Source organism: Sapajus apella, unplaced genomic scaffold, assembly GCF_009761245.1.
Source record: "Sapajus apella isolate SASKATOON/1434 unplaced genomic scaffold, GSC_monkey_1.0 scaffold28, whole genome shotgun sequence".
NCBI classification, from domain to species: Eukaryota; Metazoa; Chordata; class Mammalia; order Primates; family Cebidae; genus Sapajus; species Sapajus apella.
In genome coordinates this window covers 4,261,360-4,333,448 of record NW_022436968.1, presented here as the reverse complement: position 1 = coordinate 4,333,448, position 72,089 = coordinate 4,261,360, and the positions used below count along the sequence as shown (strand labels likewise).

The window sequence follows — 72,089 nt, the reverse complement described above, 5'->3', positions numbered from 1 at the left end:
AAACCAGACGTTTGGTAGGAAACAGCTCCAACTGGTGCTTGATGACTGACTAGGTGTTCTGCTTCTAACATGATTAGGACAAACACAGAAAACCCTGCAGGCGAAGATGGACTGATGTTTCCCTTCCAGGAAGAAAAAGAGCAGTATCCGATGACTTTGGATCACTGTGATTCTGGATACCTTGAAAAGCCAGGGCTTTGAGGGAGTTCTCATTTCTGTGTCACACTGGGAGCCCTTCTCTTTCTCAGGAATCCTCTCCAGAGGGAGAGGCTTTGTGTAGAACTTTCCTGAATGCAATGAATGTCAGCACATTCCCCGCTAGAATGTGCATTCTATTCTTATCAAGTGAAACTGACCTCCCTGCCCCAGCATGCTCTCCTTGTTCATCATGATGATTAATTTCAAGTGCTCAATGATGCAGGTTTCTAGATGAATTGCACAGTCCACTCAAGATGGCAAATATGTACCTCTGGAATCTCCTCACCCTTAAGAAAGAAGTCATGTGCTAGCTTGCAAGAATGAGGATATTTAAAATAGTTGGCTTACAATCAAATCTGTGTCCTACAAAAGGCTCTGTCCAGACTAGCCTCTTTCCTTTTAGTTGGCAGCGATCCTCTCCTTCCTACTCATTTTCCATCTGATACTATGTGACTCAAGTAGGAGTCACAATCAAAATGAAAATTTTTACTGCAAAACTCAAGATTTTACAGTATTCTTTCAGCCAATGAAAGCAACCAGGATTCATAAGAGTCCTCAAGTTGATGTTCAATAAGCCTCTGAATCATGCTCGTCCACTAGAGATTTCCAAGTTAATTGCCTTGATACAGGCTACTGAGCTTATTCTAGTGAACAAAAACCTTATTTCATTTGTCATCACTGTCAAAAGGAGTAAAATATGCAAAATAAAAGCTGGTCAGAAATTGCTCTTTGTGTGTGCATTTCTGCATCAGAGTGATTGTTTCAACGTTGATTAAATACAGATTTTCCCCCAAAGCTTTGTTGGAAGCTGTAAGTGGGTCAGGTCATGGAAAATGAGTTAATTCACATTCTCCCTTTCCAAGGTTAAGTTTTTTTATTGAGGCATTTTCTTAGGATTCAAAATAAAAGGAAAGATATTGCTCTTATGTGCATCAAGGAAGTCCAAATACCCACAGGGACAAATGGCTGCCCTACTTCATCCACCCTTCTTTGCACCCCAGAATTGTCACCTCCAGGAGCCTCTGCTGAGGTTCCATGGAGCTGTAGGGGAAATTTTGTTAGGAGCTTTCTGAGGATCTGTGGGGATGAACGTGGTTGAAGACAAAAACCTGAAATCTAGGAGCTGACTCTGCAGAAGACGGTGGGGGCAGAATCGTAAGGGCTGGCCCACTCACCCAGCAGTGTCCTGGCTCCCTCATTACCTGAAATTCCACAAGTTTTGTTCATGTCAACACACATTTGCTGTGCCCTGGGAATTCAGAGATAGCTAGAAAAAACTCACAGTGTAATGGGAAAGGTAGGAACTTTGTCATAACTCTGCCTGAAAGAGGTGAAAAGGCATTACTTAGGTATTTTTGAGCCAGGTTTTGAAGGCAGCATGGAAGACTGCCAAACACAGATGAGAAAGCCAAGGGAATCTCATTTACAAAGGCCAGGGCCTGATTTGCTGTGGCAAGAGAATGGGCTCTAGAGGAGCCTAGCACTCGCAGGAGAGGAGGTGAGGCAGGTCCCATCAGGCCCGAAGACTTGGCCACCAAGTAAGATGGTGTGATCTGCAACAGTGTTGGAGACAGGCAGGGGAAGGCAGATTTGAGAGAGAGACCGGTTGTGAGGTCTTTGCCATCGTCCCAGCAAGTGCTTATGAAGATTTGGATGGCAGTGACAGCAGGACTGAAAAATCACATCTAGAAAACAACTCTTTTTTTTTTTTTTTTTTTTAGTGTTTTTTGTTTGTTTGTTTCATTTTGTTTTTGAGATGGAGTCTCACTCTGTCGCACAGGCTTCAGTGCAGTGGCTCAATCTCACCGAAACCTCCACCTCCCACCGGGTTCAAGTTGTTCTCCTGCTGCAGCCTCCTGAGTAGCTGGAATTACAGACTCCTGCCACAGGCCCAGATAATTTATTGTATTTTTAGTAGAGATGGGGTTTCCCCATGTTGGCCAGGCTGGTCTCAAACTCCTGACCTCAGGTGATCTGTCCTCCCCGGCTTCCCAAAGTGCTGAGATTACAGGGGTGAGCCACCGTGACTGGCCCTCGAAGACATCTTTGGAGGGTGGAATTGACAACATTGCATGTGGGTGATAAGGGAGATGTCCGCAGAGGCTTCTAGTTTGGGTAGATTAAGCTGACGGTGGCAGTTCTGAGTGAGGTTTCTATCTACCGCTATCTCTTCATCTGTCTGCCTCTCTCTTCTTCTGCCTCTATTCTTTCCATTTCTGTTTTTCTCTGAGACACTCTATATCTGTTTTTTGCCTCTCACTTTTTTATGGCATCAGCTTCTTTCTACATAACAGTTCCATTTTCCTCTCTATAATGACCAACTTCTTCACCATCCACACTCATTCTGCCCTCTGGTAACTCAAGATGACACATGCCTTTGACTCTCCAAAGCCTTCATTCTCTTGAAATTCTCTTACTTCCCATTCCACTCTTCATTATAAAATTCATTCCATATTTTTCGGTTCAAATTTCCAGTAAACAGAATTTAACGAGAGGCAGCCTCTGGCTCCCACTGTCATGGTCATTGCAGTACATTGAGCTCCATAGAAAATTTTTTGGCAAGTGAGAGTCTACAGACACTGGGTCACTGTGTTATTGGCTAAGGAAAAATTACTAAACATGGGCAAGGGAGATCCTGAGGCCATCGGGCAAAATGTCATCACATGCATTATCTGCACAGACTTGCTAGGAGGAAGCACCAGAAGCAGCATCCAGCTGCTTTGGTCAGCTACTCAGAGTTGTCTCAGAAGTGCTCAGAGAGGTGGAAGACCATGTCTGCTAAAGAGAAAGGAAAATTTGAAGACATGGCAAGAGCAGACAAGGCCTGTTATGAAAGACAAATGAAAGCCTAAGCCCTCCTAAAAGGGAAACAAAAGAGGAGTTTAAGGAAACCAGTGCACCCAAGAGGCCTCTTCTGGGCTTTTTCTTGTTCTGTTCTGAGTATCACCAAGATCAAAGAAGAACATCCTGGCCTACCCCTTGGTGACGCAGCCAAGAAACTGGGAGAGACATTAATAACACTGCTGCAGATGGCAAGCAGTCTTATGAAAAGAGGGCTGCAAAGCTGAAAGAAATATGCGAAAAGGATATTGCTGCATACCGAGCTAAAGAAAAGCCTGATACAGCAAAAAAGGGAATCATCAAGGCTGAAAAAAGCGAGAAAATGAAGGAAGAACAGGAATATGAGGGAAATGAAGAAATGGTGAAGAAAAAGAAGAAGATAATGTTGAATAGGTTGGTTCTAGCACCGTTTCTTTTCCTTGTCTATAAAGCATTTAACCCTCCCATACAACTCACTCCTTTTAAAGAAAAATAAAAAGGAAATGTCAGACTGTGTAGGATTTGTTTTTAAATTGTGCAGTGTCTTTTGTATAGTTATACTATCTATTGCGTATTTAGATAGTGCTCTCCTAGTGGTATTTTCAATAGCTGCTAACCTTGCCTGGCACAGTATGGGGGGTGTAAATGGCATGGAAATTTAAAGCAGGTTCTTGTTGGTCAGTAGCACAAATTAGTTATATATGGGGTGGTAGTTTTTCCATCTTCAGTTGTCTCTGACGCAGCCTATATGAAATAATTGTTGCTCTGTTAACTGAACACCACTCTGTAATTGCAAAGAAATAAAGGTTGCGGCTGTTTTGCTGACATTCTGAATGCTTCTAAGTAAATGTACTTTTTTTAAAATTAAAAAACCTTTTTTAAAAAAGAGAATCTAATGAAATAAGCTCTTCTTTCCATGCTACTTCAGTGAGTCATTTTTACTGGCTGTTTATCAGAACCACCTGAGGGACTTAAAAAAAAAAAATACCAATGTGTGGATCCATCTTAACCTTAGTGAATCAGAATGTTTGAGGATGGAAAGCTCAGCATCTGTATTTTTTTAAGTTCCAGTGGCAATACTCATGCACAAATAGGACTGAAGCCACTGCCATCAGTGACAGGTCATAGGTTGTGGTTCCCAGAGAAGACCTTGGGTCAGCTACTCATAACTATTTGAGTCAGTTTCAACCAGAGATGGGAGATAAGGGGGAGGTAGGACCACACGGTATGCAACATGGCCATCCAGGACCTGGGAGTATTCTGGCCATAAAGGCACCATGAAATGTTTGCTACAATAGTCTCGTGAGGGGTAAAATATGTAAGCATGGGTTTACAATGCTCTATGATGTGCTTTGCGGGCAAACACAGAGGAGGGGCCTCTAATCCAGATGCGGGGAGTGAGGGAAGATTTTTCCGGGTAAGGGACATCTGAGCTGAACCTTGGGGGAAAGCTAAAGACTACTCAGGTGAAGAAAAAGAGAAGTGAGACCACCAGTGAATGAAACAGCATATTCCAGGCAGAGAGGAGATGTTTGGGCAGCACGTAGTTACAGGTTCACACTTCAAGAATCCTCTGCAAACCTGTAACAAGGCTTCAGAAAATGTCTCAATTGTTTATTCTGGAAGTGATTTAAGTCTTTGCCAGACATTTAAGGGCTACCCAAACCAAATAAAGTGAACTGTGAGAGGATGTTGAGAGATTAGACCAGAGAGGTATGCAGAAGCATGATAGTGAAGTTTGGTGTTCAATTTTCTAGAACAGTAGCTACTATTTATTAATTATCCATACACCAGGTACATTATGTCCATTATTTCATTTAATCCTCACCAAACTCAGAAGATCAATATTATTGCATTCATATTATACCTAAGGAAACAGAAGCTCAAATAACTTCACTTTACTTGCCACAATCATAAAGCTAGAAAATGCAGAGCTGGAATTTGAACTTAACTGTTAAAATTCTCAGGCTTTAAATTTAAAAGAAGGGGCAGAAGGAGTGTTCTATATTGGAAAATGAAAGAAAAAAGAAAAAGATACCAGTATGTACGTGGTTGACGATTTGCATAGTGGGGTCATTTCAGTATTCATATGGTTTAAAGAATTTATAAATATATTTATGAAGGTAAATATTCTGTATCCTTTATTTCCATTTATTTAAAACATTATAGCAATAAAAAGAACACAATCTTTACACAAAATCTGGTGCGGATGTAAGATAAAGGAAAGGGAAGCTGGTTAGGTCAATAGGCAGTGGTAGGTTCATAAGCCATCAACATCATCCCATCTTTCCTCTCCATCTTTTCAAAATTCAAGGACTCTATGGCTTTCATATATGGCCCCAAATAATTTTTAGATTCATAAACTGTTTTTACATACCACAAGCAAATGGCTCCAGGAAGCAAACAAGTGTTATATGAGGGTGACAGAGGCGTTCTTTGCCCTGGCGGAATATTGTGGCTGTGCAGGAGGGCTCTGGCCACCTAGTGGACCCACTCCTGTGTTGTCATGGGTGCTCCTATGACCTAGAGGAGGGCAGAACCAATCGTGGGCATGGTTTAGCATCAGCCGCAAGCCACCTTCATAGAGAGGCTCTGATCCTTGTCCTCAGAGTCCACAGAAACAAAAACATTAAACCTTATTTTGCATGGGAGAGTGCCAAGATTGTTTTTGGCTAAGTCTGACCACGGGAGATGATTAAAGTCACCCAGGGATAATGACCCATTGCTGGTCCTATGCTTATTTTAGGGTCCTTTCCAAGGGGCGACAGAAGGCATCATAAAGTGATTCACACCTGTTCAAATACAGATCATTTTATGGCCAGCACTGGTCACTCCTAAATCCCTGCTCATTTAGGGAAGTAGGAAGGATTTTAGCACAGCCCATGATGGCAGTATTTACCCTTTTCCCAGGACTGAAAGGTCTTTTAGGGCATTGAATTTTCAGTACTAAATCCAAGAATATTTCAGGAAAACCAGGAGAAATTGGTCATCTCACTACAACCCAATATATCACAAAACTTTAGGATGTTGACTAATCTATAAAACTTACCGCCAGATGCAGCCATAGGAGTTCACAGAGTGCAAATAATTTTTGTATATTTTAGATGTACTCTTTGACAACCAAGTCATAGCATTTATATTCTTCCTCTTACAAACTCAGTAAATATTGTCTCAATGCAAAAAAACCCAAGTGTATAATCCAGTTAAATATACATGAATGCTTATAGCTTGTGATGGTTAATTTTATGTGTAAACTTGACTATGGTACCCAGATATTTGGTCAAACATTATTCTAGATGTTTCTGTGAATATATCTTTAAGATGAGATTAACATTTAAATCAGGAGACTTCGAGTAAAACAGATTACATTTCATAATGTGGGTGGGCCTCATCCAATAAGCTGAAGGCCTTAATAGAAGAAAAAACTGACCTCCCTTGATGAAGAGAAAATTCTGCCAGCAGACAGCCTTCCAACTCGAACTGTAAGTCTTCCTGGGTCTCCAACCCGCAGATTTTGGACCTGCACTATTACAATCATGTGAGACAATTCCTTAAAATCTCTCTCTCTCTCTCTCTCTCTCTCATTTATCTATCACCTCTCTATCTATCAGCTATGCATCTATCTATCCAACTATCATCAATCATGTATCTATTCATGTACCTATTACCGATTTAAAAAAATCTTACTAGAAACCAATAACTTGATAAAGTTGTTTGCTTGGACCTTTAAAAACTTAGAGGGAATTTCCAGCATTACCCCATAATTTTGCCATAACCATTTTCATGCAATAAATATTCGTTGGGTCCTCCTGTGGCTGATCACACACTTGTATATTTAGAATACGAAACTAATATACTGTTTGAATAGAAGATGTGGGGTACGTGCTGTGCAGGGACACCCTTTACAGGCACCCAGCTTAGCTCACTGAATCTTGACTTGTCACGTAGGCTGGGTTATTTCTTGTCTCCTTAGGTTCATCGTTTCTACTTTTTTATTCCCTGGTACAGCCCCTTTCATGCCTCCTGAATCTCAATCTAGTGGCTTGTCAGCTTAGATGAACAATGATTAACAGAGTTCTAGTTCTTTCCTTCTCTTCTTCAGTTCGTAATCAAACTGATGTCCATTTATTCTCTTCCTGGAATCTCCCCAGTGTGTTTTTCTGGATTATTCTGAGAGAAAATTAAAGTTTTCCCCCGTTTTTCCCCTGTACCATTATTGTATATGTATACAGACACATAGACACACACTATTTGAGTTTTTATTTAAGATGAACAAATGTGCAAAAGCTTTCTCCTCGTTTTCTTCATTCCACATCCTGGTTCCAAGGCAGCTGATCTAGCTGGCAGGGGCTGTTCCTTCCTCAATTATTCCGCCTATCTTGGAGGAAACCGGATGGGCAGCCTCAGAAGAGTCTGCCTTGCTGTACATCAAGAACATGAGAATCTTAGCCAACATGCATCCCTGAGGCAATACATGCAGGCTGTTCCGAGAACCAATGTTGGAATCAAGATGTGGCTCTTGAATCACCGCCATGCCCTAGTGCTTCCCCTAGTTACACTTCATCATGACGTCCTCTTTGAACTGGTTTCACAGAAATGTCTTGGTTCTCTCCTTGATGGTGGAGAGACATCATGATAGAGCCCCAGGGCCAGTGTGATTCTTGCACCATGAGAACTGTTGCCTCACAGGGAGCCTGAAGAAGAGGGGAGGAGAGGCCTGTCAACATTTCTTTCTTGTGCCACTCAGACCTGATATTTAGATCTCATATCGTAATAGGACATTCCTACTTAAAGAGAAGGTACAAGTCCAGTCCTTCGAGGTAACTGTCAGTTGCAATCTCTGTAAAGGCTTAAGGAAGGTTAGCAGGTCTAGAGACAGTCTACTGCTGCATCTGGTCCCAGGGCACCATTGATAGGCATTTCCTTACTACCCATTCTAGACTTTCCTCATCCGTGACCAATATTTTCATCTGATTTGCATTATTTCCCTGTGTGGTGACAGAGACCTTCATCCCTGAGGAGTTTCAGCCCTTAGTTGTCTTATTCCTGTCAAGTCACTTCTGATACAATTTACCTTTTATTTATTTATTTATTTATTTATTTATGACAGAGTCTCGCCCTATCACCCAGGCTGGAGTGCAGTGGTGTGATCTCGGCTCACTGCAACCTCTGCCTTCTGGGTTCAAGCGATTCTTCTGCTTCAGCCTCCTGAGTAGCTGGGATTACAGGGGCCCACTACCACACCCAGCTAATTTTTTTTTTTGTCCTTTTTGTTTAGTATAGATAGGGTTTCACTATGTTGGCCAGGCTAGTCTTAAACTCCTGGCTTCAAGTGATCTGCCTGCTTCAGCCTCCCAATGTGCTGGGATTACAGGCATGAGCCACTGTGCTCAGCCACAATTGCCTTTGATAGATATGACTGGACAGAGAAGAACTAAGACAAGCCTCAGTGAATCCTGTGAGTTCCAGACATACTCCTCTCTGTAGCAGCAACCCTCATTCCTTAAGGGCATCATCATCAATTATGCCTGACAGTGCAGTAACTCCTATTTCTGTCCAATGGTTCACTGGCATATACAGTCCAAGTGGCTTCAGTGGATCTCTTGGCAGAAGAGTTTCCATCCTAGGAACTAGGATCACTAACCTAGCAGAGACTAAGTTTATGAGAATGAGGAGCCCAAATTCTGAAAGTGGATCATTTGTAGTTACAGTGGAACAAGGTTGATCTTATATCCTGTATCTATCATCCATCTAGCATCCATTTGTCTATCTATCTATCTATCTATCTATCTATCTATCTATCATCTATCTATCTATCTATCTGGTATGTATTATATATTACATATGCAATCTATCTACCTAGTATATATTATCTATCTAATATACTATTTATCTCTATGTATTATCTCTCATCTATCCAATCAATCCCACCATGAAGGATAGCACCCCAACTCCACAATGAGTGATCTCTTTGCAGGCACTTCTGCTGAGCCTTCCATGGGCCTTTCATTAGTCTCCCAAGCTAGTTGCTTCTGAGGGATCGAATACACTTTTAAACTCATGACTCCATAGCCATGATGAGCCTGTTGCTGCACTTCCTCTAGTTCTTTACTCTGAGGAAATTTCATGTGTACAATGTTAGCAGATCAGGCATTTTTGCAGGTCCTTAGATGGTGGTGTTGGCAGAGATAACACCTGCCGCTTCCCTGTGGCAGGGAAGACAGGATCCTTCTCCAGAGTGTCAATTCAGGTAAGTATGAATCACTGCCCTTCTAAGGTGATAGGGGTCTGATGTATGTGACCTGCCACCAGCTGGCTGGCAGGTCTTTCCAAGATTGGAGCCATATCAAAGGCTCAGCATCAGTCTCTGATCTTGGCAGGGAGGGAATTCAGCAGCAGCAGTAGCTAGAGCAGCCTTAGTGAGAGGGAGTCTATGCCGTTTGATCCACGCTCAGTTTCCATTCTTGCCACCATACATTCATGGCCTCATTGCACAAACACTGGGAGGACTCAGTGAGAAGCTAGCTGACATTCACAGGGCAGGTCATGCTGCCAACTTGGTTGTTGAGAGCTTTGTATGAAATTGCTGTTCTCTCTTGGGTAGTCATATGAGATAAAAGGTCTGCACATATTGTTTCCACTCCCATAAGTCTCTGTACATAAATATCTGCTAGACGTCCTTGTCCCATGTCTTTGAGTCTTGACTATTTGATCAAATCATTTTCCATTGCTCAGGAGTCAGTATAAAATCTTTCCTCAGGCCACTTCTCTTTGAACATGAAATGATAATCAATTGTATTGCCCAACTGGAGAATTTCTCTTAATTACTTTTCTTTAGGGTCAGTCTTTAGTAAGACTTCAGTACAGCAGCAGTTCATTTCTGGCTAGCACTAACATATTTCACCAAGCTTTGCGTAAACCAAGCCCTTTGTCAGCTGGTCACAGGAAATCCTCAGTGATGACATAGGAGTCGATTGACGGTAAGATGCTGCGACAACAGAGATAAGTGAAATAGGCCTAAGCTACCTGTTGATGCAATTTATAGAGATATTCTGCACTGACATCGGTCCGGTCCAATACCCAACAAACAATATCCATCATGTAATAAATTGCTGCCATAGCTCCCTGGCCATATGATTTGGTAGATCTGATCAGCTCAGCTCATGATAAGCAGCTCTGGTTTCACAGACTTGGTGTTCCATGATGGGACCTAAATTTTTATTCGTGACTAGTGTCATGCTGTTTTTCAAAGGAAGAGCTATTCTCCGTTATATATATTTCAAAGCCATATAGATATGGCTTCACTCCAGAATCTCAGGGATCTGTGCTATGATTTTTCTAATGAGATTTTTTCAGAGATTCTACACAGCATTCTTACCCATTGATACCTTGAAATGCTTCAAACTAGATGAGACATGGCTCAAGAGGCAGGGCAGCTTGCATTGCAACGTGGACTTTCTGCAACTCCCTGTCTTCCTCTGGACCACATTTGAAGCTGGCTCTGGTCTGTGTATGTGTGTGCATGTGTGTGTGTGTATGTGTATGTGTGTATGTGTGCCTGTGTGTGTGTGTGTCTGTGTGTGTGTGGAGAGAGAAAGAGTGAGAATGCAACATTCTAGTTGACTGTCTCTCCATCTCACTCCTAGAAATGTCATAATTCATTTCCCATCACTGCAATCTCTGTGGATCAAAGCATCACCCTGGTCAGATTATTATGAGATGTTACCATGATCATTAGCTTGGAGGCAACGAGATATGGTAGTAGGCAGCTCGTGAAGAGAGCAAGTACTGTCTTATAGTACTTCAGGTGATATAACTGCATAGTCTCCAAGTGAGGAAACTGCATAATCTCCAAAGAGGCAGGTAAATTTGGACATTCAAGGTTAGATTTGTCCACTCAAATGTCCCCTTTGCAGGTTTCGGGTTCCTACTCTTTCCCTATCAAAGCCTTCACATTGACATAGGAGACATTCTAAGGCTGTGAATTGTTTCTCCTTTACAGGTTTGCAACCCTATACCATGAAACCCTGAACACTATTTTCTTCCTCCTTCATTTGCCCTGCAGCTGCAGTAAAAAAGAGGATTTAGAAGGCTGCCATGGGGACCCTCTGGCTTTCACAGCATGCTTTAAGTGGGCAATTCACTTTCCTGAGCCTGTTATGCCTTTTTGCAAATCTTCCAAAGCCATCAAAGGCAGCCACCACATAACACAATCCTTATAATTATCATTCTCTCTGTACTGATCAAGTACACAGCCACTTGATATGGCAATACCTTGCCTTCTGCCTTTACCACATACCAATTTAGTACAAGTGAACATTTTAGCATTCATACTATCACTGCATGCTAGGAATCAGGGCCACCCAGTTTACCACCATTGGTGGGGACCCAAAGTTCTCTCCTGGAGGTCTGATTCCTAAGAACACCCCTTGAACCATGTCTTAGCCTGGGTTCCCTAGAAAACAGAACTTGAGGCAAAAAATTGTGTGCTATTATTTTGGTGTAGATTAGAATCCCAGGAGAAAAGAGACATGAGACAGAAAATGAGGAAGAATAAATACAAGGAAGTGTATTACCCAGCTAGCCAGACACATTGGTAGCAGACACATTGGCTACTCAGTCTCGAGAAGACATCTCTGGAAAGGCCACAGATGAATGATTGCATCTTGGAACAGTCTATCAGGCCAGGAAGTCTAAAGGACAAGCAATTTATGTGCAGACATTCCCTCATGCCTTGTCTTTCACTGGTAGGAGTTCACGAATTTTGTCCACTTCTCTCACATCTGAGTTGCATCAACTCAGCACCACCACAGGCAGCCCCTGGAGCTTCTGGAGCTCCATTCCAGGCAGTGTGTGGCTGCAATGGTCTCTTCCTTAGTTGGTGATGTCTGTTGAAGCTTCTCCTCTGTGGGGATAACCCCAGCAGAAACAGACTTTGGACTGCAGCAGTGGCATGAGCTATTGCTAGGATATTCCTGGTTAGGGGAGAAGGAACAAAGCAAAGCCAGGCTCTGGGGCAGCAAGTGAGAAAGAGTGGATCTGAATGGCTCATGAACTGGACCTGGTATATTCATTTTCTCTTTAAGGAAATAAAGCTGGATGTCAAAGTTAAGTCCACTTCCTAAAGGTATAGAAAGTTTGTGCTCTACCTCTCTTAATAAGAGCCTTTCCTCATTTTCGAATTTCATAGACTCGTGGGACTGGAAATGTCTGTGCAAATTATTTAAATTCAGCCTCTATATTTTTCAGATGAGAAGCACAAGCTTTAGAAAGTTGAAGTGACACTCTCAAGTCAAACAGTAAATGGGGAAGCAAGAAGGCCTGCCTTCATTCCAATCCTCATTCCATAATATCACACTGATAAAGGAGATGAAGGGGGTGTTATTTGCACTCCACTTTTGCCTTTATTAAGAGCTTTTTGAAGGTGTTGGTTTAGTGAGGTAATGTCTCAGAGCAGTTTTAAGAACACTGAATAAAGGATGTTAGGTACTTTTGAAGTGCCATTGTTGGTTTTGGAACAAAAATGTTTTAAACAATGCCAGCCTACTTTGTTGATGAATCAGAGTGAGTGTTATAAGCGTTTACATTTCCAGAGGCAGAGCCTCATCTTTGGAAGTAAAATAGAGCGTAATGCGAAGAAGGAAGGCCAACAAACAAAGGTGACCATGTCAGGTTGCAACTACCTCCCTTTAATTCTGAATCTATTAGGTTGGTGCAAAAGTAATGGCGGTTTTTGCTATCATGTTAAGCAATTCAGGTGGATCGGCTCAGAGACATTCCTGTAATCTTTGCACTCACACCTAAGTGGAAACCTAGTACTCTATGCCTTCTTTAGCACAGCTATCAAGGTGACATTTGTAGCTGTGGTAAGGATAAATAATCAGCTAGAGCAGAAGCTGCCTGTTCCTTGAAAACAGCATCATTTCTAGCACATCTGGTTGCTTTGCTCTTGGTGAACACATTAACGACAGTGACATCTGGAAATTCTTGCCCTCCTGACTCATGTGCTAAAGAGTATAAAGATCTGAACTCCACCTTCTGACAGCCTTGATTTCTGTGGCTATTGAAGCTGCGATAGAATAAACCAATCTTCTTTCATGTTCCAAATATTATCCTAGAAAATTTCTTGTTTTTGTTTTCTAAGAAAATTGAAAAGCAAAAATCTAGCTTGCTAAAATCCATTTCCTATTATGTCTTAAATTAGCTGGGCACCAATTTCTTTGAATATCTGCCCCAGCTCCGCAGGAGAAAACTGATGAGCAGGCTTCGAATTTCCACAAGTGGGTGCCAACTATGAGGTGCCCTGGCGCCGGCTTGGGATGCTTTCTGCCAAAGACAGGGTTTCACTTCTGATTTCATGGCAAATCAAACCCTGAATGAGAAGTCAGCTATAGACAGGAGGGAAAACAGTCTCTTCAGGCTGTCAGCTCTTCTCCTAATATCCCTCTCCACCACAGAAGGATCCATTGATATGTAACAGGAAAAATGCAGACTACATGCAATTTGGTGAAGTGTGAGAAAAAGCTTAGGTAGTTTTCAGGCAAGACTCTCATATCAGCAATGTAGGTAAAGCATTTGAATTAGTGATTCTACTGTAGAAAGGATACTGGCTTCCAAAGCCTCCCAGGTGCTTCTCTTGATGCTGAAAACAACCTCTCCTGGATTGGAGGTAACAGTGCATTTACTTTTGTATATGTAGATTAACCTATTTTGCCCCTTTTAGATGGAGAAAGGCTATCACCCTCCTGTGGCACCACAAGGCTGAAGATTGACAAATATATAATCATACATTTTTTTTGTTGTTTCCTGAATTATTGAGAAATTTGTTTTTTTTTTTTTTTTTTTTTCCAGTGAGTTCTACTGTGGAGGCTTTCTGAAGTGTCAGAGTCTATTACCTGCTGCCCAGGAAAATCTATTACCGGCACGCACAATTGGAGCTGAAAAATAGGTCTTTACCCACTAACAGAGACTGAGCAAGGACTGTAAAATTGTACCCTCTAGCAGTGTGTTTTCATGGCTTTTTCTCTTCTTCTGTATGTACGCTTAACAAGGAAACTTGTTGAATGCACCACATGCTTCTCAAAACCGGGCTTCCCTGGAGGTGCAGTAATGCCTACAGAAATCCAGAAGGGGCAATCTCCAAGTCTTTAATAAGTACTGGAGGACTTTCTGCTTCTCCTTTAAGACACATCCTTAGTAGAGCAATATGAGTAACAGCACTAGTGATATTCCTGGCATGTCTGAGATTATAATAGATATTTTCTCTGAGTGCACACTGAGGCTCCCAACCTCCCACACAAACATGGATGCAAAGTTATTACCAAAATGGCGACCAGGAATATTTTTGAGCACTACGCATTGTAGTAGAGAAACCACGTCATACATGTGTCTATATAAATGCAGAACTGTAGTAGAACATCATAATGAGAATACTGACATTGGGACAAGCTACTGATCTTACTTATATGCATAGAAATCATGTCATTAATAAAGTATATGTTTTAATAATAGATTCTAAACCTCAGCTATTCATGAAAGCATATGCATGGGTGCATTAACGATAATACAAAAATGGCTAAAAATAAATTATGGCACATCTCTTAAAGCATACTATTCAAATTATTATTGACTGATGGAATTAGAAATGATCTTTGTTTCTTTTTTCTTATTTTTATTTCTACATTTCAGATCTATCATTTAATATCTCTTTTATGATAAAAACAAAAATCTTTTTTAAAAGAAAATAAAAGGTTTCTTTTGGTATGCCAAGGACACACCATCTAAGAATAAACATTCAAATAGCTAGACTGGGCCAGCGCAGTGGCTCACGCCTGTAATCCCAACACTTTGGGAGACCTGTGGTGGGCCTGAGATCAGGAGTTCGAGGCCAGCCTGGCTAATATGGTGAAACCCTGTTTCTACTAAAAATACAAAAAATTAGCTGGGCGTGGTGGTGCACACCTGTAATCCCAGCTACTCAGGAGGCTGAGGCAAGAGAATCACCTGAACCCAGAAGGCAGAGGTTGCAGTGAGCCGAGATCACACACCTCTGCACTCCACCCTGGGCGACAAGCAAGACTCTGTCTCAAAACAAAACAAAAAACAACACAAAACCCAAATCACTAGAATGGTCAGAATTACCTTTAAGAGGGGCTGGTTTAGTTGACTGACATGTGTTGTTGATTTGATTGTTACTCCATCAAACTGTAACTCCATCAAGCTATACATATATAAATAAATTTTATACATATATTTTATATACAATGTTTTTATTTATATAGATAAATTACATATTTTGTATATAATCATGCAATATACAAAATGTAATATAATTATATATAATTATAAATAAAATAATTATAAATTTGGAGTTATATGAAGTTGTATGCAACAAGGCAGAGAGAGCCTCAGTACACTTTACCCAGTTTCCTCCCATTTTGCTAAACTGTAGTATCTATATAATATTGACATTGATAGAATTTACTCATCTGATTCAGATTTTCCCAGTTTTCCTGTATTCATTTGTGTGTGAGCATTTGTGTATTAAGTTGCATACAATTTTATCACCTGTGTAGCTCGGTGATCACTACAGCAAAGACACTGAACACTTCCAACAGCAAAAGGATCCCTTACGTTATTCTTTTATAACCACTTCCACTTCCCTTGCGATATTCCCCCAGTGTCTAATCCCTGGCAACTACTAATCTGTTCTTTACTTCTGAAGTTTTGTCATGTTAAAAATGTTATGTAGATGGAATGATGCCCTATGCGGCCTTTGGAGACTGGCTTTTTCCACTCAACATACATCCCTGGAGATTCATTCAAGTTGTTGTAGATATCTCAAGGGTCTGTTCCTTTTTGTTGTTTCATAGTGCTAATATGTTATGCTTGTACCACAGTTCAACCATTGACCTGTTGAAGGACACTTGGGGTGATTCCCACTTATATAAGTAGCAGCTAATTACAAGTCAAGCTGATTTACTTGTAAATAATATTGGTATACGGGTTTTTGTGTAACCATACATTTTCATTTTTCTAGGATAAATGACCCGAGGAGTGCAGTTGTTGCTGGATTATATGGTAGTTGCATGTTTAGTTTCATAGGACGTTGCCAACCTATATTCCAAAGTAGCCATATCATTTTACATTCCCAGCAATGCGTAAGTGAGCCAATGTCACCATTCTCCCCAGCACTGAGTATTGTCACTCTTTTTCCTTTTAGTCATTCCGATAGGTATGTAGTGATAAATTACTGTAGTTTCAACTTGTACTTTCCTAGGAAGCAGCGAGGCTGAATGTTATTTTATATACTTATTTGCTATCTCTATGTCCTCTTTGGTGAAATGTCTAATTTGCTAATTGGATTGTTTGTTTTTTTAAGTCCTATATTTTGAGAATTCTTATTACACGTACCAGTCCTTTGCAAGATATGTGATATGCAAATATTTTCTTCCCAGTTTCTAGCTTGTTTGTCAGCTTATATGAGCTTTTGCAGAAAGTTTTATATTTTATCAGGTTCAATTTGTCGATTTTTCCTTTCATGAATTGTGCTTTTGCTGTCATGTCTAAATCTGTTTACTTCGTTCTAGGACCCAAAGACCTTCTGTAGTTTTATGTTTTACATTTAAGTCTATGATCTATTCTGAATTTTTGTTTGTTTTATTTTGCTTAGAGAGAGGGTCTCACTCTGTTGCCCATACTGGAGTGCAGAGGCATGATCTTGGCTCACTGAAGTGCATGATTCTGAGTTAATTTTTGTGTGGAATGCGAGTCTTTGGTCAAGTATCTTCTTGTGTGTGCGCCAATAGATGTTCAATTGCTCCAGCAGCATTTGTTCAGAAGATATCTCCGTTAAATTACTTTTGCGCTTTTATCAAAAATCAGTTAAATATATCTGTGTGGGTCTATTTCTGGATGTCAACAGCCTTTTTCCACAGCATCTACTTCCCATGGAGAGGTGGAGAATGAGGAGTTGCAGTCATGAAAGAAGAGAAGAAGTGCAGTTATTCGCGTAACGGATCCAAATGGAGAAGCAGTGAGTGAGCACAGACCCTGGCCCTGACAGCAAACATCTGTCTGGCAATTGTTGAAACATCAGGCCTGAGCTTTAAAAAATCACTCTTGCTTAAAGCGTGCAGCAGGAGATTGTGGTGAAGTCTCTGCCTCCCAATAGTCTCTTGCTGTTTTATCACTTAAAGGAAACAGGGCTCTTTAGGTTCCCTACTATATTCTGCAATAGATAACCAAAGACCAATTTCTAGTCTTTGAGCCTTAGTGTTTGCCAGATATCTTAGTCTGTTCCAGCTGCTGTAACAAAATACCATAAACTGGGTGGCTCATAAACAACAGAAATTTATTTCTCACAGCTCTGGGGGCGAAGAAGACTAAGATCAAGGCACCGCAGATTTGGTGTCCGGTGAGGGCCCTCTTCCTGGCTCAGAGATAGCTGTTTTTTGCCACAACCTCCCAGGGCAGAAGGGGGAAACAAGCTATGTCAGGTCTCTTGGATAACAGCACTAATCCCATTCAGGAGGGCTATATTCTTGTAAACTAGTCGCCTCCCACCACAGACTTCACCTCTTAATACTATCACATTAGGAGGTAGGATGTCAACATATGAATTTTGGAGGGACATGAACATTCAGACCATTGCACCCAAGGCTCCGATGATCACCTTTGAAGTAATATTTCCCCCATCCCAACTACTGGGTGCTTATGTGTTTGCATGTGTTCAGAATGGTGGCTGAGTCAGATGCCTCTTAGGCTTTTTCATGCTGAGAGGTCATTATGAACCAGAGGAATCCTATAAATCATGTTTGTGGAGAATAGCCCTGACCCACCTTACATCAGGCAGGTACTTCACTGTCTTTTCTCTGAATCAGTATGATCAGCATGGCTTCTCATATTCTTTGATCATCAGGAGCAGTGTTTGAAGGATGAACTGACTCTAACCTGTAATTCTCCCCAGCGACAGTTATTTTCACCTTTGTTCTTTCTACCTTCACCTTTCTTTCAGAGACCAAACTCCTTTTAATCAGAATAATCTATAGCATAGATGGGTATACACAATAAACACTTAAAATTTTCTTAATTAATCTTTAGAAAATGAATCACCTCTTTATCCTCCTGCTTTGTAAGATATTTATCCCATTCTGTCCTCTGACGTCTCGCACGACAGACTCTTGCTCCCATGGGGAAAAAAAATCTTCTTCTCATTCTGTCTCTCTCTCTCTTTCTCTCTCCCGCTTCATGTCCTCCTCTTCCTCATTACATTTTAATCATATTTCTTCTTGTCCTTCTTTCGGTAGTAGTAACCTATTCTAATTTTTGTAGTTTGAAATATTTGTGAAGATCAAAGCACCTGTTTCCATCACAGACCCTTGAAATATTAGCTTCCTAGACTACATGAAAATAGTTTCCTCATGCAATAGCAAATCTATTCTTAAAAAAATTTTTTTTAACTGAAACTAAAAAAAATTTTTAGAGACAAAGTCTTGCTATGTTGTCCAGGCTGGCCTCAAACTCCTGGGCTCAAGTGTTCCTCCTACCCTGGTTTCCCAAGTCACTGGCACTACAGGCGTGAGCCACCACACCTGGCATGTTCTCAGATTTTTAGCAGTGGTAAATAGCGTTTGCTTATTCTGTCAGTCGATTAATAAATATATGCCATCTACCTACTATGTTCAAGATACAGTGCTGGCACTGGAAGCTGTCAACAGAGCTTCTGTGCATTTTTGACTTATCACAATCCAGGCGAGGTTTATTGCCCTAAGCAACTCACATAGAGGCCAGTGAGGACACACAAGGACCCACTTATTATGGGGTACTTCAGGCAAAGTATATAAAAGAGCTCCTTGCTCACACAGGAAAACAGCTCTGTGAACCTAAGGCCTTTCTGCTTAGACCACATAGTATTTATTTTGCTTTCTCAGTCATGCCCTATGGTGATACCTACAGAGTTTCTTTGCCCCCCATAAAAATGTCCACCAGTCAAATGAGCAATTATTTCTCAAGAGATAATTTTTAGTCCATAACAACTAACATGCTAAGGGCTTTGATACATAATCTCATTTCATTTAATCTTCACAACATCCCTCTGAAGCTGGCGTTATTATTATCCTTACTTTACAGATGAGAAAACTGAAGCTCAGAAAATGTGGAGATAAATAAAGATCACCCAAATGAGAACAATCAAAGGCTGTTTATCGAGGACTTGCTACAGCGAGGGAGTTGGCCATCATCACTTGCACTGGGCAGAGATTGCAGCAGGCAGAGGAGTGGGAAAGCTTTGTAGTATGAAAAAAAGGAGGCCAGCTTGGAACCAAACCAAATGCCCATCAATGACAGACTGGATAAAGAAAATGTGGTACATATACACTGTGGAATACTATGTGGCCATAAAAAAGATGAGTTCATGTCCTTCGCAGGGACATGGATGAAACTGGAAACCATCATTCTCAGCAAATTGACACAAGAACAGAAAACCAAACACTTCATATTCTCACACATAAGTGGGTGTTGAACAATGAGAACACATGGACACAGGGAGGGGAATATCACACACCAGGGCCCGGGGGGTGGGTGGCTAGGGGAGGAATAGCAGGGGGTGGGGGATTCGGGAGGGATAGCATTAGGAGAAATACCTAATGTAGATGACAGGCAATGGATGCAGCAAACCACCACCATGGCACATGTATACCTATGTAACAAACCTGCACAATCCGCATATGTACCCCAGAACTTAAAGTATAACAAATAAATAAGAAAAAGAAAAAGAAAAAAGGTAGGCCAGGCATGGTGGCTCATGCCTGTAATCCCAGTACTTTGAGAGGCTGAGGCAGGCGGATCACCTGAGGTCGGGAGTTCAAGATCAGCCTGACAAACATGGAGAAACCCCATCTACTAAAAATACAAAAGTTAGCCGGGCAGAGGGCACATGCCTATAATCCCAGCTACTTGGGAGGCTAAGGCAGGAGAATGGCTTGAACCCAGGAGGCAGAAGTTGTGGTGAGCCAAGATCGTACCATTGTACTCCAGCCTGGGCAACAAGAGTGAAACTCCATCTCAAAAGAAGAAAGAAGGAAAAAAGAAGGAAGGAAGGAAGGAAGGAAGGAAGGTAGGAAGGAAGGAAGGAAAGAAAGAGAAAGAAAGGAAGGAGGAGGGAAGGAGAGAGAGAGAGGGAGGGAGAGAGAGAAAGAAGGAAAGAGAGAAAAAGAAAAAAGGAAGGAAAGAAAGAGAAAGAAAGGAAGAAAGCGAAGGAAAGAGAGAGAAAAAGAAAAAAGGAAGGAAAGAAAGAGAAAGAAAGAAGGAAAGAGAGAAAAAGAAGGAAGAAAGGAAAAATGAAAGAAAGAAGGAAGAAAGGAAAGAAGGAAAGAGAAAAAGAAAGAAAGAAAAAGAGAGAGAGAGAGAAAGAAAGGAGGGAGGGAAGATTTCAGGTGCACCCCGACTGGAGGCTGTTAGTGTGGGGGAGCTGTAGTGAGATGACTAGAAATGGGGCATGCTACGTGATTGTTCAGGTATACATAGTTGGCTTTCTCTAGTTGGTCTTAAGTAGGAAGCGAGGGGTGGGAAAGGGGCAAAAATGTGGAAGTTGTAAGTTACCAATCAAGCCCTGGCCATTTTGGGCTAATGGAAGTTATTGTTTATTTCATGGACTGCCTGTTAAAAATAGTTTTCTGACTTCATGAACTGGTTACTGTAGATAGTAGACTGGCTTTCTGGACTGGTTTCCTCAGTTTGTGGATCAGAATTTTATCTTCTATGAATGCTCTGGCCATTGTCTATTTGTATAACTAGTCTCTCAAGACTTGAAGCAACTTGCTCATGACCAAATTTCAGAATTAAGATTGAAACTCACCATGCAATGACAGTATGAATTTTACCATCTCAATACGTTGTCTCTGTGGAAGGGTCCCCAGGGAAAGGGTAGCAGAAATAACCGAGTTGGCAGATGTGATTGTGCTTCAGCTGAACACCTGCCAGCAGTGGACACTGTGGGCTGCTTTCCCATCAAACTTCATCCTCCTTGCTAACCAAAGCCTGACTTCATCCAGTTATTAAATCCCTCTGTTACGCAGTAGGATTGACTCAGGAGAAATTGACCACTTCTCCAACTTGAGGAATCTTGTTTTTTTCTAACACAAACAATATGTGACATTGCCCTGGTTACCTTCTCCTCCACCCTCCAGGCATGAACACGTGACCTAATTTGTCCCAGAAAGAATATAAGAGAGTAGGAGCATTTCTCTTTCTGGTTGGGTATCAACAAAGCAGAACATATGTGCCCCTTGCTACTGGTTGCTATCATTGACTACAGGGCAACCAGACTTAGGTGAATTCAATGCTGTGGCAACAGAACAAAAAGGCAAAAAAGAACCTGGGTTCTTCATGACATCAATAAACCACTGAGTCAACCAATTGTGTGCTGTCCTTCCCCTGGACTTTTGTTCCATGAAATAATAAATTTTCTCATTGTTTTAAGCCAGTTTGAGTTGGGTTTTCTGATACTTAGAGCCAAAAGCATCATAGATAACACAGCAGCCTAGCCATGAGTCTTTGCTCTCATACTGTGTCCTAAGTCCTGTGAATATTCAATAAAGCAAGGTGCACTAGTGCACTAGAACCAGAATGCCTGCATTCGAACCTGCTCCAGCTCTTTTCATTGCTGACTTTTAGCCAGCTATTTAGTTTCTCTGTGCTCTACCCCTTTATCTGTAAACAGGGGAAAATGATAATACCTAACTCATAGGGTTAGGATTGTAATAAGGGCTAAAATATGTCAAGGGCTCAAAAGAGTGCTTGGAACATTATAACAGCATTAAAGTGTTGGTATTATTATTATTAAACACTTAGTAAGTATTGTCTTAGCTTTTTTCCTTCCAGAATTTAAAAAAAAACATTTTTTCATCATTCCAAACTTCATTTTCATTACTAAATCATTACATAATGATTCAAAAACCATTTTCATTACTGAAGCCAGTTAAGTCCAGTTTAACTTTTTCACCTCTGCTTCAAATGCATAGCTGGGCTTCAGGATCACCGAAGCAATCATAAAAAAAGGATCACTCTTCTTCCTTTCTCTATACCCCTCGTGTTCTGACAATTGACATTTCCACCCTGCGTGGAACAGACCCATGTTTGCTTTCACTTAGCCTCTTCTAATGTCTTTTAACCATCTTAATAACTGTCATGTTAATATCTTTTGTTTTAAAATTGTTGAAAAGCTGCTGCTATAGAAGCAGTGTCAATGCATTCTGAGGGAGCTGCCACATAGCCCATTCCTCACACCTGCGTCCCTTGTCTATGATGATATCCAACCAAGAAAAGGAAAACTTACTAGCCAAGTACTTGCTCTATGTTTAGTACTATTCCAGTTGTTTTCACTAGTTCTTGAATAATGTTGCTATTAATAGCATACATACAAATTAAGTGATTTTTAAAGAGTTTTGTGTCAGAATAGCCTAGGTTACGTAGGAGTAACAAAAGAGCCCATCAGTTAACTCTATATCAATTTTTGTTGATATAGAGTAAAAAGGCTTTTCTTCCTCTTCAAACTACATATCCCTTTCAAGTAAGTTGGAGTGGGAGATCAGGGTCTATATAAGGAGTCTGCAAATGTTTTCTTAAAAGGCCACTTAGTGAACACTTTAGGCTTATAGGCTGTATGGTTTCTGTTGTAGCAACTCGGTTTTGCCATTGTCATTTCAAAGTATGCATAGACAAACGGGTATACCTATGTTCCAATGAAGCTTTATTTACAAAAACAGGTGACCACAGGCTGTAGTTAGCTAATTCCCACTATAAGTTATCCTCACTACAGGACTCAGAGTGGTGAAGTTTCCACCATCTGGAATACTGCCTATCATGGTGGCAGAAGGGGAAAAGATCATGGGGAATCTGTCACTAGTTTTTAAATGTTTCACCTGGAAGTGACCCTGGAAGTAACTCACATTTTATTGACGTGGAAAATCACATGACTACATCTAACATCAGTAGAGGGGGAGGAAACAGTCCTCCGGGAGCCTAGAAGAAGAGAACAAGAAACACTGGTAAGCAGCCATAATGTCTATCGCATGTCACATCATTTTTCTGTTCATCTCTTTCTGTGGCTTTTTTGCTGAGCTTTATGTTCCTAGTTAAGGAAATGAGTTGCAAAGTTATGGTTTGCTCAATGTTCTTACAGGTGTATTGCTCAGTTTCTGGACAAGCTGGGCCTCTTTACTCCTTTTTCTGCTTTTCTTGTCCAGGCTGTATGCTTGTTACTACTCTTCAGCCAGAGCACTAAAGAGCTAGAGGGAAAGTGAAGCATAAAATGCAAATGTATTCACCTTAAATGTGGTCTCTGGGTCTTCTCTCTCTCTCTCTCTCTCTCTCTCCATATATATATATGTATACATATATGGAGAGAGAGAGAGTGTGTGTGTGTGTGTCTGTGTGTAGGGATGAAGATCAGAGAACCTAATTTGGTTAACGTTCTCCACGGCTTCATTTCCATCTCATTACAGTTTTCTGCCATTTCCTCTGTACATTTTCTCTCCCTTCTTCCCAATGAACCCCAATGTTTTCAGTGAATAAAAGTTAGATTGAAGAGAGTAAGACTTAAGGATAACTTTTTGGTTAAATTTTCTTTGCCTATTATGTGCCCAACCATACCTCCCTCCAAATTTCTTTCTTCCTTTTTTCCTCTCTCCCTCCCTCCTTCCCTCCTTCCCTCCCTCCCTCCCTCTCTCCCACCCTCCCTTCCTTCCTTCCTTCCTTCCTTCCCATTGATCCATCCACCTGATATCCAAATGAGTGTCCACTGTTTGCCAGGCCCTGTACTAGGCAGTCATGGGGATATATAACTGTGACTGACAGAGACACCGTCCTTTGCTTTATGGAGCTAATAACTTTAGTGGGCAAAAAATTATGATAATTGGTAAGAGACCTGAGGAATACTGGAAATTGGAGGATTGCAGGGAAGTAGATGGTGATGGCATCTACCTTATGGAAGGTCTTAAAGCATTAGAGGGAAGGATTCCTGTTGTTTTGCATGAATGAAGATAGTATGAGGGAATTTTATTCCAATGCTTTTGTTCTTTAATCTTTGGCTTCCATTGTTTATGCTCCTGCAATCTTTAGCCTTGTTTGGAAAATGGCAAACAGCCAGCAAGTTCTCAGGAGAATTCCCACTTGTCATAGGTTTCTCATGTATCTGGGTTTGGTTTAAAGATTAAATTGCCTTTAGGCCAACTTCTGATCCTTGCCAGAAAGAGCTGGCCTTTCTCCACTCATCTCTGCAAAGCTTTACTCAGGTGAGACGTTCACACAATTTGAATAAAAGAACTAAAACTCTCCAGTAACTAAAAAGAGTAAGAAAGGCATCACTTTTTTACCTTGTTGTCTCCAAGACTCAAGCCTATTATTTGAGATTTTTATGTTCTCTTATCATTTTGGTTTTATTTCATTTTTTTTTCTGTGGAAAAAAATGTATGTCTAATTGGAATGCAGACCAAAATAAAATTATTAAGGTGGAAAAATATTTTAAGAAAATAATGTTTACATAAAATCAGCACAATGTCCAAACAAACAAAACCATATACATACAGTGAAAATACACCTATTTTGAAAGCTGAAAAAAGTACTATCTCATATTACAGAATTTCCAGAAAGTGTGCTCTTTTTGTTTGCTCATTCTGAAAAACATTTTTTAAAAACTATTTTGATTTCAACTATTTCTATGAAATCTCTTAAGCCAAACATAATTTGCTCTCTTCTTGATGGCTCTGAGCCATGATTATTAATTCAGGTGATTCTGGTTTTCTGTTAAATATTGATGCCTTCAGTGCCTACCAGAGAGTCGTAGGACAATTTACGTTAATAGTAATAACAGAATGCCATGCTTTAAAAGTGTTTCCATGAAAATTGATTTATAGGTTTCTCTGTTTAGGGGTTTTAGTTGTTTAATGTCACCTTCACTATTAAGGATGTCAGACATCCTTCCTCCCACATATTATCTGTTTCTAGTAACCACAGAGCTAACAATTTACTATTTTTTATTATGTTGAGGATATTTATTAGGATAAACTTGGATGCACAGATAAACATTTAGAATAAAACTAACAGTGGCTAAAACAAGAAAGAAACTTATTTACGTCCCACGCATGAGAATTCCAGAGATATGCAGCACAAGACTAGTACGGCACATCTTGAATTTCATAGGCATTTAGGCTCCTTTAGCTCTCTGCTGCAATAACCATAGGGTGTAACTCCTGTGTCCAAGTCGGTTTCTAGAGACAACAGACCAGAGTTCCCAGCAGCAGACTGGAAGGCTGGAAGACAGAAACGCAGAAGGCTGACTCCCATCTTGGTGGGGTACAACTTAGACTTCCTTTACAACAACATTTCTGCTTATATCCCATTGCTCAAAAGTTTTTCGCACTTACAGTTTTAAGAATATTGCTGGGCTCGGTGGCTGACACCTGTAATCCCAGCACTTTGGGAGGCTGAAGTTGGTGGATCACCAGGTCAAGAGATCGAGACCATCCTGATCAACATGGTGAAACCCCATCTCTATTAAAAATACAAAAATTAGCTGGGTGTGGTGATGCACACCTGTAGTCCCAGCTACTTGGGAGGCTGAGGTAGGAGAGTTGCTTGAACTCAGGAGGGAGAGGTTGCGGTGAGCAGAGATCGCAGAGAGCCGAAATCGCGCCATTGCACTCCAGCCTGGGCAACAAGAGCGAAACTCCATCTCAAAAAAAAAAAAAAAAAAAAAAAAAAAAAGAACACTGGGAAATGTAGTTTCTATTTGAGTACATGAGTTCCTTGAAAAAAATTGAGTTTCTGTTACCAAATAAAAATAGAAGAAGGGATGTTGGAGTCAACCACCAGCAGCCTCTGCCATATTCCAATATCAAATATCCAAACCTATTAGAAAATTGTGTAGGGATTTTGAGTAATGTGGATTTCTTCTAGGAAGTAGAGTGAATGATATTTAGTGCATACAAGGCCTTCAATCTTTTTCCAGATTCTGTGGGTTCTGAATACATTTGCTACATAAATGACATTTGAATAACTGAGGTACTACTGTGGCTGAAGTGAATACTTCTATATAGAATCCCTATAGCAGAATTCAAGCAATTCTACTTTGCCATATCATGTCATTCCAAAGTTTCCTCTCAAAATATGTGCAAGAATTATATGTGGCCTGAACAATTTGGATTGGATCCTTATATTCAGTTACACCCACTTCTTTTATCACTGTTTCTCAGCTTACACAATTTATGCCCCAACTTACTAGAAATAATTTTTGCACATTACATTACCTAACTCCTAGAGTATAAACAAAACCTTCTATTTGGAGTATTCCTTATCTCTCTCTAAATTGATTCCTTGCACTGTTTGAAGGCTTGGAGTGAAGAAGGCATTCATGAAAATAAATTGTCAATTTGTGTGTTTGATATATTTGTGTTTGGCAGGGATTGCTATGGGCATTATTTCTTTGGTTCCCCAATATTTGATTTAAAATCAAAACCAACATTTGCATTAGCTAAACGTGTGTCCGGTTTAGAGCTGGGTCTTGTGCCCCCACCTTCCTGAGTGAATTAGTTCTCTGGGTAACTCTTATGGTGGTACTCATTCATAGTCCTCTGATGAATTGCACAGGTTGGATTTGAACTGCCCTGATCAAGCTGTGCCCACAAATGTGGCTTTTGTGTCTGAAGCAAATGGGAAAATTGGAAATAACAGTGAGCTCACTGCAGAGCTGATGAGCAGCTGTTATGCACTAATACAGCTGTATAGGTTTGTGCAACTACCTTACCAGGTGTCAGATATTTTGAATATCTTCCTGTTAAGGATTGGGTAGATCATTCTAGTTAAATGTCAGGGACTCCTGATGTAGGATTTCCAGGCTTCTGAGAAGAAAGTAGCTCCCTGGACCTCCCCAACCCACAACCGTCTCCTGTATCTCAACTGGTCCACCGTAGTAAGTCTGCCAATCACAGACAAGCAGAAGGAAAACAGGTGCCTGAGCTGGGGCAGATGATGCAAAGTTCTTTGTCTTCCATATTTGACATAATAACCTGTGTTCACTCTGTTTTGCTCTGGCATCTTAGCCATTCCTTGCCTCAATGAATTCACATGATGTTTTGGCAGTGGGAGTAGATGCTTTCTTAATGTAGCATTAAAAGTAAAAGGGAATGGACAACTTAAATATCCTGACTTGATTACTACAAATTATATACATGTAAAACAATTTTTATGTGTTCCATAAATTTGCACAAATATTTTAAACAAGTAAAAGGTGAAGTAGCAAGAATAAACAAGAATAGCACAGGGGCTCCCCTGGTGCACCCTCTCGAGCCAGGTGCCGTCACTGTGCATTCCGTGGGCTCTTACGACTGCAGGGGAAGAGGCTGCTCAGCACTGGGGCATGATGAGAGTGGCTGAGACCCAGTCCCTGCCTCAGGTGCTATAATCTAGTGGTGGAGGTAGGGAGAAGCCACAATGAGTATGATGAGGGACTTATCTTAACCTGATCCATCGCCTGCTGTGGAGGAGCTTGGGTTGATGTGGAGTGAGAAGGGAAAGGACGGGTGTATTAGTTTGCTTGGGCTGCCATAGCAAAATGCCACAGACTGGGTGGCTTGAACAACAGAAATTCATTTACTTGCAGTTCTGGAGGCCAGAAGTCCTAGATCAAGGTTTTGACTGATTCAGTTCCTGGTGAGGGCTCTATTCCTGGCATTCAGTTGGCCTCTTTCTTACCATGTCCTCTCATGGCGAAGCAAGAGATAGCGGTCTTTTTATAAGGACACAAATCCTGTTGGATTGGGGACCCATCTTTAAGACCTCATTTAACCTCAATTACTTCTTTAGAGACTCCATCTCAAAACACAGCCACGCTGATGAGATGAAACACACAGATGGATCAATCTATCTGCGAAATTTCATTCTTGTTGTCTGAAAGATTTACATAAAAACCAATGGCTTTATTTACTTCAATTATTCCCACTGACATGGCTCCCCCACCTCCTAGCTTAGAACCTTAGCCTCAGACCTACGTCTACTGAGGAGATGGAGGATGCTCATGCCAATTCTAGAAGGAGTGACTGCCTGCGGGGGAAGTTGAGATAAAGATGTCTGACTGAACTCCAGACTGCAGTCACGAATGACCCCATGTCCAGAGCTGAAACCAGACAGACCTCGGGACTCAGATAAGAATATTTAAAATAGGAAGTTCTCCAAGATATATGTCATATGTGGTTGCTGTAGAGGGGGTACAGGGGATATACAAAGAATAGAAGGCTGTGTAAAGGTAAATATGTGAGGAATAAAGGAATCTGGCTGGAGAGCAAGATCCAACTCTGATACATGCCTCTCAGAAGGACCTGAAGTTCACAGGTGTAGATTCAGGCCCTGTATGTTCAAGACCTCTGCCCTACACAAAGGCCTCCTGTCTGTGCCTTCCCCAGCCCTCAAAGCTGCTATCAGCATTCATCCAGCAGGATTTTTCATGTGTCTTTGTGCATGTGAACAGACATCATGGGAATTTATTGTTCTCCCCATTCCTCCTGATATGGTTCGGCTGTGTCCCCACCCAAGCCTTATCTTGAACTGTAGCTCCCATAATTCCCATATGTTGTGGGAGGAACCCAGTGGAAGATAATTGAATCGTGGGGGTGATTTTCACCATGCTGTTCTTGCAGTAGTGAATAAGGCTCATGAGATCTGATGATTTTATAAAGGGTTTTGCCTTTCACTTGGCTCTCATTTTCCCTTGTATGCTGCCATTTAAGCCTTCCATGATGTGAGGCCTCCTCAACCATGTGGAAGTGTCATTAAGCCTCTTTTTCTTTATGAATTACCCAGTCTTGGGTAAGTCTTTATCAGCAGCATGAACACAGACTAATACCCCTCCCCAGCAGGTCATCCCAAGCCAGCCTGGCAATGGGGGAAGCAGGTATGGTGGACTGGACCATAGTGGACTGAACCAACAGTGGACTGAACTTTGACCTCTGGACATGTGCTACAATGCTTTCTAGGTCCTGGTTCCTGGAGAAAGGTTCTTAAGATTTCTATAACTCCAGAAGAAATATAGCCCCCTCCCAGGAATGCCACATTGCACAGCTCCAGAGGGTTCAATTCCCACTGAAGTCCATGAATGATGTCCCTGGAGTTGTGCAATGTGCAGGCTGGATGACCATTCACCCTGCCTCTCCCAGTGATTCCTAGTCCCAAAGGAATCAGTCACTGTACTTACCATCTCTGGCAATAGCAGGAACGGAAACAGGGCTAACAATGACAAGGCCAAGATTTATTCAGGTGCTTACGCAGAGATACTTTATTTTGCATACCATTTTATTGCTCTAGTACACATCATGATATTGGAAGTGACCTACACTTTCATGGATCTCCACTTTTCAAACTCCTTCCAGCTTTGCCAGGGGCAATTTCCCCAAGAAGCACAATTATTTATGCCAAGTAGATGCTAATTTCATTCACTTGAATCTAAATCTAAATCTCCTCCAGGAAAAAGAGGTTAATAATTCTTCTAATAACAAGGATGACTTGATCTAGTCTACAGTGGGCTCAAAATGCGCAAAATTATTTAAATGAGGGCTGGAAGCTGAAAAATATCCCTGATGTCTTCGAAGCAACAAAAAGATTTTTCCTTAATTATTTAAAATGTAGCAGTGGTACATGCTATTACTGACTCTCTAAACCAATGGTTCTTAAAGTGTGGTTCCTAAAACTGTGTCATCAGCATCACCTGGGAATGCAGATTCTCAGGTTCTACCTAAGACCTGCTGAATCAGAAACTCTGGGAGTGGGCCCAGCAACCTGCGCTTTAACAAGACCTCCAGATGATTCTGATGCACACGCCAGGTTTGAAAAGCAGTGCTCTGGATCTAGGACAGTGATGCTAGTCTTGGCTGTATGTTAAGATCGCTTGGAAAGTTCTTAAAAATATGATGCCCAGGCCACACTCTAGAATTAGAATCTTTGGAGGTGGAGCCCAGATGTAGTTTCCTCAGGTGATTGCAATGTACATCCAAGGTTAACAACCACTGCTTTACGAGCAATAATTCCAAAAGTTAAGTGTGTGTGAAAAAGACTTGAGATACTTGTTAAGTGTATAGATGTGCCCCTGGGAATTTTGACACGTTAGATCAATGGTAAGGCTCAGGAATTTATATTTTTTGCCAATAGTCCAGGTGATGCTACTGCACAAGATCCATAGGCCATTCCACAAGTAACACAGTATACTGTGGATTAAATAAATAAATAAATAAATGTGGATTATTTAAGCCAGCTGCTTAAATAATCTTGAGGAAGGACTGTGCTTACTGACAGGAAGTAAGAAGCCATAGCTCTGAGGACTTAAGGTTGTATGCCAAAAGACTTCCACAGATGACTTCATGAACTAAGTAGGGAATGGAACTGCAGGTGCAGAAAGGCAGTGAGGCTGTTTGATTGTGGTGATGTACTTGTCAACCAGTACCTTTATTTGTCTTGGGAGCTCATAAGCTCTCTTTGTGAACAAAATAACGATACTAGGACACTAAATCAAATTACCCCTTATGTTGCATGGTTCTGTGCTGGACACCCTGGCTGGTACAATCTAACAAAGCGAATCTACAAACAAGGAGCAGAGGAGTCACATGGAAACAACACAAATGGGTCAGGCATGGCGCTCATGCCTGCAATCGCAGCACTTTGGGAGGCCACGGCAGGTGAATCACCTGAGATCAGGAGTTCGAGACCAGTCTGGCCAACATGGTGAAACCCCCATCTCTATTAAAAGATACAAAAATTAGTCAGGCATAGTGGTGGGCACCTGTAATCCCAGCTACTCGGGAGTCTGAGATCAGGAGAATCATTTGAACCTGGGAGGCAGAGGCTGCAGTGAGCCGAGATCGTGCCACTGTTTTCCAGCCTGGGTGACAGAGTGAGACTCCGTCTCAAAAAATGAAAAAAACAAAAGAAAACAACACAGACTTGAGAGTCAAAGTAATTTCAATTTGGATTTAGACTTGAATCTGGATGTCACCACTTATTGTTCATGTGGCCTTGGAAAGTGACTCCTCTCTCTGACTCTGTTCTGATCTGTCAAACGAGAATACTGATACCTACCTTACAGGGTCATTATGAAGATTAACATGAAAAGCACTCAGCACCCAGTTGGCTTACAACAAAGGGTGATTGTTATTTTGAAATGTTAAATGTCCCATTGCCATTTATCAACCAGAGTGTGTGTTCTAATTTACTGTACCAGACGCTGTCCAGTAGTTGCGACATCCTGGGAAATTTTTCCAGCTCCTCTGCATTGACTCACAGAATTCACAACAGGGACAGACATGAAAACTCGCCATAATCTTTTAAACTAAGTAAAAACAACTAAGATTGGATAATGTAGGAAATATTTTTTATCTACATAAGCACTGCACTTGATGAAGTCCTCTGAACTATTTCCCTAGCATCAGTTGAGCAAGCTATGTCCATAGCAATTTGGCTGGTAACAAGTTAACTCGGGAAAAGAATCTTAAGTACTTTCCCAGCTGTGCTCTAATTGCATGTTTAGAAAGAGTATACATACATTTTTTAGTGTGGTAACATCAAGGATAGATGCTGCTAAAGAGAATTTTAAGTGATTCATGCCATGTTTTCTTATTCAGGAAAGCTTATTCTAACTTTCTTCTGAAAGCCTGCAGAAATAAAAGAGAATATGGTAGAGGAAGGCATTAAGAATTAAAGCTGGGAAAGAATTCAAGGAGTCAACCCAGTTTATTTTTTGAGTTTCAGACAGAAGAGTCTAGCCTGACCCTCATAATGGCCTAAGGCAGATGGAGGCACCTGTCTCTCAACCTGAATTCTTAGTGAAGTCCCTTATGGCTCAGCGGCTAGCCTCACACATTTCCTATCATGGGCTTGGGGTGGAGAGCAGCTGGTATCACTCTCTTCATAATTACCCCCGTCACTTAAAAGAAGACAATTGAGTCATCCTTTATCCTCTTTTTTTCCAGGAAAACATCCAGTTCCTTAAAACTTACCTCATAGGTTCTGGTTTCCAACCCTTTAATCATTGTGTCTTTTGTGTGCCCTGGCCAAGTCCCCTGCTTCCTCTTAGACCTGAACCTGGTCCCTGAATAAGGACCTGACTGTGCTGACAGGAATAGGAAAGCCCCCCTGTTTCCACACTCACTTGTAAGCCAAGAAAGTAAGCAACGGTCACCACAGAGCACCTCCCTGGCATTATTCCAGGTGTGAGAAATTCTTCTGTCCGCAGGGTCAGACAGGAGCTACACAGTATGGCTGAGGATCGCGTCAGAAGAGAGAATGCACACAGCCTGGCCAAAGAGGCCACCGTGCTTGGCTACAGTGGTCTGCTGCCCCGAGGCACATTGTTGCCAGGTCTTCTGATTTTTCTAGAAAAGTTCAAAATCTGGACTTTAAAAGTATCTGGTTGTGTTTTTTTGTTTGTTTGTTTTTTGTCCACTGTTGTCTACGGTTTCAAAAATATTTAAACAATCTGTGGGCAAATAAAACATGTCTGGAGGCTGAATCAGGTCCCTGGGCAACTTAAGAAATTCTGTTCTAGTTAATGAAGTATAAACAAAGGCTAGTCAGGTGTGGGTGGGAGTCTGGGGACAGGTTAGGGACGCAGATAGAAAGGCAACTTATATATAGCAAGAAACAAGCCATAACAGTGAACAATTGTAAACACTCATTTAGATGAGGAAAAAAGAATTACTGAAGTACTGAAATAATTACCATTTTAATTCAGTGCCTGGAGTATAGTAAACGTTCAATAAATGTTTGCTGAATAAATACCTGGCTTTTTAATATTGTTTTGCCATTTATAATTTCTCTGGTTCCTTAGGACAATCCTGAGAGGTAAGAATATTATTCTTCCCATTTTCATTTCCTGCAGAGGTCATGCCCCTAGGAGCAGCAGAATTGGAGCTTCGGTTCACACGCTTGATTCACTATTTCTCCCTCTTGGATCTTGTCTTCCCAAAACCTTGCAGGTGGGTATCAGTGGGCACCTGGGTATGTAATGTGATCTGAGAGTCCACCCTCCCCTCTTTCCTACAAAGAACCACTTCTCACACATGGTTAAAAAACAAAAACAAAACTGAAAGCAAAGGAAGGGATAATGAAAATTAGGAATTCCCCCTCCACTCTCATCCAGCCACCCAGCTCTACAGGAACTCTCTAAAGACAACCCCCTTTTACCTTTCTTTGTTATTATTTTTTGTACAGACAGCGTCTTGCTCTGTTGCCGAGGCTAGAGTGCAGTAGCACGATCATAGCTCATTGTAACCTCAAACTCAGGGACTCAAGGATCTTCCCACCTCAGCCTGCCAAGTAGCTGGGACTACAGGTGCTCACCACCACACCCATCTAATTTTTAAAATTTCTTTGTAGAGATGAGATCTCAGTATGTTGCCCAGGCTGGTCTCAAACTGTTGGGCTAAAGTGATCCCCACAACCTTGACCTCCTGAAAGTTCTGGGATTATAGGCATGAGCCACCACATCAGTGGAGGCAACTCTTATAATCAGCCTATGTAAATGCGCAGATATTTTATGGGGTGTATGTGTTTGTGTGTGTGTGTTAGTACATAAATGGTAAAATTTTATAATTTCTTTTATTTTTGCTTCTTTTTTTTCCCCCAAGACGGAGTTTTGCTCTTATCACCGAGGCTGGAGTGCAATGGTGCAATCTTGGCTCACTGCAGCCTCCACCTCCCAGGTTCAAGCAATTCTGCTGCCTCAGCCTCCTAAGTAGCTGGGATTACAGGTGCCCACCAGCAGGCCTGGCTAATTTTTGTATTTTAATAGAGACAGGGTTTCTCCATGTTGGCCAGGCTGGTCTCAAACTCCTCACCTCACGTGATCTGCAGGCATTGGCCTCTCAAAGCGCTGGGATTACAGGCGTGAGCCACCGCACCCAGCCTGTGCTTTTTTTTTTAAGACTGTAATTGGAGTAACTTTCCACATCAATGAATACAGAACTGCCTTCTTTTTAACCAAATCCTAGATGGATTTAGGTTTCTAGTCTTTTATTAATAATGCTTGAGTGAATAACTCTCACTATGCATCATTTCACACATGTGGAAGTAAATCTATGGAATACAGTTAAAATTGCTAATTCAAGGATGTGCATGTTTTAGTTTTTAAAGATGCCAAATTGCCCTTCATAATGCCCACATTATGCCCTCACAATCAATGTATAGACTGCTATCATCCTATTTTGTAAAAAATTTACTTTTCAGTTTATTCATCCACCTCCACGTGGGCTCACACTCTCTATAGCCCCAAACGGTTCCACTTCTGAAATGCAAAATTCAAACGTGCACCTCTGTCCATTAACTTTCATCCAATTACTCCCATTACACCCCTACGTCTTCTCCTAACAGCGGTGCATTCCCTTCCTCTTCCCATCACATGTAGCTGTGTGATCTGTCACTTCATCCTGGATCAGGCCAACCATTGCCACCTCCAAGCCAACACCTTAGCTACCACGTGCTCCTAGAGAGAAATCACTCCACCCGGGCTGCTCCAAATTCAAATGCCCCAACCCCACCTGGGCCCTCCGCGCTATCAATGCTCCCTTCCCCGGAAGAGTTTTCAAAGCTTTCTATTCTCCTGGGAATTCCCTCCCCACCAACGGATGGCCACCCTTCCACCTTCCTCAGGGAAAGATAATCCTGTTTTTCTTCCCTCTCCTCCACAATTCCTCTCTGCCTTCTCCTTTCCCTTGGCATTGAGGCCTCTTCTAGCCTCTCGCATCAAAACGCCTCTCCCTTGACTCTGCTCTGCCTCGTCCTGTCACCCCCTGCTCATGGCCTCACTTCCTGTGAGAGAATCTGCGCCCTGATTATTCCACCCCCATCTCACATTTAGTCTCCAAACCTCTGAAATCTGACTTCAACCATCACAACTAAAATTGCCCTCTCGTGCACCCAGTAAGCTGACAATAATTACGATCAGCCTCCTGCCACTTGACCTCGTTGCAGCATTGGACACTTTTCCGTCCTCCTTCATGAAACGGCCTTTTGTTCCTTCAGCTTCTGGCGCCTCATCTCCTGCCACTCACCACGTCCTGCCTGTGCTGCAGCCGTACTCAGCTCTTGGCACTTCCTCAGACGGTGAATGGATTGCTGACTCCTCAACTCTCCAAACGATTAGTCCAAACCAAACATGGTGATCTCACTCCCCTAGCCAGCAATGTGACCCAAGCCTGGCCAATAAGACATGGAGAGAAGTTGTCTGCTTCGGGTCAAAGAGTTTTGCTTTTTTTTTTTTTTTTCACTTCTTAAGGGTCATGTGGGAAAGACAATACATCTTCTTATGCCGAGGATGGAGCAGAAGGCTGGGAGGAGGGAAGAGCCAGGAGAACACAAAGCAGAGATGAGCCAGGTGGACTCTGCCTGAGGCCACGCTGCAGAGACCTCTTGTTATGTAAGATCCTAAATTGGCTCCTGGCTTAGCCAGCTTGAGTGGGGTTTTATGTGCTTGAAGGCATTTGAACCCATACACCATGTTTACTTCTCCATTCGTATGTGTTGTTTCTTCTGCCTGGAACCTTTTTACCATGGTTTATCCCCTCTCTCCTACTCATCCATGAAGCCCCAACTCAGGCATACTTCTACCAGGGGGCCTTCTATGGTCCTTCAAGAGAAGGCATCTTTCCTTTGTGCTCCTATAGTACTGTGTGAGAATAGAAGTATAATTTAGTTGGGACAGTGTGGTGACTCCTGTGGGTAATCCCAGCACTTTGAGAGGCCAAGGCGGAGAACCACTTGAGACCAGGAGTTCAAGACCAGCCTGGGCTACAAAGCAAGATTCCCCCTAACCCTGCCCATCTCTGTACAAAGTGAAAAGAAAAAATATTAGCCTAGCACAATGGTGTGCACCTATAGTCCCAGTTACTTGGGAGTCTGAGGTAGGGAGCATTCCTTGAGCCTACAAGTTGGAAGCTGCAGTGAGCTGTGATTGTGCCACTGCACTCCAGCCTGGGTGACAGAGCAAGATCCTGTCTCAAGAAAAAAAAATTGCTTGAATATAACTGCCACTAGACTGTAATTCTTTGGGGAGAGAGATAATTTTTGGCACCCAACACAGTGCCTGGCACACAGCAATTGCTCAGTAAATATCTGTTAAAAGAACAAATATTACTTTCATTGATCTAACCATCACTTTTTATGATAATAGCAATATTGGCAAAGACTCATGGAAATGAGCACTTCCCACATGAATAGCTGATGGTAGAGTTTTTCTGAATTGCAACTTGACAATATGTTTTAGAGTACAAAAAACAAGTATGCCAGAATGCCACTTCTAAAAATCTATCATTACAAAAGAATCAAGATTTATTTTTATATATGTGCAGGGCTGTGTTGTTCTTAATAGTGAAGCATCAAAAACAAGCTACAACAGTAGAATAGACTGGTTAAACGAATTCTAGTATACCTATATAATGCAATACTGCACAACCAACATTTGTGTTTTTGAAAAATATTTAATCATTTGGAAAAATATTTACATTATATCATTAAGTTAAGAAGCATGTAACAAAAGCTATATCTAAATGTGATTCCTAATTTTAAAATGTATGTGAACAAAGAAGACTAGAGTAAGGAACAGTGGCTGACACCTGTAATCACAGTGTTTTGGGAGGCTGAGGTGGGATAATTGCTTGAATCTAGGAGTTCAAGACCAGACTTGGCAACATAGCAAGACCCTATCTCAACAACAACATGAACAACAGCAAAATCAGCCATGCATTGTAGTGCATGTCTGTAGTCCCACCTACTAGGGAGCCTGAGGTGGGAGGATCACTTGACCCTGGGAGGTCAAGGCTTCAGTGAGCCATGATCATGTCACTGCACTCCAGTCTGGGTGACAGAGCAAGACCCTATCTCTAAAAAAGAAAGAAACAAACAAAGAAAAAGACTAGAAACTGTGCACTAATATTTTAATAGTGGTTATCTGAGTGGTAGAATTGTGATTTTAATTTCTTCTTCATGCTTTTCTAAATTCTCAACAATAAATATATTTTTAAAGCTCGTAAAATTAATATTAAGAAAAGAGAGGAAAGGAGGGAAGAAGGAAGAAAGAATAGAGAGAGGTGAAAAGAGAGGAGAGAAAGAATAAGAAGACGGGGCTCTGACTCAGGATAGTTGAAGTTTAATACTAGTTTTACCATTAAGAGGCCATCGAGTTCAAGCTGTCATTCAGTCTTTGTCTCTCAATATCTCACTCAGCAAGTGGGAATAATATTTACCCTGCCTTATGGATTTTTTTTTCTAAATACAAAAAAGTATATGAAGGGGCTTTGATAAAATGTATGTATTTTGTAATATCAGATGACATTTTTATTCACACAGATATTGTTTAATCATAGCTACCATTTCTATAATTTGAGCCCTCGAACACATTTTTTATCTAAATGATGAAATCTGATTCATGTGGCTTTCCAGGCATTTGAGAGACACCAAGAGTTTCATTCAGTCAATAAAAGTGTCTGTTTTACTGAAACAAAAAATAAAAATTTCTTCCACTTACCAAAATGTCTGAAATCCCTAACTTCCTCATTCCTTTAAGTTGAAGTGCTGAAAGTTGCATGCCAAAATAAAAAAATTATGTAAAAAATTGAGCATTTCTTTCATGCTTTACATTCTGTAATATAAAACATGTGACCAGTGGTTTGTAAAAGAGAACAGAGAAGATGCCTTGAAGAGCTAAGTCATGGATCACTACTTTGGGGAAAGGTATTTTTCATTTCAATGAGAGAATCTGAGTAGCCAGAGGTTACCTTACAACCTCAGGTGCTCAGAATTACACAACTTAATAGCATTTAATATTCTCTGTGGGTTAGCCTCAAACTGCCATTATAAGATTATTATATAAAGCACATACTACCCTTCAGCCAAACTGGAATACATTAGACTCTTATTGCTTGAAAATACATTTCTTTTGTATTTTTGCCAATCAAATAGGCCTAAAATGGTATATTACAGCATTCTTGATTGATATTTCTTTCACCGTTAATGATACTGAACATTTCTTTATATGTTTATTGGTTGTATATGTTTCCTTTTCTGAGAAATGTCTTTTATTATACTTTCTTTTTCTTATGTTGTGTATTTTTTCTTGTCGATTGGTAGAATCTATATATTCTTGATACTAATAATGTGTGTATTGCAATTGTCTTTTCTCAATTTGACATTTTTCTTTCCATTTTCTTAAGATATCTTTTGATAAACAAAATATATTTTTAATATAATTGATCAATATTTGTACCAGACACTTTTGAAAAATCTTGCATTTCTTTCCCTAGACTAAGGGCTAAATTGTATTTACTTATATTTTCTAATATGGATTTTAAGGTTTTATTTTTCATATTTAAGTCCTTAATCCATCTTGAGTTGATTTTTGTATGTGGTAAAAGTAGGAATCTAATATCACTTATTTGGTTATTTTTCTTTTCTACTGACCTGACATACTACTTCCATCATCATCAAATTTTGATTCATGTGGAGGGACATTTCTAGGCTCTTTATTCCATTGATTAACTTTTGGTTTCCTTCAAAAATACAAACTTACCTTAATAACTGTAGCTTATAGGAAGCAGGTCCAATATGGCCAAATAGGAACAGCTCTGGAGCACAGTTGCCAGCAAGAACAATCAGAGAGTGAGTGATCACCACATTTCCAAATGGGTTATTACTGCCCACAGACCAGGAGATTCCTGGACTGAAAAGCACCACAAGTCTCGATCTCCAGCGTGGCTGTTTCAGCTGGTGCAGCAGGTCTCCACACAAAAACTCACACAAATCTGGGCGGCCATTTTAACTGGTGCCTGGAACACCTGGGAGACAGAGCTGCCCATTCAATTGAAAAAAAAGGGGCTGAAACAGGGAACCAGGTGATCTGGCTCAGCGGGTCCCACCCCCATTAAGACCAGCAATCTGAAACGCACTGAACTAAGAGTTTCATAGCAAGCACAGCTAGACCTGGGATGGTCCAGCTCTGTGGAGAGAAGGACATCTGCCATTACCAAGGCAGCTTGCCATTACTGAGGCAGACCACCATTACTGAGGCAGTTCTAACTATACATTTATAAACAAAACTGCAAGGAAGTTCACACAGCAGCTGGGCAGAGCCTACAGCAGCTCAGCAATGCCTCTGCTGGTGGACTGTGACTACGCTACCTCCTAGCCGGGCAGGGTATCTCTGAAAAAAGGCAGCAGCACATCAGGAACTTATAAATAAAGGCCCACCTTTCCAGGACAGAGCACATGGGAAAAAAGGTGGTTATGAGATCCGCTGCAGTGAACTTAAATGTACTTGCCAAGCAGCTCCGAACAAAACAACAGAGCCCATAGCCCAGCACTTGAGCTCCTATAAGGGTCAGATTGTCTCCTCAAGAAGCTCCCTGACCACCATATATCCAAAGAGACACCTCATAAAGGAGAGCTCAGGCTGACATCTGGCAGGTATCCTTCTGGGACAAAGATAATAGAAGAAGAAACTGGCAGCAATGCTTACTGTTCTGCAGCTGCCACAGGTGATCCCCAGGCAAGCAGGGTCTGGAGTGGACCTCAGCAGTCCTACAGCAGAGAAGCCTGACTGTTAGAAGGAAACCCAAAAAGCAGAAAGAAATAACTTCATCATCAACAAAAAGGACGTCCACTCAGAGACCCCATCTGAAAATCACCAATGACAAAGACCACAGGTTGACAAATCCACAAAGATGGGAAGAAGCCAGTGCAAAAAGGATGAAAACACCAAAAATCAGACTGCTTTTCCTTCTCCAAGGGATCACAACTGCTCACCAGCAAGGGAACAAAGCTGGATCGAGAATGAGTCTGATGAATTGACAGAAACAGGCTTCAGAAGGTGGGTAATAACAAACTTCTTTGAGCTAAAAGAACATATTCTAAACCCATACAAAGAAACTAATAATCTTGAAAAAAGGTTTGATGAAATACTAATGAGAATAAACAGATTAGAGAAGAATGTAAATGACCTGATGGAGCTGAAAAACAAAACGAGAACTTTGTGAAGCATACACAAGTTTCAACAGCTGAATCAATCAAGCAGAAGAAAGGATATCAGAGATTGAAGATCAACTCAATGAAATAAAATGAGAAGGCAAGATTAGAGAAAAAAGAATGAAAAGAAATGAACAAAACCTCCAAGAAATGGGATTATGTGAAAAGACCTAATATACATTTGATAGGTATACCTGAATGTGACAGAAAGAATGAATCCAAGCTGGAAAACACTCTTCAGAATATTATCCAGGAGAACTTCCCCAACCTAGCAAGGCAGGCCAACATTCAAGTCCAGGAAATACAGAGAACATCACAAAGATATTCCTCAAGAAGAGCAACCCCAAGGCACATAATCATCAGATTCATCAGGGTTGAAATAAAGGAAGAAATGCTAAGGGCAGCCAGAGAGAAAGGTTGGGTTACCCACAAGGGGAAGCCCATCAGATTCACAGAAGATCTCTTGGAAGAAACCCTACAAGCCAGAAGAGAGAGGGGGCCAATATTCAACATCCTTAAAGGAAAGAACTTTCAACCTAGAATTTCATATCCAGCCAAACTAAGCTTCATAAGCGAAGGAGAAATAAAATCCTTTGGAACAAGCAATTGCTGAGAGATTTTGTCACCACCAGCCCTGCCTTACAAGAGCTCCTGAAAGAAGCACTAAACATAGAAAGGAACAACCAGTACCAGCCACTCCAAAAATATACCAAATGGTAAAGAGCATTGACACAATGAAGAAACTGTGTCAGCTAATGTGCAAAACAACCAGCTAGCATCAAAATGACTGGATCAAATTCACACATAACAATATTAACCTTAAATGTAAATGGGCTAAATGCCCCAATCAGAAGACACAGACTGGCAAATTGGATAAAAAGTCAAAACCCATCAATGTGCTATATCCAGGAAACCCATCTCACATGCAACGACACACATAGGCTCAAAATAAACGGATGGAGGAAGATTTATCAAGCAAAATGGAGAGCCACAAAAAGAAGGAGTTGCAATCCTAGTCTCTGATAAAATGGACTTTAAACCAGCAAAAATCAAAAGAGACAAAGAAGGGCATTGCATAATGGTAAAAGGATCAATGCAACAAGAAGAGCTAATGATCCTAAATATATACGTGCCCAATACAGGAAAACCCAGATACATAAAGCAAGTTCTTAATTAAAACCTACAAAGAGACTTAGACTCCCACACAAAAATAATGGGAGACTTTAACACTCCACTGTCAATATTAGACAGATGAACAAGACAGAAAATTAACAAGGATATCCAGGACTTGAACTCAGCTCAGGACCAAGCAAACCTAATAGACATCTACAGAACTCTCCACCCTAAATCCACAGAATCAACATTCTTCTCAGCATCATATCACACATTCTCTAAAATTGGCCACACAATTGGAAGTAAATCACTCCACAGCAAATGCGGAAGAACGGAAATCATAACAGTCTCTCAGACCACAGTGCAATCAAATTAGAACTCAGGATTAAGAAACTAACTCAGAACTGCACAACTTCATGGAACTGAACAACTGGCTCTTGAATGTTGATTGGATAAATGAATCAACATTCATTGAAATGAAATCAACATTCATTCAATGAAATGAAGGCAGAAATAAAGATGTTCTTCGAAACCAACGAGAACAAAGACACAACATACCAGAATCTCTGGGACACATTTAAAGCAGTGTCAAAAGGAAAATTTATAGCAATAAATGCCCACATGAGAAGCAAGGAAAGATCTAAAATTGACACCCTATCATCAAAATTGAAAGAGCTAGAGGAGCAAAATCAAAAAAACTCAAAAGCTAGCAGAAAACAAGAAATAACTAAGATCAGAGCTGACCTGAAGGAGATAGAGATACAAAAAAACCTTTCAAAAAATCAATAAATCCAGGTGCTGGTTTTTTGAAAAGATCAACAAAATAGACAGACCACTAGCCAGATTAATAAAAAAGAAAAGAGAGAATAATCAAATAGATGCAATAAAAAATTATAAAGGGGATATCACCACTGATTCCACAGAAATACAAACTACCATCAGAAATTACTACAAACAACTCTATGCACATAAACCAGTAAACCTGGAAGAAATGGATAAATTCCTGGACATTTGCACCCTCCCAAGCCTAAACAAGGAAGAAGTCAAAACCCTGAATAGACCAATAACAAGGGCTGAAGTTGAGGCAGCAATTAATAGCCTACCAACCCAAAAAAGCCCAGGCCCAGATGGGTTCACAGCTAAATTCTACCAGACATGCAAAGAAGAGCTGGTACCACTCCTTCTGAAACTATTCCAAACAATCCAAAAAGAGGGAATCCTTCCCAAATCACTTTATGAGACCAACATCATCCTGATTCCAAAACCTGGCAGAGACTCAACAAGAAAAGAAAACTTCAGGCCAATATCCATGATGAACATAGATGCAAAAATCTTCAATAAAATACTGACGAACCGATTGCAACAGCACATCAAAAAACTTGTCCATCACGATCAAGTAGGCTTCATCCCAGGGATGCAAGGCTGGCTCAACATGTGCAAGTCTATAAATGTAATCTACCACATAAACAGAACCAAAGACAAAAATCATATGATTATCTCAATAGATGCAGAGAAGGCCTTTGACAAAATTCAGCAGCCTTTTATGCTAAAAACTCTTAATAAACTAGGTATCGATGGAATGTATCTCAAAATAATGAAATTCTTTATGACAAACCCACAGCCAATATCATACTGAATGGGCAAAAGCAGCAGCATCCCCTTTGAAATCTGGCACTAGACAAGGATGCCCTCTCTCACCACTCCTATTCAATATAGTATTGGAAGTTCTAGCCAGAACAATCAGACAAGAAAAAGAAATAAAAGGTATTCAATTAGAAAAGGAGGAAGGTAAATTGTCTCTATTTGCAGATGACATGATCGTATGCTTAGAAGACCCCATCACCTCAGCCCCAAATCTCCTGAAACTGATAAGCAACTTCAGAAAAGTCTCAGGATGCAAAATCAATGTGCAGAAATCACAAGTATTCCTATACACCAGTAACAGACATAAAGAGAGCCAAATGAAGAACGAACTGCGATTCACAATTGCTACAAAAAGAATAAAATATCTAGGAATACAACAAAGGATGTAAAGGACCTCTTCAAGGAGAACTACAAACCACTGCTCAAGGAAATTAGAGAGGACACGAACAGGTGGAGAGAAACATTCCATTCTCATGGTTATGAAGAATCGATATTGTGAAAATGGCCATACTGCCCAAAGTAATTTATAGATTCAGTGCTATCCCCATCAAGCTACCAATGACCTTCATCACAGAGCTGGAAAAAACCACCTTAAACTTCATATGGAACCAAGAGAGAGCCCACATAGCCAAGTCAATTCTAAGCAAAAAGAGCAAAGCTGGAGGCATCACACTGCCTGACTTCAAATTATACTACAAGGTCACAGTAATCAAACAGCATGGGACTGGTACCAAAACAGAGATGTAGACCAATGGAACAGAACAGAGGCCTTGGAGGCAACACCACACATCTACAACCATCTGATCTTTGACAAACCTCACAAAAACAAGCAATGGAGAAATGATTCCCTGTTTAATAAATGGTGTTGGGAAAACTAGCTAGCCATGTGCAGAAAGCAGAAACTGGACCCCTTCCTGACACCTTACACTAAAATTAACTCCAGATGGATTAATGATTTAAACTTAAGACCTAACACCATAAAAACCCTAGAAGAAAACCTAGGCAAAACCATTCAGGACATAGGCATAGGTAAGAACTTCATGACTAAAACACCAAAAGCATTGGCAACAAAAGCCAAAATAGACAAATGGGATCTAATTAAACTCCAGAGCTTCTGTACAGCAAAAGAAACAATCATTATAGTGAACCAGCAACCAACAGAATGGAAAATAATTTTTGCAATCTACCCATCTGACAAAGGGCTAATATCAAGAATCTACAAAGAACTAAAACAGATTTACAAGAAATAAACAAACAAAGCCATTCAAAAGTGGGCAAAGGATATGAACAGACACTTTTCAAAAGAAGACATTTATGAGGCCAAGAAGCATATGATAAAATGCTCATCATCACTGGTCATTAGAGAAATGCAAATCAAAACCACATTGAGACACCATCTCACACCAGTTAGAATGGCCATCATTAAAAAATCTGGAGACAACAGATGTTGGAGAGGATGTGGAGAAATAGGATCACTTTTACATTGTTGGTGGGAGTGTAAATTAGTTCAACCATTGTGGAAGACAGTGTGGCGATTCCTCAAGGATCTAGAAATAAATATTCCATTTGACCCAGCAATCCCGTTACTGAGTATATACCCAAAGGAGTATAAATCATTCTATTATAAAGACACATGCACACTATGTTCATCGCAGCACTGTTTTCAATAGCAAAGACCTGGATCCAACCCAAATACCCATTAATGATAGACTGGACAAAGAAAATGTGGTGCATATATGCCATGGAATACTATGCAGCCATAAAAAACAATGAGTTTGTGTCCTTTGTAGGGACATGGATGAATCTGGAAACCACCATTCTCAGCAAACTGACACAAGAACAGAAAATCAAACACTGCATGTTCTCACTCATAGGTGAGTGTTGAACAATGAGAACACTTGGACACAAAGAGGGAAGCATCACACACTAGGGTCCATTGGGGCGGGCTACCAGAGGGATAGAAGGAGGGAGGGTGGAAGAGGGATAACGTGGGGAGAAATGTCAGGTACCACTTTGCCATGAATGTACCTATGCAGCAATCTTGCATGATCTGCACAGGTACCCCAGAATCTAATGTACAATTTAAAAAAAAAATCTGGAGACAACAGATGCTGGAGAGAATTTGGAGAAATAGGAACACTTTTACACTGTTGGTGGGAGTGTAAATTAGTTCAACCATTGTGGAAGACAGTGTGGTGATTCCTCAAGGATCTAGAAATAGAATTCCATTTGACCCAGCAATCCCATTACTGGGATTGCTAAAGGATTATAAATTTATATAGGCAAACAAACACTTTCATATTTCTGCTAAAAGAAACATTATAAAGGGCAGTTTTTAAAGGAGCTCTTACTAAATAAAATATATTACTTTAAAAAAATAGTTTCTTGATTTCAGCAATTCTGCCTTTGAAATAGACCATATTCATTCTTCACTTTCCCTACTTAATCGCTCTCCTCGTATGTATTTGGTATAAAAGATTACAAATTGTTCTTTTATAAAGACACATGCACGCGTATGTTCATTGTGGCACTGTTTGCAATAGCAAAGACCTGGAACTAACCCAAATGCTCAACAATAATAGACTGGACAAGGGAAATATGGCACATATACACCATGGAATACTATGCAGCCATAAAAAACGATGAGTTCGTGTCCTTTGTAGGGACATGGATGAATCTGGAAACCATCATTCTCAGCAAACTGACACAAGAACAGAAAACCAAACACCGAATGTTCTCACTCATGGGCAGGTGTTGAACAATGAGACCACATGGACACAGGGAGGGGTGCATCACACACTGGGGTCTGTTGTGGGGGACTAGGGGAGGGACAGCAGGGAGTAGGGAGCTGTGGAGGGTAACATGGGAAGAAATGCCAGATATAGGTGACAATGATGGAGGCAGGAAACCACATTGTCATGTATGTATCTATGCAACAATCCTGCATGTTTTGCACATGTACCCCAGAACCTAAAGTGCAATAAAATATATTTACAATAAAATAGTGCTCAGTAAGTTATTATTAAATAAATGATAGAGTAAAATAAAAGGGCCTACAAGACAATCTTCCCTTAATCCACAGCTTTTTTCTAAACCATTGAGTCTGGTAATGCAGGCTTCACTGTTCTCTGAACGTGCACTTCAAAGTGCAATGCTCCTGATGTGGCTGAAGCTCATGCCAACTTCTCTTACTCTGCTTTGCTGTGGAGAGTGAATGTTCACTGCACTGGTGTTAGGGCTTCATATTTTTTTTCTCCCTTTCTTCTGTTATATTTCTCTGCTAGTCCCCTACCCCATTCCCAGTATCCTTCAATCACTAAGGCTCTGAAAGTTTCTATCAGCTAAGGTTTAGCTTATAGACAGGTATGAATGACAGGTTCCAGTAGTTTCTGTATGCATACCTACCCATGGAGAGTAGGAGTGTGTGTATTTCAATGATATTTTCTCAGTCCCTCTTTGGTACAGCTTCTAGCATTGAGCATGCTGGGCTCAGTGGCTTTTTGTTTTTTTAATATTTCTTCCCTTTAACGTGCTTGTTTACATGTCTTTGACCATGCTCTGATTGCAGAATTAGTCTTCAAATTATTATATTCATTGGAAGGCTAAGCGAGCTAAGGATCACAGTGCAACTCAAGCAGAGGAAGACTTATTAATGCATTTTAGACTATTAATTGAAATCAGTTCCTCAGCTGTTTATGGAGTAACGCCTTCCCAATACCATGTACTGTCCTAAGTACTGGACATGCCAAATTGAGTAAGCATTGGTCTTAAGAAATTTATTGTTTAGATGGAGAGACTGATAAGCAAACAGAAAATGAGCAAACAGTGCCAGAGTACAACACCAAGGATGGGTAACAAAGAGGATGCTCTGGAAATGTAAAGCAGGAATAACTCTGCCTGAGGGAAGTCACTATGGCTTGTCAATATCTTGGAGAAGGTTACGTCTAAGCTGGGTCTTCTAGTATGAGTAGGAATCCATTAAACAGAAGGATAGATGGTTCAGTTATAAGACATAGAACGTGCAAAGGCACAGAGGCATGAAACATTATGATTTGTTGTTATGTTTGGGAGGGTGGTAGTGAGAGGAAATTTTTGGGAAAGTGAACCAGACTTCGCAGTTTTTAGGGTCTGCTAAGAAGTACACATTTATTCCCATAAGCCAGTGGTTCCTAATTTTTGGTCACATACTTTCCACTTTCACATATCTGTATAATATCTGTACCAATGTTTACTTAATACTTTAAAAAATCAATTTTAACTCACTTCACTTAAAATAGTTTATTGTGCAATATTGGATTATTTTTAAAAGGATGGATAGGCCGGGCGCGGTGGTTCACGCCTGTAATCCCAGCACTTTGGGAGGCCGAGGCAGGTGGATTACGAAGTCAAGAGATCGAGACCATCCTGGTCAACATGGTGAAACCCCGTCTCTACTAAAACTACAAAAAATTAGCTGGGCATGGTGGCGCGTGCCTGGAATCCCAGCTACTCAGGAGGCTGAGGCAGGAGAATTGCCTGAACCCAGGAGGCGGAGGTTGCGGTGAGCCGAGATCCCGCCATTGCACTCCAGCCTGGGTAACAAGAGCGAAACTCTGTCTCAAAAAAAAAAAAAAAAAAAAAAAAAAAAAAAAAAAAAAAAAGGATGGATATCATGTATGTAAATTACAAATCAGAATAGTAGAACGAATACTTGCAAACTCATTATTCAGTATAAGTAGAACGTTATTATCCAACTTAAGAATGAAAACATTTCCAATGCCATTGCTTTATTTGTATGATTCTTCCCTGTGTCATCTCCTTGTCTCCCCTAAAAGGTTAGTCCAATGCTATGTTTTGTATTCATTGTTCCCTCGCTTTTTGAAGAATTGTCTATTTCATATGTATATATCCATTAACAGCATATTGTTAGCTTAGTTTGGTTTTGAATTTTAGACTTTGATTTGTGACAGCCTTGTAGAAAAAAGATGGATGCAGAGCCATCCTGGAGGAAGGGACACCATGTAGATGATTGTCAGAATCAGAATCTAGAAAAGACCATGTTATAAAGAACCCGGATTCAGGCAGGGAGAGCAATTAAGTAGGGAAAGTGAAGAATGAATTTGATCTATTTAAAAGACAGAATTGCTGAAATCAAGAAATGATTTTCAAGTAATATATTTTATTTAGTAAGAGCTTCTTTAAAAACTGCCCTTTATAATGTTTCTTTTAGCAGAAATATGAAAGTGTTTGTTTAGTTTATTGACATAAATAGTTTGTATTTTGACCTTTGTTGTGCTGGTGGTTCCCTGTGGTTTCCAGGGAACAGAGACAAGCAAGATCTTAGGCCTTTTTCCTAGAAAGTCTTCACGGTGACTTTTAGAGATAAGTAAATAAAAGTCATCTTGGGTACTTTTGAAGAGTATTCAAGGTGTGGTACTTTATGATCTGACTAGACAGCTGAACCAATATACAGATCTTGGTTTTTTAACTATAAAACAAGTCTTTCTCCCTAGGCCATGTCTTGAATTTGTTTTTTAAGTTCACCACACCCAGTCTTTCCCCATATTTATTTTTAAACAAAAATCTCATCGTATTTCTGTAATTAATCTGTACAATATTGCTATTGTTTTCAGAGTAACTTTGGAAAGCCCCAACACTTTGGACAACATTTGCAAAATGCAGTTAATTTAATGCTGTCTACACGAAGGGAGGTTTTAAACTTTAAAAGAAGAGATTGAATTAGCCAGTTTTATTGAGACTAGAGCAATTAACTTGTAATTTATGGTTGGCTCAAAAAGGTCACTCACTGAAAGTGGGTGTCTGGGTACTCCCCAAGTCCTCAAAATGACCTGGATTGGTCAATTTGAGCAAAGCAGAATGTCTTAGGAGAAGCATTCTCCAGCAAGGAGGCCATTCATGCTATGCCAATTAGACTTGGAAACTGATGCAACTTGCTGGGTCAAAAAACAGCTAGAGGGCAGGAGTTAAAAAAAAAAATGATCACTTGTGAAAATTCAGGTGGACGCATGTTCTCACTCATAAATGGGTGTTGAACAATGAGAACACATGGACACAGGGAGGGGAACATCACATCCCAGGGCCTGTCAGGGTTGGGGGCTAGGGGAGGGATAGCAGGGGGTGGGGGACTAGGGGAGGGATAGCATAGGAGAAATTCCTAATGTAGACGACAGTATGATGGATGCAGAAAACCACCATGGCATGTGTACACCTATGTGACAAACCCTCACGTTATATACATGTGCCCCAGAACTTAAAGTATAAATAAATAAATAAGAAAAGAAAATGCAGGTGGAATACAATAAATGTCAGGTTCATTTAAGCCATCCTCAGAGAGTCAATACTTTTCTCACTTTCTAAAATCATCATTTAATTGAGCAATTTCTTGAGTTCAAACCAGACTGGTTGTTGAACAAACTGTCTCACAGACTAGGAAACCCAGTCACTAGGAAATAAAATGTCTAGGATAATTTAGCATCATTCAGCAGCAGTGGAATTCAAACAGGCCCCCACCGGTTCTGCATGCCACCATTTAGCTGTGGGCCTCTTAGACTACTCAATTCCATTAAACTAACATTTATTTAGTGCCTACTATGTAAAAGTTCTGCTCTTGGCAACCTGATAATGCCATAATGCTTTCCTAAGGGACTGGGCAACTTGGGAAGATGTCAAACAGTTTATGAGAGGGCCCTCTCTCTATTTGTCTCCCCCAAAGCTGGGCTGTTTGGAATAAGGACAGAGGGTGTGGGTCACCATGATCGGAGAACTTGATGGTTGTGACTCTTTTGTCCCATTCTCCCCAGTGGAAATTTGGAAAAACTTGGGGCAGGGAGCCTAGTGAAAAAAGATATTTGGTGGTTTGAAGAATTTTAAAAAGTAAGGTCTTAGCATCTCTTATTTGATATTAGATCTATGACCTAATCCTAACAAGACATAATGCATTTGGGATTTAGTGGCCACTTTGATGGGTTGGCACACAATTCTTCCGCATTCCTATTCACCCAGTCGTTAATTTTATTTTAATATATTCTTGTACTCTGGCATTTTCTCCTCTGAATATTTTATTTGCATTTTAAAATTTTTTAACCTCCTGATGATTGATGAGGAGGAGGGGAAGGACAAGACAGGAAGCTGACAAAAATGACAAAAAGGCTATTTGAATGTTTAAATCAGAACAGAAAGTTGTTTATGAGTTGCAATCTATTGTCTGGTACTAAGAGTAACAGAGGTGTAATTAAAGTCTTTCAACCCGATGCTTTATCCAGAGAGATCTTTTCAGAAATTTGGGCAGTATTTATCTCATAAAAGCAAACTTGGTTTTTATTTTCATGGAGCTCATTTATATGACTGCTATGATTTATATGACTGCTCATTTATATGATTGTTTAACTTAGTTTTGTTTTGAATTTTACTAAAACCATGATGTCTGGGCCTAAGGTGCCAGAAACCAGGTCCCAAATTGAACCCCTCAATATCCATGTCATTGCAAGCATGAGTATGCATACAGTGGGGAAAATAATATCATGTATTTGCATAGTGTTTTATTTCCTTTTTAAAGCTCTTTCACATCTACCAGTACATGAAATTGTGTCACTTACTAAAATTTATTGTTAATTTCATTTTTCTAATGATCATTTGGCCACCATTCTGTAGACCAGGTTATAGATGCTCCACCTATTACTTGAGAATTTTGTTTGTGTATTTGTTTAACTAACTTTTTAACTAAAAAATGTTAAGGTCAAAAAGGACATTCGGTGGTCTTTTGGTTGGGAGCCCAGACTGTGAGAAAATCTTAAGTCCTCTCTTAAAATCCAGATACTCCTTTGAAGGATAATTTAACTAAGTAGTAGCATAAAAGGTAATAGTTAATAGGTAATCCATGCCAACATTTTGGCATGGATTCGTTGGCAGTTGTTGAAAAGGAGAGGAATTTTAAGGTGGTAAAGGAAGTTACCTGGAAAAGGAGGATCCTGTGGAGGAGGGGGAGCATTGACCAGGGCTACTAGGAACAAACTCCACCTTCCCAATTACAACTGTGACCTCATCTCTCACTAACCTTCCCCATAAAACTGCTTAGGCACCTCTGGTGGCAAATAAAGGCTGTCTCAAGACTCTAAGTTATTTGGGGGAAGGAACCCTTGTCCCTCGCCAGTGCTTTCCAGACTCTCTTAGCATACAGTAGAGAATCAGGAAATATATATAGAATAAATGAAAACTTTAATCCATAATTTGATGCCTAGTTGTAATATTTAAGCTTCTGTCTTGTGCTGTCTTTGTTTTCAAAAGGAATGATGTTGAAGCATCCATGTTTATCTTTGACTTAACCTCTGGAAAGGAATCCAATTTTTCTGTGGGATAATGTAAGTAATAGACAACACTTACTGAATGCTTATTTCGTGCTGGGCACTGTCCCATCACTTTATACAGATTATTTAATTCTCACTACCAGTCCATTTACAAATAAAGAAAACAAGGCAGAGAACTTAAGTCTGCCTAATTATAAATTTCCTCTCTTACTATTAAAAAAGACAAAGGTGCTGAATGGCAATGACAAAAAAAAAGTTCCTTCTATTCATTTTTAATTAAACTTCATTGTAGATGCAACAAAAATTAAATGCAAACAGAAGGCGAAAAAAGGAGGAATTCATCCCTCAGACGCCCTTCACAGTGCCTAAGTTTACCAGTGAATAACAGTCTGTTTAATTTGTTCCTATGTGGATGTGGAGCTACATTCACGGTTAAATACGTATATTGGAGACTTAAGACAGCCCAAAGCTATGTCCACCAGGTGGCACTCAACCCTCTAGATGAGGGACATAGATTGAGGGGGGAAACACTTCCAATTGTGTCCTCAGCACCCTTGGCAAAAAGATTCAAGTACTTTTAGTTTCCTGGACCTACAGCTTCTTATCCAGGGTGAGTTGAGCTGTCAGACACCTACAAGTGCACCACTCTGCCTATTTTGCTATAAAGGACAGGAAGCTCTCAGCTGCATAGCAGTATGGTGTAGTTGATGGATATAGCATTCTGTTTCAAATCCAAATTCAAATGCAGATTTCCTCAAATCCTAGCCCTACCAGTCACTAGTTGTATGACTTAGGCAAGTTACTTAACCTTTCTATGCTCTGAGATCCTCATGTGTGAAATTATTATACCAACCTCATTTTCAATCACCTGTTATAACAAACAGTCCTCTGCTCACAGGGGGCCCAGATAAACATTCTAGCAAATTGAATTAATTATGTGACCCTTTAATAGCTGGCATTAAAATGCAATTAAAATTTTACTTGCAAGTTCATCAAAGAGATGAACTTGAGTTTCAGGCTCTTTTTGTTGTTACTGTTTGTTTGTTTATTTTCTAGAGATAGGGTCTGACTGTTACCTGGGCTAGAGCGCAGTGGCACAATCATGGCTCACTGAAGCCTTGAACTCCTGGGCTCAAGTGATCCTCCTGCCTTGACCTCCCAAGTAGCTGGAACTATAAGCATGCACCGCCACACCTGGCTACGTTTTATTTTGTTTTTTGTAGAGATGGAGTCTTGCTGTGTTGCCCAGGCTGGTTTTGAACTCCTGGCCTCAAGTGGCTTTTCCCACCTCAGCCTCCCAAATTGCCGGGATTATAAGCATGAGCCACTGCACCCTACCAAGTTTCCGTGTTAAATGGTAAAGTAAAGTTATGACTATTTACTAGATTGAAACTAATCATAAGAGCAATAAATATTGATTTAGCATCTCTAGTTAGCTAGTTATTTCTCTAGGTGCTATTGCTGCAAAGATGCAAAGATGAGCAAGGTCCTAACCCCATTCCCATGAAGCTTATAATCTAGCAGGGAAGATAAACAAATAAAGACATAAAAGTAAACAGGCCAGCTGCCATGGCTCATGCCTGTAATTCCAGCACTTTGAGAGGCCAAGGCGGGCAGATCACCTGAGGTCCGAAGTTCAAGACCAGGTTGACCAACATGGAGAAAACTCATCTCTATTAAAAATACAAAATTAGCCAGCTATAGCAGCGCCTGCCTGTAATCCCAGCTACTCAGGAGGCTGAGACAGGACAATAGCTTGAACCTAAGAGGCGGAGGTTGCAGCGAGCCAAGATCGCACCATTGCACTCCAGCCTGGTCAAGAAGAGCGAAACTCCATCTCAAAAAAAAAGTAAACAATTATAAATGTACAAAGAAATGTAAAACAGACAGACCTAAACTGTGGAGGCCAGGGAAGGCTTCCAAGAGGAAGCGGTGGTAGAGAATCAGGTAATGAAGCAAAAAGAAAGTGGGTAGGCATTCCAGGCAAATGAATTGGCATTTGCACAGATCTTAAAGTGGAAAAAAGCCTGCTAAACTCAAACACCTAAGAAAAGTCCAGTGTAGCTGAAGGAGAGAAAAAGTGGGACAGAGAGGCTGGCAGATGGAGAGGTTACTTACTGGGCAGGAAGAAGTATTAAAGGGTTTTAAACGAGGAAGTGACATCAGATACTGTTACTCTAAGAACTGCATTTTTTAAAAGGTCATTATGCAGCTTGGGAGGCCAGGTGGGAGGATGGCTTGAGGCCAGCAGTTCAAGACCAGCCTGGGCAACATGGTAAAAACCTCTCTCCACAATTTATTTTAATTAGCTGGGTGTGGTGCCACATGCCTGCAGTCTCAACTACTTGCGGGGGGAGGGCGAGGGCTGAAGTGAGAGGATTGCTTGAGCCCAGAAGGTTGAGCCTGCAACAAGCTGTCATCCTGCCACTGTATTTCAGCCTGAGTGAGAGTGAAACCCTGTCTCTAAAAAATTAAATTAAAAGAAAAGGTCATTACGACTGAAATGAAGAGATAAAGAGGCTAGTTTGATGCGGTAAGACTGAATTGGGAGCATCCAAGGCAAAGCCTTTTGTATTATTTCAGCCTGATTATGATGGTGGCTTGAACCAGTGTGGCAGGGAGTAAATGGCTTTGAGAGACACTTAAGGCATGTGCACTTGACAAGATCTGTTGACTAGATGTGTGGAAGGGAGGAGTCTAGGTGTCTGACTTAAACAAGAGTGTTGATGGTATCACCATTTTGCAAGACCCAGAGAACACTGGAGAAGTAGCAGTTTTGGAAGTTTAAGTTAATGTGTTTATTTCAGGATAGGATGAGTTTGAAGCCAAAGGTATATTCAAGAGAGACTGTTGAGAAAGTACTTCTATGTATGGAGCTCAAAAGGAGACTGGGGTTGTTTAAGCAGGTTTAAGAGTTGTCAGCATAGCTATAAATTGAAGCATGATGAGACCTTCTAGGGAGAAAGACAAGAGTGAGAAGAGAAGATGTCCTGGGTTGCAATTCTAGGGAACCCCAGCCTTTTCTACATTAATAGAGATGAGGGATCAATATTCAGTAATGAAAACAGAAAGAATAGTCAGAGGTATAAGAGTAAAATCAGAAGGCACAAGTGCCCTCCCCCAAAAATAATCAAGAAAGAGGAAGTGGTCAATGGTATTGAAAGCTCCTGAAAAGTCAAAGATGATGAGAACTAAAACATGTTTTTGGATTTGGGGACAAAGAGGCCATTGGTGACCTTAACAAGACCAGTTTATGTGGAACACTAAAGGCAGAAGCCAGATTGCAATGAGTTGAAAAGCTAAATGTAATGTGAGAAAATGATGATGTTACATTCTGAATATAGCTGGATTCACTTGCTTACATTTTTATTGTGTGTCTGCTCTATGCCAGATGCTCTGCTACACACTGGGTTTGATTTGGTTAGGCTTTGTGTCCCTACCCAAATCTCATTTTAAATTATAATCCCCAGGTGTTGAGGGAGAGACCTGGAAGGAGGTGATTGCATCATGGGGGTGGATTCCGCCATGAGACCTGGTGGTTTTATAAATGGCAATTTCCCCTGGGCTTTTCGGATATTAATGAGAGTGGTTTAAGTGTCGGCCATGGGATCTTAGCTAGATAGAGAGAAAAGTGAAGGGATCAGGGACTGATGAATATTAGACAATAGAGTGAGGAAGCTACCTTTTAAAATGCAAATTTGCATGTGTCATGCTTGCATATAAAGCTTTCCAGTTGCTCTGAGTAAAAATATTTTTCAAATCCTTAACATGGTCTATAAGGCCTGCTCATTCCTTCTGGCTTCACCTCATGACGCTTCTTCCCAGACACTCTGGTCTTTTCAAGTGCTGTTTTCTGGGCCTGAAATGCTGATGCCCTCACCTAGCACAAAAGCTTTATCAAGTTAACTCAATTTTCAGCATTTAGGTATCAGGTTAATGTCACCGCCTCAAAAAGAGCCTCCTTTGTCCTCAGAGTGGCTCCATAAACTTTTCCTTCATAGCAATCATTACAAGTTATTTGTATTTGTGTGATTTTAAAAAAATTATTTTTGTATTTCTCCCACAAATGTATAAGCCCCAGAAGCGTAGCAACGATGTAGGTTTTGCTACTTATTATATTCCCACAACCAGCACTGTGCCTAGCACATAGTAAGTGCTTAATAAATGTTTGTTAGATGAGTGGACAAATAAAGGAGTTAAGCAACTTGACCGAAGTCCTTAATTGAACCTACTAAAAATAACAACATTGATATTAATATTTATAAAATGTATTCATTAAACTTTATGCCTCTGTGACATTTTCATGTATGTCATAGTGGGTGAAGGACACCAACAGATACAACAGGTGGTGAAGAAGACAAAAATTTAAAGAGATGATGATAGAAAACAGGAAGAAACACGGCATGGAGGTCTGGAGGTTTGGTACGCCCTGAAGTCTCCCCTGAGGTTTCTCCCACGGAATGAGGGTTGTGCCAGAGCCAGATGGTCTCCTCCACAATTACAAGAGCCTTATTCTATTCCAGTCTCTCCTCCTGCCTGGCCATTGTGGAAATTCTAACTACACGTAAGGCTGTTCACAAGCAGTGGTTCCAGAACAGACCCTGCACTTTCTGAGTATTGACTGCCAGACTAAGTGAAGAGAAGGTCAGTTTCTCAGCAGGCCCGAGCCTGTCTCAAGTCTAGGCCTGCCCATCTCTTCTGTGAGTATCTTGAGTATTCATTGGTATCACGATGCCTTAACCTATTACCTGAGGATTTTGTGTGTGTGTATTTTCTTGTAACCCTATGGCCCTTCTTCCATTTTGCTGCTAGACAATGGGCCATCTACTGGCTCAGAGGAAAAAAAAAAAAAAAGAAGTGTTTCTCTGACTTAAGTTCAAATATATAAAGCCTACAGGGAACAAGGCATTCTCAGGAGAAGTTAATAGATTTGAGAGGATACGCAATGACGCAGGAACAACATTTCCCACTGCAAAGGATCATTTGACGGGTCAAGAGCAGTAAGCATCCCTGACTATCAGAGGGGATATAAAAAACATGAGCTGCTGGTTTGTTTTGGATGGGAGACAACAGCAATCTCAGGGAAGTAGAGATTGCTGCCCTTAGTTGCACAGAGAGCTTGAAGAAGCTTCAAGATGTCAGAATAGAAATGGCTATGGGGTGTGGCTACAGAGTTTGTCTAGATGCATGGGCCTGAGGCTGCCTCCAGAGCGTCCCCAGCCCAACTTGATGTGCACCTAGGGAATGATTCCAGTATGCTCATGAAGAACACAGAATTGCTGAAGGCCCTTGGATAGCCCCTCAAACCCCACCCCAGGACCAGTGACATGCAAGGGCCTTAGGAAGAACTTTGTCAGCAAGGATAGTCACTGGACCAGAAGGAGCCCTTTGGATCGTTGCAAGATCCATCCAAGCAGCAATCTGAGTAGTTCAATCTCTGCAGGCCAATGGGACAACAGATCTCAGTAGATGACAACTTGGATACCTGTCTACTTTTCCTAGCACCTTGGCCCCTTCAAACTTAGGCCAGACGCTATGGAAGAGGAGAGGGGGAGGTCTTTCAAATGCCTAGTATTATATTTCTGCCACTCGGATGAATCTAAACCTGATATTATTTGTAGACATTCACTATTTTCTATGTTAAAAAAAATACACCTTTATAAAATTAGAAATGGACTTATATTTCTTGCCCACTTGAGTTTGTGGACAGAGAGTCACATTCCACACCATATTGCTATTTTTTCCTGCCTTCACGTCTGGTCTCCACAGCTAGGCTGTAAGATATTCAAGGCTCCACAGTAACCGTCTTTTTTTTCTACCAAGCACTTTGTATATAACAAGACATATTTTGAGAGAGACCCTATGGAATAGGATGTGAATAGTTGTTTACACATTATCAGCTGGAGTATCAGTTCAAGGGTTTCTCAGCTCTGATTTCATTTATAAGGTGTATAGTTTTCCCCCAAGTATTCATTCTTCACATCAAGAGATAAATATTTGTCAAGCACCACCATGGACAAGGCCTTGCTTCTACCTCTTCCTGGGGATGGAGTCCTTGTCCTCAAGGAACTTGTTACTGGAGATGAGGACAAGTTGTAGCTGATTGCACTGAACATGCATTGAGTTTAGGACAACACGTAGGAGGTTAGTTGTCTGTTTTTAAATACACGGATAATCTGATTGCAAAAGTGATAAATGTTTAATTGGGAACACTTGCAAAATATAGCAGTAAACAAATTGTACCCATAAACTCAGAACTTGTAAAAGTAATCAGTGTTAACAATTTGGTGTGTATCATTACATATGCTCTGTAAAAGTGCATCATGATCTATTGGAATTTGTTATTTAAAGAAACCCCTGATATACTGCAGTGAATGAGTGTGTGTGTGTGTGTGTGTGTGTGTGTGTGTGTGTGTGTGTGTGTGTGTTTGCGAGAGAGAGAGAGAGAGAGAGAGAAAGAAAGAGAGAGAGAGAGAGAGATTTGCTTTCTCTTGAAAATGGGAAGGTGTTATTATTAGAGCTTCAGTGACTAAATGTATTCCACGACCAAATGAAATAAACTTGAAAATGTATTGCAATTAGAAAAGGTTGAAATTCAGGTTTCTGACACCTGGGTAGGGAGGAAAACCAAATAAAACATATACCTGAAACTTATCCATGGCATATCCATGAAAATAGTTCTGATGATTAACTCACATGTCACATCCTCACTGACCATCTCCTATGGGGCCTCAGGCAGAATTAACCAGCTAGTCCTTCAGTGCTCCCAAATATTGGTACTATCTATACACAATAATATATTCATTATTTTAATAAAATAATTACATACAGTTATTTCTATGTAATATTTAAAGGAAGAAGAGTAGTGTTATGATTTTTTGGATTTAAATAGCCAAAGCCTAATTCCAGCCCTACCAGCTAGCTATGTGACCTCTGAAAATCATTTAGCCTTTCTGAACCCATATCCTCATCTGTGAAACAGTAATAATAACACCTCCTTTATAGAGCTGCTGTGAGAGCAAAGTAGGACAGTATTTGTAAAGTGTTGACCCACCCCAAGACACAAAGTCAGTAAATAATCAGTATAATTATTATTATTACAGAACTTGCCACATTGCATTTCAATGACTGGATAGGAATGACTCTCTCTTTGGACTATGAACGCCTAGACAGCAGGCTCTGGATCCTGGCTTCTGTCTTTCCTAGCAGAGTAGCTCATAAACAGTAAGCAATCATAGGTGTTTGCTAGAAGATACAATAGCTATAGAAAGTGTCAGACCAAATGCTTCCCCCACCCCCAGAGTCCTGTATAATTACTGAGCTATCTAGAACAAATTCTAACAAAACATTAACTCTTACAATCAACATTATAGAAGGTCATTTCTACTTTTAACATGAACTAATACTTACTAAGCACTTAATATGTGCCAAGTTTTGTTCCAGTGCTTTACATTTTATTTAAACTACTTTATGAAGTGGATCTTCTCTAACACATAGGGAAACTGAGGCCCAGAGAGGGTACTGTGAACTCTGTAATTCCTGAGATTTTGTTAAGGCCCCCAGAGAGTAAAGTCCTGACTCTTTGTCCTTTCCTTTACCAAGGCAGGAGGTGAGGTAGAAAGGCTACCATATATATAGTTTTTTCTTTTATTTTGCAGAGCATCTCTCTTTTCTTTTCTAGAAAAACAAACAAAAGAAATTCTTGCTTCATTCATAATTTTACGCCTGCTGAGGGTTCCAAATGAGGTCTCTGGAAGGATTTCACTCCTGCAGAGCCCTGTTCAAGGATGCAAATGAAGGTTACTATACTCCACTGAGAGTCAGAACCACCCCAAGCAGTAATTCTTATTGAGAGGGATTTGAAATAGACTTTTAATACAACTTTAAAAGTATGTAATTCAAATCTCATCCGTGTGCATGAAACAATGAAATCACCTGTGAAACCATAACATTATCAATAAGCTAAATAAAATTGAGAGTGGAGGACATTAAGAATTTAAAAATGAACTTGCTCTCAAAGAGAATATTTTATCTCATATGATCCATATTGCCATGTTCATGACATTTATCAATTATTGTCCATGTTGCCTACATGAGTGAAAGATATGTTTTAAAAATAAGACTTGGAATTACTTTACTTCAAGTAAGCTGATTGGAATCCTTCCAGATTCCACATTGTTGCTATTGACCAGAAGTCTTCTGCCTTGGGAAAATATTTTTATTTCCTTCCGCTGTTCTAGATGTCCTACAAAGACCTGTATTAGAATGGGAAACATTTTCTGAATCCCAAAGGAGTCCCCCATTTGCCTGAAAGAGACAGCTAAACCGTGTTGAGAGTCCATTCAAGAAGATGATGTCTCACAATAATTTTTTCAAACATCCTGTGCATACTTTCTTCATTCAGAGTCACAGTTGCCATATGATAGATAAAATGTGGTTCTAAAGAGTATCATATAATTTTTCTTCTTCATACATCACAAAAGATGCAAAAAAAAAAAAAGTCTCCTTTAAGACAACAATTGTGTAGTACTTAGCCTGTTTATTTTTAAAAATCTTTTCTTAAAGTTTACTTCCAGAATTAGACACAGAAACAGCAGAGGCCACTATACTGGTTTGAGATCAATTGCTACTTTTCTCTGAGGAAATAAATTAATTAAAAGGAAGGGGGGAAAGGCTACGTCCTTGAAATATTTCCCCCTTTCCTTTGCCTGATTTTCACTAACATTCCCATAACAATAATAACCTAAAACACATTAAGTAGAAAAACTACTTCCATCTAGTGAAGATATCTTCTGATGTACTAATAAGAACATATGTGAACTATATGGTAACTTTTTAAGCCAATTAATCATAAAGGTAGTTGGTGCCCGCTCAGGAGTGCTTTCCGTAGCCAAACAGACAGCCCTTCCTTGGAAAAATACTTTTAAAAATACTAACGTTGTGGAACTTCATTCTGGAATTGGGAACAGGATTGCTTCAGCTTCAACTTTTGGAGGAAGATGATATTTGAATGGACAAAATGAGAAGTGGAGTGCACTAAGAATGGCAGGTAATGCCTCATTATACACAAATAATATGTACTCATTGAATGTTTGATGAATACATGTTGGAGAATGTTACTAGCATCCTGTTTAGGGCCATTAGGGATACTCCAGAAGTAATAAGAATCACTTAATTCCCTTAGGTGTGAGTTTATCACTTCTTTCCTTCATTGATTCCACAAGTATTTACTGATGCTTACTATGTGCGAGGGTCTGTCTCTGGGGGGTATACACCATGAACATCATGGACACTTGAACTTACGGAGCTAACAGAGTAAAATATAGAGAGAAACAGGCCAGGCGTGGTGGCTCATACCTGTAATCACAGCACTTTGGGAGGCTGAGGTGGGTGAATCACTTGAGGTCAGGAGTTTGAGACCAGCATGGCCTATGTGGTAAAACCTGTGTCTACTAAAAATATAAAAAATTAGCCAGGCGTGGTGGTGGGCACCTGTAATCCCAGATACTCAGGAGGCTGAGGCAGGAGAATCGGTTGAACCCGGGAGGAGGAGGTTGCAGTGAGCCAAGATGACACTACTGCACTCCAGCCCAGGCAACAACACTAGACTCCATCTGAAAAAAAAAGGTAGAGAGAAACAAAATGAAAAAAAAAAAAGCACAATCATAAGCTAGTCAATAACTACAAGTAGTACCACTCTTCCTGGCTCTGGTCCTGCATTAGGATATGCCCAACGTGAGAAGAAGGGTTCTCTTGCGAGCTCTGCCCTACCCCATTCTCTGTCTTATGTGCCTGACTAGTCCAGCCTTCAACATCTGAAGCACTCAATTAAAAAATGAGATGCAGAAGAGGACCACTGCACTGGGGAGGGGGGGAGGGGACTGTCAGGATAATAAACACATTTTTTATGCTTCTGTTGAAAAATGCTCATTTAAGTGTATTAGGCTTCAGTTATACTTGGCCATATCTACTATCAGAATGATCAGACAATGTAAAGTACACTGGTTTCCTTGAGAACAATGGATTTATGACTGGTTCTGTAGAACAGTGATGATCATACATTTCTCCTGTCTTTTCTCACTCCCCTCCTCCCCACCTTTTATCACCACTCCCCTTTGTTTTGCCTTATATAGTTCAGTGAAAAAACAGAGTTTGAAGTCTACATTTTCAATAAGCTTAGTTCATCTTATTCTCATATATAAACAACCTTCACTTCATTTGTGGTTCTATTAAAAGGGTGCTGTGTTTCTGTAATTTTCTATGTTAAAATGTAATAATTTGCTTTTGATATATAAGGTTTCTCTACCATGCAGAAGGAGGAAGCTTAGTTTGGCTTTATCTATTCCCTGAGGGAAGTCCCTGACCAAGGGATTGCTTGAAACACTGTGAAAAGGTTAAAATTAATTTTAACATTGCACCAAATATTGAAGGACATAGGACATACACTTTTTTTTTTCTTTGAGACAGTGTCTCACTCTTTCACCCAGGCTGGAGTACAGTGGCACTGTCTCAGCTTACTGCAACCTCTGCTTTCCCAAGATGATTAAAATCAGATGCCTAAAATCTGACTTTAGGCATTAGATTTTAAATGTCTGTGCTGTTGAACTGGAATTCACACTTAGGATTCAGATGTTTGGATGTTATTTCACAGCCTGTGTTGAACCTACTTTGCAACTGGACCCATTGTTGCATGTGTGAACCACTGCTACCTTGCCTATTAACCAGTGTGACCAGATCCTGAAGTATGGGTATGGGACAGAGTCAGTTTGGCAGCATTTGGGGATGGCTTATTCCTTGTTACTCCCCTGGGCAGGATCATGCAGAGTCAGATGATAGCAGAAAAGCCAGGCAGCTATAGGAGAGCAATGCCAGGTGGCCCAGTTCCACACCAGGCAGGTGGAAGCTATGCTGTTGGACCATACTGACATACAACTCCAGGCCACACAGTGGAGGCATGGCAGGCTGGGGAACACAAAGAGCAACAGACTTCTCAATTAGAAGGGAGGAGGCTCTTGTGAAAGAAATGTGTGTTTGTCTGTGAATTAATAATCAGGTGTTACAATCAAAAGCTGTGACTCAAATTAAGGAAAGGCATTCACACAATATAGAAAGAAGACCTTTGATGCTCACTAAAGTGCATTGTTAACATGGCCTCTAGAATAAAGTATCTCTGCTGGGCATGGTGGCTCATGCATGTAATCCTAGCACTTTGAGAGGCCAAGGCGAGTGGATCACCTGAGGTCAGGAGTTCAAGATCAGCCTGGCCAACATGGTGAAACCCTGTCTCTACCAAAAATACAAAAAAATTAGCCAGGCATGGTGGTAGGTGCCTGTAGTCCCATCTACTAGGGAGGCTGAGGCAGGAGAATTGCTTGAACCTGGGAGGTGGAGGTTGCAGTGAACTGAGATGGTGCCATTGCACTTCAGCCTTGGGTGACAGAGTGAAATTCTGTCTAAAAAAAAAAGGAATAAAATGTAAAATGTTATACACTCTGAAGTGGTTTAAAATTAATTTTAACATTGCACCAAATATTGGAGGACATTGATGTATTCACCCTTTTAAAAAAATTTTTTGAGACAGGGTCTCACCTGTTTGCCCAGGCTGGAGTGCAGTGGCATGATCTCAGCTCACTGCAACCTCCGCCTCCCTGGCTCGTTATCCTTCCACCTCAGCCCCCCAAGTAGCTAGGACCAAAAATGCTCACCACCATGCCTGGCTAATTTTCTATGTATTTTGTAGAGAGGGGGTTTCATCATGTTGCCCAGGCTGGTCTCGAGCTCCTGAGCTCAAGCAATCCAGCCATATCAACCTCCTAAAGTGCTGGAATTACACTGCACCTGGCCATATTCTCCTTTTAATTGCATACTCCTCTTGTTTTTTTAAATTCCAGTGTTCTGTGATATAGTAGTTACCTAATGCTACAATAAAATTATCCCAGCTCAAAACAACAAGTTTATATAATTTCTGTGGGTTTAAGCCAGTCAAGGTGTAGCTTGTCTGGATGGTTCTGTCTCAGGGTCTCTCATGAACCTGCATTTGAGCCCTGGACTAGGGGCGCAGTCATTTAAACATTTGTCTGAATGCTTCTGAGATGGCTCACTTAACATGGCTGCTGGCAGGAGGCCTCAATTCCCTACCACATGAAGGTCTCCAAGGGCTGCTTTAGTGTCCTCACAACATAGCGTCTAGTTTTTCCCAGAACAAGTGATCCAAAGAGCCAGCAGCCACGATGTGTTTTATTACCAATCATGAAGACACACACACACCTCACCACTTCTGCCGTATTTTAGGATTGAGTCATTAGGCTAGCCCACACTTAAGTGGTGAGTGGGAATTAGGTTCTACCTTTTGGAGGAAGAACTGTTGAAGAATTTGTGGACACATTTTAAAACTTCCACATATAGTACTCATCTAGGATGTCAGGAAATGTGGTGTAGTCAAGACTGGGTCCAAGAATTATGAGACCCAGAGCAAAATAAAAATACAGAACCCCTCTTTAAGAATTTCCGGGCAGTGATAACAGAGCATTAATCCAAGTGTGGGTCCTTTTAGGCATTGGACCCTGTACTATGGTCCAGGTCCTACCCAATGAAGCCAGATGTAGCTATAGTGGTTAAGAGCATGAGCTTTGAAATTACGAGTTTGAATCCCAGCACACAAATTTGAGTCCCACTGCATACAAATTATGTAACTCTTGGGAAAATTAATCTACCTGAAACTCAACTTCCATTCCTCGAAAAGGGGTATAATTAATTTACCTTTCACTTCGGACTCTTATGAGCATTAAATGAAGTCAGTATTGTGTCTGGCTTATTACTGTAGGCATTTGATAACTTGTTGATATTACAATGATTACCTTTAAGGAGCTTTAGTGGTAGAGAAGAAAAAAATGACTGAACTGATAAATCGGATTGGTGATTTAGCTGATTATCATAAACTCCTTAAAGTGGGAATAGCATCTTATGCTCTCTGCAGTACCAACATCTCTTTGACTTAGTGTGGATTCATGCATTCATGACTTTGAAAAATGTGGCCTGTAAGCTACAAAAAGAATGGCTAAGAAAACATATTTCAGAAATGGCATGTTTTCAGCATTCTAAAAGGTAGGAACAAAGCGACTGCTTTAAGGAAGTCCACATAAGAAGATCAATATTTCATGGGCTGTTGTAATACTAGGCATTTATCAGCACATTAGATATGGTTGCCATGAACTACTTTCTATTAATAACTTGGTTAATGAGACTGAATATTAAACAGGAAATTTCTCATAGCAATATTCTCCTTGGGTGACTCAAACAACAAAACCAAAAACCATTCCTGAATAAGGTCTTTATAGTGGCAAAACGATTTTATGAAGCACTTTATAGCTTCAGACAAGCCTCTGCTTCCTTTCTTATGCAGTTGAGCACGGCTCAGTAAAAGCCAACAACAATCCTCTGGCCTTTGCACAAACCCCTCAGCCATAGCTCAGGTGTGCCAGGGTAGGCGCTGTAGCAATCCCACTTTGAAGGTTCTATTTCAAACCAGATAACTGACCTTTTAAAAGTTGACTGTTTTCATAAGGACTTTCTTCTATTAAGCTCTTAACCAAAGCATATTGCTGAGCCAAGACATCTTTGCTCATCTGACAAAATCCTATGTGCCAGCCCATGAAGTGGAGTCCACGGAATCCACGAAGTGTAGTACTGGGCTTTGAATTACTACGGACCTGCTGGGAGAGTGAATGCAGATTCCAGAGGTGCTGCACCTGCCTCTTCCGAAAAAAATGGTCTCATCAAAGACTTGAGTAAGGAAAGTAGGCAGAGGTGCTGATTATTTATCTGGATGAGCAGCCAAACAGGAAAGGTTAAGGAAACTAGCAAGAGTTGGGTTCTTTTCACAAACACATTAACATCAAAAAAATAAACAAGCCAAGTATAAGTGTGATTACACATTTTGTTTCTTCTTAACTCTAGGCGGCGTTGTGTTCTTAGCAATAGTCTTCTTTTTCTCAAAGAACTTTATTTATTCCCCAATCCAAAATTAGTTCCTTAATTTGAAACAGCCATAAACAAACATTACTAAAGAAATCCCTTGGGCTCTTTTCTCCCACACCCTATCCCCCCACACACATTTTTTCTGCTGCTTTGTTTGTTCTCAGTTCTTTTTCCCTTTGTGCCGAACAGAAGGGCCTGCAGTGGTTTGGGTTTCTGAAATCTCTTCATAAGTTTCTTGAAAGATATTTAAATTCCATTTTGACAGGAAAAAATTAAATTCACATTAATTTCCATCAATTATGAATTCAATCTAAACAAACTTCAGTAACATCAAAGTATAGATTTTAGTTCTCTACTGGTTTCGAAGGTTGCTCACAGCTCTCTAATTCCTTTATTGGCCTACTCTAGCCTACAGCTGTTTGGGGAGTATGAATGGAGCCTCTAGTCAGAGCAGCTGTTCCAGTAGCCTTGGAGAGAAATTCCCTTGCCCCTCTTCCTCCGCTACTCCTCTCTTCATTTTCTTCTTGATTTCCAATCCTTGCCAACCCCCTTTCCTCCCTGCCTTTCTGCATTCCGCCTCCGTTTTCCACTCCATATCAACAAAGAATCCCATAGCCATTTAGCTTTCCTCTTCAAACTATCCCAACATGGTCTTCATAAAAGGGAATGTGCTGGTCATGTCCCCGCTTGCGCTGGCCTTTCCCCTGCTCTGCTCTCTATCACAGGGGACTGCATTTTCCAGCTCCCTTGCCCTCTGGCTTACGCATAGACTGAGCCAAAGGGAGGAATAAACAGAAGAGTGGAGAGTGGGAAAAGGGAGGAAGCCAGGGAATTTCACCTCCTCTCTGTCTGTTTTGATGGTGTCTGTGGCCATGGCTGCTTCTTCTCTATGATTTTAGCTGCTGGCAAACAGCCCCTCCCTCGTTGTCTCAGCATCTGCCAGGAACGCCCCCCACTGTGCTTCTGACTTCTCCTAACATCCAGGCTCTAGTAACATCCCTGGGTTCTGGTTCTTCCATCACAGGTATAACAAGTTCCTGGCCAGGCATGGTGACTCACGCCTGTAATCCCAGCAATTTGAGAGGCTGAGGCGGGAGGATTGCTCGAGCCCAAGAGTTCAAGACCAGCCTATGCAATACAGTGAGACCCTGTCTCTACAAAAAACTAAAAAATTATCCAGGTGTGGTGATGCACATCTGTAGTCCCAGCTACTTGGAAGGTTGAGGGGGGAGGATTGCTTGGGCCAAAGAGGTTGAGGCTGCAGTGGGCTGTGATTGTGCCATTGCACTCCAGCCTGGGCAACAGAGTAAGACCCTGTTTCAAAAACAAACCAAACCAAACAAACCCAAAACACCAAAAAACAAGCTCCTGTATTAAATTCCCCCTGTTTGAGACACCTACAGTGGTTTCTATTTTCTTAATTCGGCCCTGACCAAAATAGGGGGTTCAAGATTACAACAGCATCTCAGATAACATCAGGTAACAGTTCTCTAGAGCAGAATGTTGCAAGGCATTACCTTATTCTATGCTCCTTGGAGTTCTTTTTTCCTTTCTTTCTTTTTTTTTTTTTTTGAGACAGAGTCTTGCTTTGTCACCCAGGCTGGAGTGCAATGGCACAACCTAGGCTCACTGCAACCTCTGCCTCCCAGGTTCAACTGATTCTCCTGTCTCAGCCTCCTGAGGAGCTGGGATTACAGGCGCCTGCAACCACGGCTGGCTAATTTTTTTTATCTTTAGTAGAGACGGGATTTCACCATGTTACCCAGGCGGGGCTTGAACTTCTGATCTCATGATCCACCCACCTCGGCCTCCCAAAGTGCTGGGATTACAGGATTGAGCCACTGCACCCAGCCCGGAGTTCTTATACACATGATAAGCCACAGAAACAAACAGCTATTAAAATTCAATGCCCAAGGTAAGTTTGGGGTGAAGTGAGGTGGGAAAAATTAAGGAAGCAGATGGAGCATAATTTCCTGCATGTACCTGGGGCATCCTTTTGTTTCCACTCTCCCAAACATGGAGCAGAGAATTTTCTGACTTTGCCTTGCTGCTGTGGTTTTTACAGCAAGATGTTGCATGAGATTTACAAGTCATTTTCCCTTTCACTCCCATCTGAGTGGGTATGTCCTGCCTGCCTCACACCACTGCCTCAGTACTCCAGTAATGTGTTTTTCATCATCACGTCTAGTAATTTTGAATCTTACCTGATATCAACATCTCCTGGCTTATAAATGTGGGAAATATTTGCTATGGAGAAGGGATTTGTAGCACTTTGTGAGTCAAAGGCCTTTTGGAAGAATCTAAGGGATGGGCAAAATCCTTTCTGCAGAGAAAAATGCACACACACCATGATTGCAAGTGAGCCTGTGTACATCTATGTGTGTGTATGTGGTACATACACACACAACCACACACACTTTGGCATAAAGCTCAGCAGGCTTGTCAATCCCAGATTCAGAACCCTACCCCTGCCATGTATGGTCCTTGGCCATATACTATTCTTCTATCCTCCATTCAGAATGCCCTGGGCGGTGCCTATGTATGTAACTATAGTTTTATAAATAACTTAATTTCTTCCAATTTACCTCCTTTTAAGTGATGAATTAAATTCCAAAACATGAAATCTGTCAGACCCTATTTTTGTGTCAGATACTTTGGACTCACCCTAAGGAAGATGGTTCCATGTTTTACTTGTGTAAAAAGATGTCTCTATAGTGATATTAAAGGATTCTGCATGTGAAACTGTAATTTCCTCCTGTTGTTTTGAAATATGCCTCTTTCTTATTGGCACCACATGAGATAAAGTTCTGTGACTAGGGCAGAGATTTATGAAGTATTATTGTTGAATATATGTGTATGTTGCTTTCCTGTGGTAAAAGACCCATAACCCAAGACTTCCATTTTGGGATTGATTTGGGGCCTAGTGTAACATGTACGCTGTAATAAGTCACAGCAGATGCTGTCTATTTACTTGCTGCTGTCCCATGTGGGTTCCAGGGTAGATAATTTTGCTTATTCTTTTGGCCTTTGCTATGGTTTGTCAAAAACTGGACTCATGTTCATAACTCTGAGAAGTGCTCAGCTGTGAAATAAGTACTGAAAAGATGAAATACAATTGATCCTGAGCCATTGTGATTGTTCAATCCCATGAAAGCAAGAAATAAGTATTTAAAGTAACCCAATAAATCTTCTCTTTGAGCTTAAACATCTAGAAATTTAGAATACTTATAGATTGACTTATACAGGAAGATTAGGAAAAACATATGTATTGGCTCTGAAGTAGAGATTGGAGCTATTATGAAACATTGATGAGAAGTTGAGTGGGGTCAGCCTAGTGTATCTGTTTCTGCAGAAGTGGGAATTCTTTAGCATCAAGGTTTGAGAGGGTATACCAGAAGTACAGGAGATGTCAGTTCAATCACTGTCTAGAAATGAAAAATCCACTTTATTTGAATCATTGTAGCTATTTGTTATATTTTAGCTTTTTAGAACTATTACACAAAAATTATTGGGGTTTGCTATAAAAAGATGCAGTAATCTTTCAAAGTGAGTGATACAGCTGTAAAGAAGCTATGAAAGCAGATGCTGGGAACGCTTGTTATTCATTCATTCATGCACGTATGCACACATCCATGCATGCAACAAGCATTATTGAGTGCTTACTATATTCCAGGACTTATGTTAAACACAGCAATAGGAAAATAAATAGACATGATTCTGCTCTCAAGTTTGTCTCAGTGTAGTGAAAGAGACTGATAATTGAATAGGTAGTTTGATAATAGTGTGACATACTCCATGATAGAGGCAACAGAATTTTATCAGAGCACTGAATAAGTGCTCTTTTCTTGTTTGGGGGATCAGGAGACCTTTTCAGAGGAGGCAATGTTTTCTATCTCTATTAAAAATGCCAAAAAAAAAAAAAAACTGGGCATGGTGGTGCACACCTGTAATGCCAGCTACTTGGGAAGTAGAGGTTGCAGTGAGCTGAGATCACACCACTGCATTCCATCCTGGGTGACAGAGCAAGATGACTCTGTCAAAAGATGTGTGTGTGTGTGTGTGTGTGTGTGTGTGAGAGAGAGAGAGAGAGAGAGAGGGAGAGAGTGTGTTGGCCAGGGGAAAGTGGCGGCGGGAGAGGCATCCCAGGCAGCAGAGACAGAATATGCAAAGGCACAGGCATAGAGTCCTGGAATGAACTGATGCAAAAGCCCTGATGGGGGAGTGGTAGGAGAGATGAGCTGGAAAGGGAGCACAGATCACAGGTGTGCCAGGCCAGTAATAGAAGATCCTGATGTCACAGCCTTCAGGATAGGAGGACAAGGGCAATGACTATAGAGAAAAGAACATGGATCTGTGAGGCAGGTAGGAGGTAGAATAACTCTGGAACTCCCAGAAAGATGGATTTAGATTACAGAAGGGGAGTGTTTGGTAGAAGAATGTTTGCTTCCCACTTGAATGAGTGGAATGATGGTGGTGCCATTCACCATGATTAGGAATAAAGGACAAGAAGTATGGTTGCAATTGGGTGGAGATGGTTTCTCTTCTCATGTGTGTCTGAGGTATCTGTGAGTTTCTGTTCTGAACATGCTGAGTTTGAAGTAGATGTTCAGTAGACACTTGAATACATGGAATATGAACTTAAGAGATACCAACTTAGAAGTCCTTGGAATTTAAGCCTTGGTTGTGGGTGAAATAGAGAAAACAGAACATGAAGGAGCGCTAACATTTAAGGGGGACAGGCAGAGACAAATAAATGTTAGATAATTCATAGCAAGAATGGTAAGAGGAAAATAAGAAATGGGGGACAAACAGAAGCCAACGAAGCAGAGAGGCTCAAGAAGGCAGTAGGGGCCAGGCGTGGTGGCTCATGCCTGTAATCCCAGCACTTTGGGAAGCTGAGGCAGGCAGATCATGAGCTCAGGAGTTCAAGACCAGCCTGACCAACATGATGAAACCCTGTTGCTACTAAAAATACAAAAATTAACCAGGCATGGTGCCATGTGCCTATAATCCCTGCTACTCAGGAGGCTGAGGCAGGAGAATTGCTTGAACCTGGGAGGTGGAAGTTGCAGTGAGCTGAGACTGTGCCACTGCACTCCAGCCTGGGCAACAGAGTAAGACTCAATCTCAAAAAAAAAAAAAAAAAAGAAGGCAGTAGGGTGCCACATGTCAGAAGAGTCAAATGCTATGAGGAACCAAAACTGCCTTTAAGATGTGGCAACTTCTGGGGTGCAATGGGAGGCTGAGGTGGGAGGATCACTTGAGCCTAGGAGTTCGAGACCAGCCTGGGCAACATAGTGAAACCTCTTCTCTACAAAAAATTTTTTTAAAAAATTAGCCAGGTATGGTGGCGTGCCCTGTGGTCCCAGCTACCCAGGAAGCTGAGGAAAGGGGATAGCTTGATTTCGGGATTGTACCACTGCACTCCAGCCTGGGTGACAGAGTGACACCTCATCTCAAGAAAAAAAAAAAAAAAGAAAAAGAAAGGAAGGAAGGAAGGAAGGAAGGAAGGAAGGAAGGAAGGAAGGAAGGAAGGAAGGGGGAAAGAAAGAAAGAGATGTGGCAACTGACAGATCACTGCCAACCTTGGCAAGATTAGTTTTGACATGGTCATAAGAGCAAAGGACTGGAGCATGAAAGGGAAGTGAGAAAGTAGACAGAAACCATATACCAAACTTTTAGAAAGTTGACTGGTGGGTACAGATGTTAAGATCCAGGCTTCTTTTTCAATAAACATAAAAATTTCACTTTGTTACCTCTAAATTATGATCAGATAGAGTCTCTTTCTCCTGGAAAATCACAGCTCAAATTTCTGGATACTTCCACCTACCCAACTGATTTCTTAAAACTTTACTTATTTATATTATAAAAGCAATCTTTTTTCAAAAATATATTTATAGTATAGTATACCATAAAACATCATCCACTACTTAAGACTTTGATATGCCCACCACACATTGAGGTTACTAATGAAGACAGAGTTCACCTAAACATTTCAGGGACAGGGGTTGGAGGGGTATAATCTTTAGTTCCAGAAGTTATTTCAAAAGTAAGAAATTATGGATAAACTATTGAATGGAAACCAGGTAGAACTACGTTGTTTGCAATAGCAACCAACTTAGGAAACAGCTGATTTGGAATTTGAAGATTTCATATGTATTAGTTTGGGCTGCTATAATGAAAACACAATAGGTGGGGAGACTTTAAAAAAGTTTATTTCTTATGGTTTTGGAGACTGGCAAGTCCAAAATCAAGTCATTGACAGATCTGGTATCCAGTGAGGGGTTGCTTCCTGGCTGGTAGGCAGTTGCCCTCTTGCTGTATCCCCACATGGCCGAGAGAGTGAATGTTGGTCTTTCTCTTCTTATAAGGAAGCTACTCCCGTAATGGGGGTTCAGCCTAATCATCTCCCAAAAGTCCTGCCTTCTAATACCGTCCCATTGGGGGTTAGTGTTTCAACATAAAATTTGGGAGGACATAAACATGCAGTCCATGATACCATATATAAGTCCTCACATATATGTAGTGGGCCAGCCTTTTTGAAGGCTCTAACAGATACATGTACCACCCCCTCCCCCATCTCTATCAGCCCTACCTAAAATCTTGACTTTATTCTCTCTTTTGCATTAAGGCAAGCCCATCAAACTGGCCCAGGGATCTTGGATGCATTGCCCTTGGCAGATTATGTTTCTTCTTTGAAATTCTCCTTTGAAATGGACCTCATTGCCAACCACCACACCCGCAGTGTGGAGCCTTCGCCCATATTCCTACCCATGCTGCCCACTCTGCCTACTACCTTGGACACATGATTTCATGATATGGAAAGAAGAATCTCTTCTGAAAAACAGTGCAATAACGAAATCCAAGGACCCTGCACTCAAAGCAAATGTCCTCCATGGGTGATTCGTCTAAACTGTCACTCAGCATGAGTTGGTTGTTAGATTTGCCAGTCTCTAACCCGTCCTAATGGGAAAGATCACAAAG

The 72,089-nt window shown here is 40.8% G+C and overlaps 1 protein-coding gene, 1 long non-coding RNA gene and 1 pseudogene across 2 annotated transcripts in view; 2 read left to right on the top strand and 1 right to left on the bottom strand.

The window, feature by feature from the left end:
* The window catches only part of STAT4 (signal transducer and activator of transcription 4), a 129,571-nt gene extending 128,337 nt beyond the window's left edge, over positions 1–1,234 (bottom strand). Inside the window, exon 1 of the mRNA XM_032292608.1 lies at positions 1,153–1,234. The gene's annotated coding sequence lies outside the window, so the exon portion shown is untranslated. The remainder of the gene's footprint in view (positions 1–1,152) is intronic.
* Positions 1,235–2,452: 1,218 nt separating this feature from the next.
* Positions 2,453–5,470, top strand: LOC116561010 (annotated as a pseudogene).
* Positions 5,471–32,751: 27,281 nt separating this feature from the next.
* LOC116561009 lies at positions 32,752–57,447 on the top strand. Its single transcript, XR_004273254.1, has 3 exons — positions 32,752–33,032; positions 35,330–35,465; positions 55,445–57,447. It is a non-coding gene; the product is annotated as an uncharacterized LOC116561009 (long non-coding RNA).
* The last annotated feature ends 14,642 nt before the right edge of the window (positions 57,448–72,089 follow it).